Source organism: Ursus americanus, chromosome 23, assembly GCF_024610735.1.
Source record: "Ursus americanus isolate L20-20 chromosome 23, mUrsAme1.1.p, whole genome shotgun sequence".
NCBI lineage: Eukaryota > Metazoa > Chordata > Mammalia > Carnivora > Ursidae > Ursus > Ursus americanus.
This window is the reverse complement of record NC_142149.1, coordinates 1,397,945-1,450,923: the sequence shown is the minus strand read 5'-3', so window position 1 is coordinate 1,450,923 and position 52,979 is coordinate 1,397,945. Positions and strand designations below refer to the sequence as shown.

The following is a 52,979-nucleotide window of genomic DNA, read 5'->3' as shown; positions in this document are numbered from 1 at the left end:
CGGGGCTGGGGAGAGTGGAAGGAGCACGAGATCGGGAGCTGGGTCTAGTTTTATCCCCATCAGGTGCGGTTGTGTGGCTCCAGGCCTTGTCTCTAACGGACATGGCCTCTGCTGTGTGCTTTCCGGGGAGGCCCTGTTCACTGCCCGCCAGGCGCGATGCAGAAGGCGGTGCGCACACCTGCTAAAGCAGCGTGTCCCAGCCCACCGGAAGTAATCTACACCCCCGTCCAAATCTGGCCTCACCTGGGTCAAGAGCACCCTTGTAGGGGGCATGGCAGACACAGTCTCCAATATTACAGCTTTAAATATTTCAACAGCTTTGCTGAGATACAATTCAGCCCTCTGAAGGGTACAACTCCATGGGTTCGGTATATTACATCATTATTTTTTTAAATCATGGTAAAATATATATGACATTAAACTCGCCACTTTAAAGTCGCTTCTAAGTGTACAGTTCAGTGGCATTAAAGTGTATCGGCGGCGCTGTGAAGCCATCTGCACCGTCCGTTCCCAGAGCTGCTCCATCATCCCAAACAGAAACTTCGTACCTCCACAGCCCACCCTCCCGCCGGCCCCCGTAAGCGCTCAACTGCTTCCCGGTCTATGGATTTGCCGGTGCTGTGTGTCATGTAAGCGCAATCGTGTAATATTGTCTGTTCCTGTCTGATGTGTGTCACTTGGCATAACGTCCTCAAGCTTCGTCACGCGGCACCATGTCAGAATGTCCTTCCTTCCTAAGGCGGAATAACGTTCCGCTGTGTGGACACACTTCGCGCGTACCTCTTCCTCTGTGGATGGACACGTCCGCATTGTGGTAGTGGTACAATAAACACTGGCCTACCAGGGTCTGTTGGAGCTCCTGCTTTCAAGGGCTGGGGCGCACAGCTGGGAGTGGACGGTGATTCTGTCTTCAGCGCTGACGGGGCTCGGGTCACTACATCCCCATCACCACCTGCTCCTTTTCTTCGTGTGTTTATCAGGGTGTGGCGTTAACTTTTTTTTTTTAAGTAGTATTTTTTTAAAGAAATATTTTGTTTATTTATTTATTTATTTATTTATTTATCTGCGAGGGAGAGCGCGCGCACACAAGCAGGGGGAGGGGCAAATGGAAAGGGAGAGGCAGACTCCCCCCTCCAGCAGGGAGCCCGCTGTGGGGCTCCATCCCAGGACCCTGGGATCATGACCTGACCTGAAGGCAGACGCCCAACCCACTGAGCCACCCAGGCGCCCCTAATAACGAACATTTTCATTACAAATTATCTATTCATTGAAGATCATTTATAAACGACAGAGAAGAAAACATTTGTCTTTACCGCCAACCCCGCCACCGCTGATATTTGGTGATGCTGCTGGTTTTGACAAGTGTAGGCTTGTTTGCTTTCTACTTGGTTTGGGGATCGGCAGGATGACCGCGAGGGATAAGCAGAGGTGGCGGGGCGACTGGGACACCCTCCTGCGTGGGTCGCCCCGGGCCGCTCTGGCCAACGTGGGGCGGCGGCTTCCGGTTGGGCAGACTGCGGTTCTGTGCACAGGTCCGTTACGGGGTCGGGGGGAATCGCAGGCTCAGTCGCGGGCTCACCCCTACTGAAGGACCGCAGCCCGAGCGTTCGAGGAGACGCCCCGCCGCCCCGCACGCCTCGCCAGAGAAGACCCGCGGGCCCAGCCCCCGCAGCCGGCCTCGCCCCGCCGCCCTGCCCGCCAGGAGCCGCGCGTCCATTGGCCGACAGGGCGGCAGCCCAGGCCAATCACGCGGGGCGGCGGCCCGGCGCCCAATAGGAGCGCGCGATGGGCGGGGCGGCTGGCGCGTGCGCACTGGGCCCTACGAGCGGCCCCAGTCCTGGCCCTGGCCCTGGCCCTGGCCCTGGCCCCGCCCCCGCCACTAGGGGGCCGCCGCCGTCTGACCCCGGGTTCCCGGGGCGCCCGGGGTCCTCGCGCGGGGTGCGACCCTGGCCTGTGCTGCAAGTCTGGGCGCGCTCCTGCCTCCTGGCGGGGCGCGAACCAGGGGTCCTGCAGGTGCGCCCCCCTCCCCCCGCCGGCCTCGCCGGGCTGCCCCGGGGTCGGTGCTCGCCCGCCCCTCCTCGGCCGGGGCGCCCGGACCCTCTAACCTGGACCGGGAGGAGGAAGCGCTGTGTTGCGGCGGAAATGTCATTATTGTAGGAGAATCGGCACCGCGGTACAAAAAGGAGACCCAGAATTTCCGAGACGGCCCGCTCGAGCGCGGTGGGCGACATCTGGCCGCGCATTCTGCGAGACAAAGGCGTCCCTGGGCCCGCGAGGCCGCAGCGGCGGGCGTCCCCGTCAGGGCGAGCCGGCCTCCCCCTCCTCCGGGACCGCCTCCCTTCGCCGCCCCCTGCCCCAGCCCCGAAGCCGAGCGGAGAGGTTTCGAGAAAAGGCTTTGGGAGAATTTCCATTAGGTCAGCTCTGCTTCAGGGAGTCACTGATGAAATCAACGGCGCCTGGGACCCCCGCCCCTTCCGGGGAGATAACTTACGCCGCGTTCCAAAGCCCCTCCAGGACAGAACCTTGCCCCTTGCCTGGGGAGACGGGCCTCTCGGGGATCCGGCATCCCCGCGGCCGTGCCCTCCGGCCCCCGCTCCCGCCTCGGGCCTGCCCAGATGGCCGGGGCGGGGCTCTGCACAAAGGCCGTAGGGACCTGCAGCCTCAGCGCAGAGAAGCCCCCCGCCCCCCGCCTGTGATCCGGCCCCAGCTGACGGAGAGTGAGAGCGAGGCCCCGGGGCAGCCCCGGCCTCCAGGAAGGGGAATGGGTTGAGTGACAGGGCCAAGGAGGTGCTGCCCCTACTCTCTTCTGGGGAGCCCAGCTTGGAGCAGAGAGCCCTTTGGGGAGGAGCACGGGCGACAGAGCCGATGACACCTCGTCTCCGTGCACAATGGGGGCCACACTTCGGGGACACCCACCACCCCAACCCCTTTCCCCTCTCCTCTCTGTTGGGCGGGGGCGGCGCAGCGCATGGCCTCTGCTCCCCTGGATGGGCCTCAGGAGTCCCACGTGCTGGCAGGGAGGAAGGGCAGGCAGGCAGACAGGGAGGTCCTCAGAGGGACTGGTGGCCCCAGGGCTGGGGAGGTGAACCTCTGTAAGTCACCCAGCTCCCAGCCTCAGGGCTCTCTACCCAAACTGGGAATCCTGGTCAGCTGTCCACACTGCATTGCTAGAAAATTGACGACTGCCCACCCCCACTCAGAGGAGAAGCCAAAGTCCTCCCAGGAACCCACAGCCCTGTTTTGTCTGACCACTTCCCTGCTCTGCCCCCACCATCTCATGGCCCCAAACACTCAAGCTCCAGGTTCACAGGCCTTTCTGCATTTCCTGGAATATACCCAGACCTGCACTCACCCCAGGGCCTTTGCACTGTCCGTGCCTCCGGGGATGTCTCTTTTCCCTTCCATCTAGGTGCCCCATCTCCTCCTTCAAATCTTTGCTCAAATGTTGTCTTCTCAGAGAGGCTACCTCCAGTCCCTATTTAAACTTTCAACCCCCTCCCAGCTTTTTCTCCGTAGCTCACATCCCCCACCCCTGACACTGCAGTTTCCTTGTCTTTAAGTCTGTTTCCCTCTACTAGGACCTGAGTTCTTTCTGCCCATTGTGTCTCCAGCTGTATCCGGCACAGTTTCCATGAGGCCCTCCCTAAGTATTGGTTGACAGTAAAGTAGTGATATAAATCCACGATAAATCTGTCGGCCACCTTTCAGAGCAAGGCCAACCCTCCTCCCAGCCCCACCCCAGAACCAGTGTGCAGCAACAAACTGGGCTGCCATGTCTAACATACACAACAAAATGTTAACATTCTCAACACATCAGAGGGTCTTTGTTAGGAAAATCAGCAGCATTCAATAAAAAATAGGCCATGGCCATGAACAGACCTTCCACTGTGACCCCAGGCAGAACGAAAACAGTGCTCCAGCCCCCCAAACTCAGACAGGAACCCTCAAACAGCCACAAGGTGTCATTTCTCACCTAGCAGACTGGCACACGTTACAGGGTGGGTGCAGGGGAAAGGCACCTGGTGGCAGGGAGGGCAGTGGCCCCACTGAGGACCTGAGGGAGTCCAGCCCGCAGGCAACCTCTAGGCTCCAGAGCTGCTGAAACCCGGGTGTGGCCCTGAGGGCTCAGCCGCACGCTTGGCTGCACAGATCTGGCCCCAGGGTAGCTGGTGAGACCTTTCCGGCAGCACGGCCCCTTCCTGCCCGCCCCTCACTCCTTCCCCATCTGGTTCCCAATGCAGTTTGAATTTGATGCTCCCGACACTGCAGCTGGCAGGAGGCCCGCCACTCGCTAGCGGGTGGCAAGTCGGAGTGGCAGCTCCACTCGCGACCTCGGTGGAGAGGCTCACGGGCGCTGTGTGATGGGCGGGAGGCAGCCAGGGCAGCCCCAGAAACCCTTATTAGAGAGCTGATAAATCACAGCTCCATCCACCTCTCCACCCTCTCCCCTTCGCATAGCTGCCTGACTTTTTTATATGGATGCATTTAATTTATCTCTAAAAATGGGCAAGACTGCTTGTTTGATTTCCACAGGGGCCACGTGGGCCAGAGAGCTGACAAATTATCTCCTGACCCTGGACGGCTGATGTAATGGGGCCGCAGCACTGAAGGCCCGTTCCTATCTCCCTGATGCTCCATAGTTTGCCTCTGGGCCATTCCCCGTGCGGTGTCATCAGAGCTGTGCTGTCCCTGGCAGCTGGCTCATTTGCCCATAATGGTGGACACCCATCAGTCCAGGAGGCCCCCGTCAGGCGGCAGGGCCTGGCCTCTGGCCTCTCTTGTCCATGCCTCCCAGGGCGGGGGACGGGACCGGCGGTCTCGGGACTGGGGTGGGGGTGGGGCACTGACCTTCCCTTGGGCCTGACAAGGCTACAGGGACAGTCTGGATCATTCTTTTGCCTAAATCACCAAGACAGGCAAGATTGCGGGACTCACAAAAAGGGATTCGTTTTCATCAAAGTAATATTTTCAGCAAAAACAAATCTGGAAAGCATCCAAGGGGATTATTTGTCTACACCGGACAAGCTGAGGCCATCTGAGTCTGAAGGAGATGTCCCAGGACGGTTTCCAGAAGACTCCCTGCAGAAGAGCCACACTCTGCTCTCTAAATGCGGCCCTCAGCCTCCTCCAGTGGACTTCAGGAAGGGCTCGCGGCATCTTACTAATGACAGTGGCTGGGGCGGCTGGCTGGCTCAGGCTGACGACTCTTGATCTCGGGGTCATGAGTTTGAGCCCCATGTTAGGGGTAAAGATTACTTAAAAAAAAATAAAATCTTTTAAAAAAAAGAAATAATAAAACTGCTAAATCGCTTCTAAAGCAGATACTTGGATGGCAGGCACCTTGCAGCAGCCGTCCATGGTGGGCCACCCCCGAGATGGCCCCACCCCTGGTATTGGGGTCCCTGTGGTCCCCGCGCACACCGTACCAACCTAGGTCTGTGTGGCCAAGAGAACAGGGCAGAAGCGATGCCACGGCACTTCTGAGACTAGGTGGCGAGTCCTCGGCCCGCGGTGCCCCGGAGGCCGCCTGGGCACCGTGCAGGGGCGAGGACGAGGAGCTCCACTAAGAGGGCAGAGCTGCCGAGTGGCAAAGCCTGGACTCAAAGCCCAAGGTCTGGCTCTGAAGCTCCACTCCACACCACGGAGCTGGGGGCTTCCCGCGGCCCTCCCTCCCATCACCCAGGCCCCGTACCCCTCCTCAGCCCCAGGTCGAGGGGCCTATGCCGCCTCCGGTCCCGGTGATGGGCCAGACAATCCAGGCCTCAGGCCGTCAGAACACGGTGCGGCTCACTCTGACGTGGCGTCTCATCCCGCTGGCTCCTCTCCAGCCGCATTGGGCCGGAGGTGCTGCGGTTACTCCGCCACCTGTCGAGAAGCCAGCGCAGCCACGAGGCGGGCGGCCGGGCGCGCGGAGCTGGGAGATCGGAAGAGACGCCCCTGTGCACGTGGCTCGGTTTCCCGAAGCGCGATGCGCGATGACGGCCAGTGAGCCCTCCTACCGCAGCCCTGCCCCAGCCTCCGCAAGCACAGCACACGGTCCTGGAAGGGTATAGATGTGTCTGGAAGCAGTGAGAGAGAAGACTCTGATTTGTTGGATCGGAAGCAGCAGCACCGAGAGTTCAGGACCCACAGCGGAGGGCGCAATGCCAGGAGACTCCCCGCCGCCACCAGCACTCTGGGCGCACCTGCACTGGGCGCCTGCTTCCTTGGGTTCCTGTCCACCGTCTGGGAAAGGCCCTCGGTCTTCCTGTGACTTCGGCGGGCTGCCCATCTCATCCCCCAAACTGTCTTGTCTCATTTTGTGACCCAGTGCCGGGTGTCTGCCGCTTACAACCAGGGCCCCCCGCTGAGGACGTAGCCCGACGTGGCTGCTGGGCGCCGACGCGTGAGAGCCTTCGTAGGCCAGCGAGCACGGTGGACACGCCCATTCGTCTACAGGGGAAGTCCGAGGCGTGTGCAGGGAGGAACTGCACGTTCGTTTGGAATAAATGCAGCTGCAGGCTGCACAGTACCCGGCAAACGGGGGATGACACGCAGAGGGGCTGGTGCTTCTCATATAACCAGCAGTCTGGAGGTGGGGCCGTCCGCGGCCAGGACCGCACTCGTTCCGTCTTTCTGCTCCAGCACCGCTAGCGGCCCGGGCTTTTGTCTTCACGGTTCGCAAGGAGGGTGCTGGAACTTGGACCACAGTTCACAGCCCACTCCACGGTCAAGGCGTGGGGGAAAAGAAGAAGAAAACAAAGGAGGAAGAGGCGGGGCCAGTCACATCTGTCCCCTTTTTGTTATTTTTTAAGATTTTACTTATTCATTTGAGAGAGAGAGAGAGAGCGAGCGCGCATGTGCAGGGGAAGGGGCAGAGGGCGAAGCAGGCTCCCCGGTGAGCAGGGAGCCGGATGTGGGACTCGATTCCAGGACCCTGGGCTCCTGACTGAGCTGAGGGCAGAGGCTTCACCGGCTGAACCCCCCAGCGTCCTGCATCTGTCCCCTTTTCTAGGAAGGGAGAAACCTCTTCCAGAAACCTCTGCGGCACATTGTCCCCTAGGCCTTGTTGGCCAGGACAGGCCACGGGCCTCCCACCACGCGAGAGACTCCGAGACAGCCAGGAGCCAGGCTGCCATGGTTGGAGTCAGCCAAGCACACCATCTCCCTGGGGCTTAGCAGCCCCAACAAAAGAATGGTTCCACAGGCCAGGCAGAAGTGGGAGTGAATGCTGGGCGGGCAGCAGGCATGCAGCCACAGGTGGGAAGACTCTGGCACATTCAAGCAGAAGACCAATCTCTTTTTTTTTTTTTTAAGATTTTATTTTTAAGTCATCTCTACACCCAGCACGGAGCTTGAACTCACAGCCCCGAGATCAAGAGTCTTCAGCTCCACCCCCTGTGCCAGCAGGTGTCCCGGAAGAGGGATTTTTTAAAGATTTATATATTTATTTGAGAGACAGAGACAGAGAGAGCACGTGCGTGCATGAGCAGGGGGAGGGGCGGAGGGGAGAGAATCTCCAGCAGACTCCCCCCCCCCCCCCCGCTGAGTGCAGAACCTGATGCTGGGCTCGATCCCATGACCCCGAGCTCCTGGCCTGAGCCGAAACCAAGAGTCGGCCGCTCAATCCCCTGAGCCAGCCAGGCACTCCCAGAAGAGGAATTTTTTTCATAAGATTTTGGGAGGCTCACAGATTATTAGTGGGGGAGGGGGCTCAGGATCAAGAATTATGTAGCTGGCTAGAAGCCTAACATCCTGCGGCTGCCTCCGGCCACCTCAGTACGGCAAAATACACCGAGTGCCACATGCCAGGCGTCCACCGGGCCCACGGCCACCCCTGCCGTGGGCAGGTCCTACGCTGCCTCCGCTCAGGCTGTGGATCAAGGCTGGAGGCGGACGCACCGGCGTGGTGGGGCCTGGGCCATGGACCTTGGGTGAGAAGGAGAGACCTATCGGACGTCAACTGGCCCAAGGTTTTGGGAAGCAGTGGCGATGTGTACAGATAGCCCACAGACGGCCAGCCCCTGTGGCTCTGGAGCCTCCCCTCGGCCGATCTCTCTGGAGGATGGCGGGGGGCGTGGTGGGGAGCCTCGGAGCCTCTAGCACTCGCGGGGTCACAGAAGGCCGAGTTTAGCCGTAGCTCGTGGCAGCAGGGGGCTTGTCCGGTGAGGCAAGCACATGAATCTTGGCCCAGCCGTCTCACAGAGAATATGTCGTAATCTGGGGAGACGCTTCCACCGTCGGGCAAGGGAGACGAACAGGACACCCCTGCAGTTGTCTCGGCAAAGTCTGATCAAGGGTTCTTTACTGAAAGCAAGAAACCAGTTACCCAGGCCTGTCTGCCTTAGCTTGGCCGGCAGAAAGGCCTGGAAGCATCTCCACGTTTAAATAGAAATTTCTCCCATGAAAATTAGGAGAAGTCTTAGAATGTAAATGCCCTTGGAGAAAGCTCAAGGTTGGTTGGCCGAGAGCTTTGAGCAAGTGGGCACCCCCAGACAAGTTCACAAAGTCTCATGCATAAGAATTCCCATCACTATGTTATGGGTAATAGTGAGAAACCTAGAGCCACGTCGGGAGCCATCAGCAAGAAGTTCTGACAGCACATTTCCGCAGCAGAACGCAACACAGCCATGAAGAGGATACATTTAAATGCACTGACATGGAAAGGCGTCAATAGCATGTTGGTAGAAAAAAGTCGGATCATGGAAGAATATATCTTCTATGTGTAAAAATAGGTTAATATGCTCCTTACAAAGTATAGAAGGTACTTCTGTTTCTGGTCATCGTGGGATAACTGGCATGGGATTTGTCGTCCTGCCATCAACAACTAGAAAACTAGAAAGAAAAGAAAACAGGTAGCAACTCTTAAGTCATTGGACAATAGACAGGCCAGGACCGTGGGATCCCTAAGAGAAGAACAAAGATGTGAACCCTACAATTACCTTGCCTTTCTGCCAGGAGGTACTCTCTGCACTGAGACACAGAAAACAGAAGTCTTGAGACACAGAGGCTGCAGTTTGGAGAGGCTGGAATGGTTGGAATGAGCAGGGCAGAGTGCCGCCCGGAAGGAGCTATGCAGAGAGCAGGCTCCAGAAATCGACACAGAGGTTCCCTTAAAGTTTTTGGTAAATTTTTAAACTGTGCCTGTGTTCAAGGAAACCCCATGAGACTCAGCAAAGAAGAGCTCCTGGAGAACTGCAGAGCTGGACAAGTCCCAGAGCTCGTGGGGGACAGAGCCATGTCTGGGCTCCTGGCACACCTCACTAAGCTCCCAGGGCATTTCATGGACAGTCAGAAGAGTCACATCTTAGTCTGAGGGCTAATCCACCCCAGAGTAAAGGCTAACCCAGCCTCACTCTAATGAGGCTTTAAAATAGCCTCAAAAAGGGGCACCTGGCTGGCTCAGTCGGCTAAGCGTCTGCCTTGGCTCCGGTCACGACCCCAGGGTCCTGGGTTCGAGTCCCACATCAGGCGCCCTGCTCAGCAGGGAGCCTGCTTCTCCCTCTGCCCCTTCCCCTACTCATGCTCTCTCTTTCTCTCTCTGAAATAAATAAATAAAATCTTTAAAAAGAGATAAATAAAATCATACCAGGACACATCTGAATCAAATTTCTGAAAACTAGTAGTAAAAAGAGAGAAAGCTTAAAAGCATCCAGAGGGGAAAAAAGATATCTTTCATTTAGGGAAACAAAGGTAAGAATGACTACTGACTTATTGTAAGAAACAATGCAAACCAGAAGACAATGCGATGACATATCTAAATTGCTAAAAGGAAAAAAAAACAAACCTACCAACTTAGAATTCTGTACCCAGACATAATGCTCCTCAAAAAGGGAAGGCAAAACCTAACGTTTTCAGACAAACTAGGCTGAGGTCGTTTATTGCCAGCTGACCTGCCCTACAAGAAATATTGAAGGAAAACGCTACACGGGGCACCTGTGTGGCTCAGTGGGTGGAGTGTGCAACTCTGGATCTCAGGGTTGTGGGTTCGAGCCCCACATTGGGCATAGAGATTAGTTTAAGAAATAAAATCTTAAAAAAAAAAAAAGGAAAAGCTACAAACTGAAGGGAATTGATATAAAATGGACATAAAGAATGCCAAAAATGGGAAATGTAAGACTTTTTATGTTTTTAATTCGTTTAAAGTATAGTTGAGGGACGCCTGGGTGGCTCAGTCAGTGCAGCGTCTGCCTTTGGCTCAGGTCATGATCCCTGGGTCCTGGGATCGAGTCCCGCATCGGGCTCCCTGCTCTGCGGGAAGCCGCTTCTCCCTCTCCCACTCCCCCTGCTTGTGTTCCCTCTCTCACTGCCTCTCTCTCTCTGTCAAATAAATAAATAAATAAATCTTTTTTAAAAATAAAAATAAAATAAATTCGAAAGGATTGAAATTATATGGATTATGTTTTCTGACCTCTACAAAATTAAAGTAGAAATCAACAACAAAAAGATTCTGGAAAAATTAAAAATACTTGTAAGTAAACAACATATCCCTAAGTAATCCATGGATTAGAAAATGAATCACAAGGGAAATTAGGACATATTTTTAACCAAATGATATGGAAAACAATAGCTCAAAAATTTGGAGATGCAACCAGAACAGTTGCTAGAGGGTATATATATAGCTTTAAATGTGGATATTAAAAAATAATAAGGCTCCAAAATCAAGTGTATATGCTTCTATCTTAAGACAGAAAAAAAGAAGAGAAAATTAAACCCAAAAGAGAAGGAAGGACCAAGAAAATAGCAAAAATCAATGATATAGAAATGAATAAGTAATAGAGAAAAATCAATGAAGCCGAAAGCTAGCTCTTTGAAAACCTCAATAACTTTGATAAAGCTCCAGCCACACTGGTTTTATGGGCTGAACTGTGTTTCCACAAAATTCATGTGTTGAAGCCCTAACCCCAAGGCTTAAACGTCAAATGCAAAACCATCAGACTTCTAGAAGAGACAGAGAAGGACATCTACAGGACCTCGGACGTGAGTTCCTGGATATAACACCAAAATCGTGGTCCACAAAAGAAAAAAGTGAGTTGGCCTTCATTAAACTTTAAAATTTTTACTCTGTGAAGGACACTGTTGAGAAAATGAAAAGATAAGTGATGGACTTAGAGAAAATATTTGTAAATCACACATCTGATAAAGGTCTTGCAGCCAGAAGATATAAAGATCTCTTAAAACTAATAATAAGGATACAACAACTCAGGGCGCCTGGGTGGCTCCGTTGGTTATTAGGCATCTTACCCTCGGTTTTGGCTCAGGTTGTGATCTCAGGGTTGTGAGATTGAGCCCCGTGTCAAGATCCGCACTCAGCACAGAGTCAGCCTGAGATTCTCTCTTCCTCCCCCTGTGCCCCTCCCCCCAGCTTGTGCACCTGCTCTCTCCCTCTCAAATAAATAAATAAATAAGTTAAATCTTTTAAAATTAAAAATTAAATTAAAAACCTGACATGTGAGTTCCTCAAATATACTAAAAACAGAATTATCATATATATAACCCTGAAATTCCACTTCTGGATTTTTACCCAAAAGAACTGAAAGCAGGGTCTTAAAGAGATATGAGCACACCGACATTCACAACACCCAGCAGTGAAGCAACCCGAGTGTCCGCCAACAAATGAATGGACAAACTAAATAGGGTCCTTCCATACATAGATTATTATTTATCCTTAAAAAGGAGGGAAATTCTAACACATGCTACAATATCGATGAAACCTGAAGACGTTATACCAAGTGAAATCGGCCATCACAAAAGGATACTGTACGAGGAGTCTCTAGAGGTCCCCGGAGTCGTCATTCAGAGAAACAGAAATGGATGGTGGGTGCCGGAGGGGGGTGTGGGGTTATTGTTTAACGGGGACGGAGTTTGAGTTTTTACAAAATGAAAGGAATTCCGAAGATCGGTTGTACCACCGTGTACTTAACACCACTGAACACTTCAAAGTGGTTATGATGGTAAATTCTGTGTTATGTGTATTTTATCACATTTTAAAAAATGAGAATACCAGATTGCTGGCAAGGAGTAGAGCCGCAGAAATGGTCTTTCATTGCTGGTAGGGATGCAAACTGGTACAGCCACTCTGGAAGATAATTTGGCAGTTTCCCACAGAGATAAAGATAACGTCGCCGTTCAATCCAGTGATTATGCCGCTGATATTTTACCCACCTGACTTGGAAGCTTCTGTCCACACAAAAACCTCCACAGAAATGTTTGTATTCCCTTCACTAGTAATCTCCAGAAGCTAGAAGCAAACTGAATGTCCTTAGTAGATGGACGGATAAACCAGGTGAGGGATGTCCGAGCACTGAGCACCGGGCAGCGATGAGAACGAGGGGCTGTTGAGCCGGCGGGACAGGTGACAGACCCGAGGTGCGTGTCGCTAAGCAGAACAGGCCCGTGTGCAAAGGCTGCGTGGTGTTGCGCCCACGGCTGTGGCTTCTGGAAGAGGCAAACATCGGAGAGTAAATGTAGGATGGTCGCCAGGTTTACGGGGGTGGGGTTCAGACGGCGGAGCGCGGAGCACTGTCATCACACCGTCCGTGCTGATGCGTGCGGGCACTAGGCGTTTGCGCAGACCCCGAGGTTTACAGCAGACGGCGGGAGCCATGCCCGAAGCCCCCAGACGGACCGGGTGGGGAGAGGGCGCTGAGCCGGTCACTCGGGAGATGAGCGGGGTCTGTAAGATGAAGGGCAGAAGGAGCGTCCCAGGACCTGCATGGCAGTTGGTGAAGCAATTCGGAAGCCACGGCCCACGCGCTGGGATGCAGTGATTGAGGGGGTGGGTGCTGGGTGTTGGGGGTCAGGTTTCCCGCTGTTGGAGTGGGAGTGGACAGGAGCGAGGCGCAGGGTAGACGGGCCCGTGCGGCGTGGGTAGGGGACGTCCACGGGAGCTCACGGCGGCTTCACAGGAGCACAGGGGGTCACATACAGACATGTGTGCGCGTGCCATCTCCTTGCCCCGCCACCAGAGAGGGCCGGCGGGCGAGGACCCCCCAGGGCCATGAGCCCACCCAGGCCCCGAACTGTGCTAAGGCCGTTCTCCAAGGAAAGGAAGGGGCAGAGGAACAGCGGACCGGCCTGAGGCGGGGAAGGCACCAGGGATCCTGCCATGCGGAAGAACCACCAGCCACATCCCTGCCGCTGGGCCTGTTCAGAGAGATGCGGGAGCGCTCCCAGCCGCCAAGGATGGGGCCGTTAACACAACGAAGCAGGTCAAGTAGGAGTGGATCAGAATCCACCGTGTCTGTGGACACCGAGATGTCCACTGACGCAAGTACTTGACGGAACGAGTGGCCGGAGGGGAAGACTCGAGTCTCCCACACAGAGGGGGACATCGTTTCCGTCCAGCTCTCCGCTCAAGACGGCGAAGTGAAAGTAGAGCGTGACCCCCCCACCCCCGACCCCCGGAGTGTGGGCTCCACGTAGTGACGTCCCCACAGCTGGAGAGAATGACCACACCCCGGCCAGGGGTCAGAGTCCCATCCTTGGTGACAAGTCACATTGAGAGCAGGGACCTGACGTTCTGTGACGAGAAGGCCCTTCAGCTCCGTGGTCTTCCTCCCCAGACCCATCACCCAACATCAGACACGTCCTGACAGAGGGACGACCCCAGAACCTCCCTCCCCTGTCCCCCCAAGAATTGCCCGGCCCCCGAAACCAGAGATGGGAGAGACGGCTCAGCCCAGAGGCAGCCTGAGGAATCGTGAGGACTGGGGCAGAAAGAGGGTGTGACAAGAAAACCAAGGAAACCTGAGCCAAGTGTGGACTTCGGTTCCCAGCAGCGAGCCCAGACTGGTTCCTGATTGGTGACCCGTGCAGAGAGCCGGCGGGACGCACGACACGGTGGAGTGGGGAGGGCTCTGTGCTGTCTTTGCAACCTTTCCATAAACCTGAAACTCTTCCAAAATTGAAAGCTGATTAAAGAGAAAACAAAGGAAAGAAGGCAGAGAGAAGAAGAAACAGGGAAGGATGGGCTTTGCTCGGGGGTAGCATCGAACATTCCACGTAAATTTGTCTTTTCCTTTTCAAAGCACAGGGGAGAAAACAAAGGGTCTTCCTACGGTGCCCACAAGCTTTCCTTGGCACCAACGGGGATCGTTTTCCTTTACATTTTCCAAATCTTTTACCTTTGCACTCAGACACGATGTGTTCTTTTTTAAATACGGAAATTGATGCCTGTTTCCCAGAGGCAGAGTTCCCTCGTGATTTAGGCCGCGCAGGCCTCTAACATCGCGGGGTCTTTTCCTTATGAGGACGAGGACAGGGCTCTGACGAGGCCAGTGCAAGGTGAGCAGGGCCGGGCTCCCAGTGAGCGGCCAGGAATTACGGGGCTCTCGGTATCAGCACGGGGCTTCCTGCGTTGCTTCACCAGAGCCAGTGAGGCAGGCCGGCAGCGGAAAGCTGGCCCACCTCCAGGGCCCGTGCGGCCCCTCGTGTTCTGCTGGAGAGATGCCGCCCCCTGGAGCCAGCCCTCCTGGGCCCGGGGCGGGTGGGCGGGGGTGGACATGACATCCAAATCCCGAATTCCGCTGTCCTGGGCTCTACCCTCCTCGGGTGTCAGTTTGTCCTGAATACCTCCATGCCCTTGAAGCCCCCAGCCCCCCAACCCACCCCGTCCCGCCCAAGGCCACGTTTCGGCTCTGCTCCCTGAATCCGGAGCTTACGTGTCTTCTGAATGCTTTGTTTTACTGCCCTGGAGACAGGACCGAGTCCGCTGGCTCCGATACCGGACAGGTCCCGAGCACTTACTGCCTGGCAGGCGTGCGTGAGGGGGTGGGAGACCCTGGCGAGCCTACGGCAGTTGCCCTCAAAGGGCCTGTGGCACACCGGCTGGGGCGGCCCCTAGCAACAGCACCGTAAAGGGCAAGTACTTTCATGTGTGGAGGGACTGGTCCCACGGCAGGCCGGTGGGAACCTGACGCGGGCTGCTGCCGTGCAGATGGGATGGGTTTCCCCAGAAAGTTAGCGTTGCCATGTGACCCGGGATTCCACCTCTTGGCAGGTGCCCACATGTATGAGAAGCAGACCCAAGGAGATATTTACCCACCCATGCTCCGGCAGCACGATCCACAGGAGCCAAGAGGTGGCAGCCACGCAGTGTCTGTCTGCGGATGGGCAGACAGACAAACTGCAGTCTACACCGAGACGAGACGGAGTTTCATTCCCCGAAGACATCCTGACGCCCGTTACAGCGTGATGAACCTGGAGGGTGCTGTGTGCAGTGGCAAAAGCAGACACAAGACAAGTGCTGCGTGGGTCCACCTCCACGAGATCCCAGAGTCATCAAATCCACAGACACATGGAATTTCTGGGTGTGCAAAACTGTAAAATTTTCGTGAGGTCCTTTTTGTCTATTTTTTTCTTTTGTCACCTCGTGACTTTGGTGTCACACCCAGGGGACCCCTGCCGAAGCCAATGCCGTGAGGCTCTCCTTCCCTGGTTTTCTAGGTCTTACATTTTGGCCCCCGGTCAGTATTGAGCTAATGCTTGTATATGGCGTGAGGTAAGGATCCAGCATCATTCTTTTGCATGTAGACATCCAGGTTCCAGCACCATTTGTTAAAAAGACTGTCCTTTCACTGCTCAGAGGTCCTGGCCCCCTTGTTGCAAATCACTTGACCATACATATGAGGCTCTATTTCTGTTCATTCTATTCCTGCGGTCTGTCTTTATGCCAGTACACACTGCTTTGATTACTATAGTTCTGCAGTAGATTTTGAAATCAGGAAGTGGGAATCCTCCAGTTTTGTTCTTCTTTTTCAAGGTTGTTTGGGGGCTATGAGATTCCATATGAATTTTAGGGTGGATTTTCTACTGTAAAAAGACATTAGTAAGACTTTTACAGGGATTGCACTGAATCTGTAGATCACTTTAGATAATATTGACACTTTAACAATATTGTTTAACAATTCGTGAATATGGGGTATTTCCACTTATATCTTTTAAAATTTCTTTTAGGAATGTTTAATATTCTTCATTGTACAACTCTTTCATCTCCTTGGTAAAGTTAATCCCATGTATTTTATCCTTTTTGATGCTATTATAAAAAGGATAAATTTTGTGTTATATATTTTATCACAGTTTTTTTTATTTTTTTAAGTATTTCTGTATTTATTTGTCAGAGAGAGAGAGAAAGAGCGAGCACAAGCAGGGGGAACAGCTGAGGGAGAAGCAGGCTCCCCGCTGAGCCAGGAGTCCGATGTGGGACTCGATTCCAGGACCCTGGGATCATGACCTGAGCCAAAGGCAGATGCTTAACCATCTGAGCCACCCAGGCACCCCTTATCACAGTTTTTTAAAAAAGATGGATGGATGGATGGATCCTAGATAGATAGGTAGGTAGGTAGGTAGATAGATAGATAGATAGATAGATAGATAGATAGATAGATAGATTGATCGATCCTAAAGACCAGGAGGGAGACAAAAAACGCAAGCACCTACATGGTGGGGTAGGTGCACAGGAGGCAGACAGGCTGTGCAGGGACACCATGGATGGCCACACGGGTGGTACACGGCACAACTCCAGAGGGTACCACTCACATACACTATGATGCTGTATCAGGCAGGAGAGGCTCAATTACGCTGCATAACAAGTGACCCCACAATCTCATTGACTTCCAGCAATAAGGATTTCTTTCTTGCTCACCCTGTATGTCCATCCAGGTTGGCTCTGATGGCATCTCTCCAGCCTCCAGACTGATGGAGAAGCCTCTCTCTGGAATACTGTGGTCCCAGAGCGAGGGGAAAGAGAGCAGGGCCACTCCACACTGGTTCCTAAAGTTCCTCAAGCTATTTCATTATCTAAAACATGTTCCATGGCAGAACCCACAATCAATGGGGTGGGAGGTGTAACTCTCCAGAGGGGCACCCTCCTGCAAATGTGGAAGGACCCTTGGGAATCCTGCACCATGACAGGCCTCCCTGGAGGGCACCCCTAGGAGAGGCCCCCACCGGGAGCTGAAAGGGAGGGGAAGCTTCCTGCGGGAGAGAAGAGCTGGCTGGCCACCAGTCGGTGGGGGCGAGGCTGCAGGCCAGCACAGCTGTGGGAGGCCGTGGGGGATCCACTGCAGCAGCAGCAGCTCCCGCGACTCTCAGATGGAAGCTCTCTGAGTTGGAGGTTTGTTGCCTCTGACCAGAAAAGGTCCTGGAAGCCAGTCTCTCACTCACGAGACCAGCCTTTCCAGTGGGAATCCTTGAAATGGTCTCTGTGTTCTACTAAAACACTGACCATATGAAATCAAAGGACCTTGGACTTGGAACTGCATCCGATAAACGCAATGTCCACCTCTTGCCTGGGGACACTGACTCCAGGTTGGAGCAGTTACTGACCACCTGCTGGGCGTGTGGACGCTCCTCACACCTCAGGAAGCCTGGGCACCCGCGAGCCTCCCGCTCCACTCAGGGCACATCCTTCACCCCTGCCTCACTGTCAGGACACCAGGGTAGCCCTGGGGAAGGGGAGCCTTGTGGGGGTGCACTGAGTCCCCAGGGGTATAAGACACTTCTCCAAGGAGGCAACCCCTCCAGAAGCTTCCATTCATCACACTGAGTGGTATTGAAGACATTAGCCTCTGACGTTTCATCTTCTGTCAGTTGTCCACTCAGATGCTCTTTCTCACTCCTCTGCAGGTTTCCCTGTCTTAATGGTTCACAGGTCCTTGCATAGCCTGGAGATAAATCCCTGGTTCTCCACTTAGAAGATGCTGCGTCCCAAATACGTCTGCTGACTTTGTTGATGACGGTGTTCCCTTGAAGAGAGCTCCCTTTTCTTTTGTAGAAGCAGGTGGAACTATCCTTGTGTTGCTTTGGTTTGAGCAGGTGGTTTCAAAAGTCATCCCAAGCCCCATCTGCTTTCTCAAGGCTTAGCATCTTGGTGGACTCGGGGGTTCTGAGAAATGCTGACAGAGGTGGTTTGCTGGCTCAGGTGTCGGGGGGCCTGTGTCCTCACACCCATGGGGAGAAGCCATGACTCTCCTGTGGGGACAGTAGAGGGACTGGCCCACCGGCCCCAACACCAGGATGGGCGGTCCAGGATAGGGCTGACAGTGTGGCCACATTTCTTCTCCTGGTTCTTTAATGGAGGTGTTTTCCCCTGCTTTCCTACCCAACACACATGGAGCCCTCTCTCCTCTGCTGCTGGGATCCCTGCACTCTGCAGACCAGACCTCGTCCCAACTGAAGGTGGAAAGCCGCCCAGGGTAAGAAAGTAGTATGATCACTCCATACGTTCCCATGGGTGGTCCCAGGAGGGAAGGACAGGCCGAAGGCCAGGGCTTGGGAGGGCTCACTCTCCACAGCCTTTAGTCATGTGCTCTCGGGTCTCCGTGCTTCAAGCCTAACAGAGCACCCTCCCCAACCAACCAAGATGGGATGTAGGAAGCAACGTCCTCCCCAATGATGAAATACGCTTCCCAGCAGCAAAGGCAAAAAAGGGTCCGTCAGACAGTGGAATCTTTAACCATTTCAAAAAGAAGTACTTCCAAATCCCTAAGCTTTTTCAATCAAGTTAAGAAATCTTACTTCCTTTAAGTGGCTGGGTGGCTCTGCTTCCAGCTCAGGTCTCAGGGTTGTGGGATCAAGCCTCTGCTGAATATTCTCTCGCCCTCTGCCCCCCACCCACAACATGCCCCCTCTCAAAACAAAAACTTCTTTGACCCAACCTGTAAATAAGTCAATTTGGGTATTTGTCAAAGCTGCATAACTCTGGGCCACCACTAGAAGCACTGAACCTGAGGCCCAGGGGCCCAAACAAGGATGTTTTGAAGGGCAAGTCGGTCATGCTCATACCACTGGTGACCGGGTCCCTTGGTGCAGAGACCCAGTGATTTCATCAACTTCATGGCCGCTCCATTGCACTTGTGGAAGCAACCCCAAAGTCCCAGTACAACTCGCACGTGGAGAGCACCCACCCTGTGCGGCTCCAGGAGCTTCCCTGCACCATAGCCCTCCATGTGCCCAAGCCAGCTCCCCCTCCCCGGCTTCTAGTCTCAGAGCAGCCGCACAGAATCCTTTACACAAGTCCCCCTACATGGGAGAGGGGCTCCCCAGTTGGCCGCACGGTCCCAGGCTGCTCACTAGACCTGATGCGCACACCAAGCCCCCACCCCTCCAAACACAAGCCACCGCACATCACTGCAGCACTTTATTTTCCTCACACAATGACGCGTTGCTGGGGCCTAATGTTCTCACATGACAGTAGAAAACCAAAATTTTGTTGTCATCTCTTAAAGAATTGAGAATTGTGTACAAAAACCTTACATAAATTAAAAGGATGAATAAATTTACAGTTGTAAATGCAAACCGTTTTCCAACTCAAGGCAATTAACAACCCACGGTGTTCTGGCAGGAAAACATCGGGTAAGAAAGGAAAGTGGGTCCTAAGGCTCGGACCTTCCCAACCCTGTCAGACCGGCAAGACAGAAATGACAACTGGTTCAGGACTCTTGCCAACCTCTAGAGAAATCCAGGAATAGGCAGCTCTTACACATTAATACCCTGCACAGATCAGAACCTCACGGTCTTGCAGATTCTCAAGTCAACGGATTTCTCTTCCATAAACGTGTTCTCGACCTCAGCCACGAACTGACCGAGCCGCGTGTGCTAAGGGTTTAAATCAAAGATATGTACAGGGTATTAAACATACACCAAGGGAACAGTTAACTTGGATACAAGGTCAAGATCAGCAACAAGTTCTACGATCCAGTGCTGATATCAGATACAAGCTTCAAGGACAGATTTCTTTTCAAAGGCTTATTCCAGTTTCACGAGGCGAGCATGAGGCGTCTACATCTGCCAGGGCAAACTTCGACTCCGGAATTCACTCACGCAGCCAAGGCTACGCATCTGCCCGCAGTCCGTTTAGAAGCATTTGCGGTGGACGATGGAGGGGCCCGACTCGTCATACTCCTGCTTGCTGATCCACATCTGCTGGAAGGTGGACAGTGAGGCCAGGATGGAGCCCCCGATCCACACCGAGTACTTGCGCTCAGGAGGAGCGATGATCTGTGAACAACAACGCGGCGTTTAGCCCACGGCCCAGTCTTAACAGCGAGGCCTCGGAGCCCCACCCAGAGCCCCGGACTCACCTTGATCTTCATCGTGCTGGGCGCCAGGGCTGTGATCTCCTTCTGCATCCTGTCGGCGATGCCGGGGTACATGGTGGTCCCACCGGACAGCACCGTGTTGGCGTAGAGGTCCTTGCGGATGTCGACGTCACACTTCATGATGGAGTTGAAAGTGGTCTCGTGGATACCACAGGACTCCATCCCTAAGAGACAAAGCTCTCCGTCAGGGCACACGCCCCTTGGAGGCCACAAGCAGCACCGCCCTCCCCAGCCCAACACCTACCCAAGAAGGAGGGCTGGAAGAGCGCCTCTGGGCAGCGGAACCGCTCGTTGCCGATGGTGATCACCTGCCCGTCGGGCAGCTCATAGCTCTTCTCCAGGGAGGAGGACGATGCGGCCGTGGCCATCTCCTGCTCGAAGTCCAGGGCGACGTAGCACAGCTTCTCTTTGATGTCACGCACGATTTCCCGCTCGGCGGTGGTGGTGAAGCTGTAGCCACGCTCCGTGAGGATCTTCATGAGGTAGTCCGTCAGGTCCCGGCCAGCCAGGTCCAGACGCAGGATGGCGTGGGGCAGGGCGTACCCCTCGTAGATGGGCACAGTGTGGGTGACCCCGTCCCCAGAGTCCATGACAATACCAGTGGTGCGGCCAGAGGCGTACAGGGACAGCACGGCCTGGATGGCCACATACATGGCTGGGGTGTTGAAGGTCTCGAACATGATCTGGAGAAAAGGCAACAGGCTCCTTAGTCAGAGGCAGGGACGCAGAGCCACCCCATGCTCACACACTGCATGCTGGCATGCCACAAATGTGATGTGTAGAGAAAAGAAAAGGTTGCAGGCAGAAACACAAATAAGAAACCTTGAGACTTCAGGGAGGAAATGCCAGGAGAGGAACAGAACCCTGGAAATATCGAAAGAAATACTTGAATTTCAGAAAATAAAGCTGAGCAGAACATGGCTTAACGAAAACAGATGGGCAGCCAACCCATGGGGGCAGAACTTACCTGAGTCATCTTCTCACGGTTGGCCTTGGGGTTCAGGGGGGCCTCGGTCAGCAGCACGGGGTGCTCCTCGGGGGCCACGCGCAGCTCGTTGTAGAAGGTATGGTGCCAGATCTTCTCCATGTCGTCCCAGTTGGTGACGATGCCGTGCTCGATGGGGTACTTGAGGGTCAGGATGCCGCGCTTGCTCTGGGCCTCGTCGCCCACGTACGAGTCCTTCTGGCCCATACCCACCATCACGCCCTGGTGTCGGGGTCGCCCGACGATGGACGGAAACACGGCTCGGGGGGCGTCATCCCCAGCAAAGCCCGCCTTGCACATGCCGGAGCCATTGTCGATAACGAGCGCGGCGATCTCCTCTTCCATTGCGGTCTGCGTTAACACCCGTCCGGTCAGACGAGCCCCGGTACAGAGGGTCCGCCTCCCCCCCGCCGCCCCCGAGTCCGGCAGGGGAGTAACCGCCCGGAACCAGGCCTGGGTCTTTCTCAGGACGCCCCCCACTCGCGGGCGGCGGCGCCGCCACCGGGACTCTCCGCACTGCGGCCCGGCCCCGCCCCGGGGGGCCCCCCCACCCAGATTCCGCCACCCCCCACTCCGCACCCGCCGTGCACCGGCCGTCCACCCCGCCTAGGCCCGGCCCCGCCGATCCCGGGGCCGTGTGGCCGGGTCCCTCGGGCAGGAGGCGTGGTGCGGACCGCAGCACCGGGTTGGAGGACCAGGGCCCGGGGTGCACAGACCGGCCTCTTACCGGTGGAGGCGGCGGTAGTGGACGCGAAAGACGAGCGGCGGGAGAACGCGATGCGCGGGCCGGCTGCGGCGAGTGAGACCGAGCGCGGCCTCCCCCGCCGGTATTTAAGCGAAGCGGGACGCGCGCGCGGGCCGGCGGCGCGCGCGGCCCCAGAACATGTCCATATATGGCGATCTTTCCGAACGCCGGACGCCCATTGGCTCGCCCGGCCGGGACACGTGGGGCCCCGCGCCCGGCCCCGCCCCCTCCCGCACCGCCCCCAACGGCCCCGCCCGCGCCGCCCCCGCGCGCTCCGGACCCCACGCGCGAGACCCCGCGCGGACCCGCGCGCGGGCAGGGGTGGCGGGTGCCCCCCGGGGGTCGCGGGCAGGGCTGCGGGTCCGAATGGCCAGCCCCGCCCCGGGACTGCTGCGCTGTGGGGGAGGGCCCGGCTGCACCCCGAAACTGCCTGGCCCAGGGCTCGGCCGCGCCCCAAGCCGGGGTGTGTCCCCGCGGCCCGGCCCCACGGATGAGGGGCTTTGCCCCCGCGCGCCCCCTGCGAGCTGCACCCCGAGGCTCAGCAGGGAGCGTGGGCTGCCAAGGCCGACGCTGGGCTGGGGGAGGGGCGGGCCGGGGGGTCCCTGCAGGTCGCCCTTGCGGCGCTCTGGGTCCCGTGGCCCTGAGGAGCCCCGAGGAGTCGTGACCTCGTCTCCGTGACGAGTGCTAGGAGCCGCCTGTCCCCCATCGCGGCCCACCACCGCGCAGGTCCTTCCGCCGGAGGAGGGGGCGCCCTGCCTGGGGTCCCTGGCGGTACGGAGACAGGCTTCATTCTAGCCACCGCCGAGGCTTCCTGCCTCTCAAACGGCAGGCCTGATTGTCCCCAGAAGCGGGCTCCACTCGGGGTTTGGGGCCACCCCCCCATCCACTGGGGAGGGGCTTTGTTTTGTTTTGAGCTCCTGTGCGCATTATAAGGAAACTGAGGCAGGAAAGGGAAGTTTTGACTGCCCGGACGGTCGACTCTACCCTAGAGTTGGTGGGCACCGTCTTCTCTGCTTAGGGTACTAGAGAGAGCCAGGGTGGGAGTGGGTTTACTGATCCCTAGGACCAAACCGCCCCACTGCTCCCGGACCCCGGGTCGTCAACCCGCCTGCCCGCCCCGGCTGTCCTAGGGTTGTGTCTTCCCGGGTCCAGGGCATGCCCTGTTCCCCAAGAGCCTGAGCTGGAAGACCTGTCATCGCCAGCAGGGTCCTAGCCACACCTGCTGGCGCCAATGTTTTGGTTATGCCCAGAGGGGAACCAAAGGCTATGATTTCTTTGAGCTGATTTGTAAGCTTTTGGAAGTGCTCAGAACGAAACGTCAGAGGAGGCGTGGGGAAGAGCGCAGGCCAAGAGCGGTGGCGGTGGGGCCAGGCCGAGTGAGGCAAGGGACTCAAACAAGGTCCCCTCGGTGCTCAGCTTGACCCAGGCAGGTGTCTGATGGTGGGGGGCGGGGCCAGCCTCTCCTAGAGCCCTGCAAGGTGAGTTGGTGGCCCATCTATGGATGAGGACGCTGGGCCCAGCAGGTAAAGCAGCTGTCCAGCTCACCTGAGGACTGCAGTCCCCCAGACGCCAAGGTCTTGTCTATGGCCACCTATGCCCCCCGCCTAGCTGGGTCCCTGACTCCCCAGGCTTTTCAGGGGCGCAGGGCAAGGGTGCTGTCTGTCAGGTGTGTGCCCCACCTATGGGAGAATCCGGGGCTGGGCCTCCGTAAAACCTATCTGTACTCCAGCCACTAGCACCCGTGGCACAGTCATGGCCTGCTCAATCCCCAGGTGGGGGTGTCCGTGATGCGAGGATGACTTCCACTTGGGGGTCCCAAAATGTCACACACAGGACATAGGGAAGGTGGCAAGTACTAAGGTGTCCACGTCCTGTGTCCACCCACTCCACGATTCCACTCAGGCCTCTGCCTCCAGCTGGGGGGCCCCTGCGTCTCCTCCAACCCCAGCTCCCCCAGCACTCCTTTGTCTGCTGTGCTTGGAGGGGTGGCCACTTCTGGGAACAGATGGGGAGGGAGCAGACATCCACAGACCTGTGTCCCCGCCCCCCTTCCTCCGTCCGCACCTTGCAGTCCGCGGGACGCCGGTGCTCAGCCCCAGGGTCGCGGAGGTTAGTGGGGCGGGGCCCGGGAGCCCCGACCTCCCCCCCCCCGCGGCGCCGGGCTGCGGGGGAGGGGCGGGCGCTACTTCCTCTTCCGCAGTGTGTCACCGGCGGGCGGGGTGGGGGGGCACGGCAAGGTGCGGCCGCAGGTGTGCGGCGGGGGGCGGCGGCACGCGCGACGAGGTGCGGCCATATTTGGCGATTTCGGCGCCGCGGAGCCCCGCCCGCCGCCCGGGAAGCCGCGGCCCGGGCAGCCCCGTCCCCGCCCGCCGCCGGCCCTGAGTCACCGGCCGGGCGGGGGTGGAAGTAACGGACGGGGGGCGCTGGGCGCGCTCCTCGCCTTATTTAGTCAAGGAGGCAGCCGATTGGCCGGCGGAACAAAGGGGCGGTGGCGGGCGGCCGGGGCGGGAGCGGAGGGGGTAGCCGCGGTCCCCCACCCCCACCCCCGCTCCCCAAGACCCTGCAGCTCCGCGGCAGGCCCGGCCGCGACGGTGGGGGTGGGGCTGTGTGTGCCGCCCCCCCCCCGGTCCGGTGGCCGCAGGGGGTAGGGGGGATGCGGGGCCAGATGCCTGGCTGGGGAGGAGGGGAGTGGCCGCCCTTCTGGGAAGCAGCGCCGGAAGCCAGGGATACGTGGACGCGGTGGGGCCCAGCTCCAGGTAGAACCGGGCCCGCTGGCCCCGCGCAGGGGGAGGGGGAGCACCGCCTTCTGCGCTGTGATTTTTCTGTTTTGCAACTGGGCAGTACTTGGCCTCGCCCAAGGTCACCTCGGGGCTGTGCTCTTGGAAGCTCGGGGCCGCCCCCACCCCGCCGGCGTCCCTGGGGAGGGGACCGCGAGGACGCGGCAGCCCCTGGCTCGGGCGAGCAGGGAAGCTCTGGGGAGGAGGGAGAGAGTCTGCACTTGCCGTCCTGCCCAGAAGCGGGTGCGTCCTTTCCATCTTGAGGACAGAAACTTGGGCCTCAGAGAAATGATGTGATTTTTTTTCTAGCTCATTGCTGACTTTGGGGGATTTATGGTGACTTTGCTCCATCTCATTTTCTTTCCCATGCATTTACTGGCTGAGAAAATAGCGGAGCAGGGAGGTGGCCTCACCTTGCAAGTAACTGTGGTGGGGCTGAGACAGTGCTCCGGTTCTGGGCGCTGCCTGGCAACCCCACACCAGCCTGTCACCTCCCCGCACCCAGGACCTCTGCACCTGGGAGCATGGCCTCCAGCCCCCCCCCACCCCCCCCACACACACTCATTCTCCCTCACCCCTGCTTGCCTCCCACCTCTAGCCACCTTCCCAACTAGTCATTACTTGTCAGGGTAGGTTGTGGGCCACTGCTCCTGGCCTTTGCCGCTGCCATTCCACCCGCCTGGAATGCCTTTCCTTCTCCATCCAAATGCAACGTGGGACCCTGGGTCGGATCCTGGAACAGAGGAACCGGAGAGGTCCGAGGAAAGTATGGAGTTTAATACCAAGTGCCGAAGTTGGTCTTGGTGACAGGTGAACCATGCCGGCTAAGTTGTTACATTTGGGAAACTGAGTAGGGAGCCTACAGCAAAGCTCAGACGGTCTTTGCCACTTTTCTGTAAATCTAAAATTGTCTCATAATAAAAACGTCGTTTTAGAAAACCCAAGGAAAACTAGTTTCTCTGTCCTTAGGTCACTGTCTCACTCTTCCAGACCCGTGGACAGGGAAATACACGCTGATGCTCCTGCCATCTAAAGCCTGCAGGGTGCTGGGCAGGCTCTCGCGGGGAGGGCAGGGGGCAGGCCTGAGCCGTGCTGTTTGGAACAGTGGTCCCAAGGGTTGTGCTGGTAGGCAAGGCCAGGTTCCTGCTGGCTTGGCCTGCTTGCCTCCGAGTTTCAAGTCAAAGGGCAAGGTCAGAGCCACAGACTCCTGTGTCTGGACTCGTGCCCAGTAGGGGCTTGCTCACCTGCCAGCTCTGTGCACACAGGCACACCTGGAAGCGAAGCCTCATGCTGGCTGCTGATTTGGTCTCATGCAGGGCTGTGCGTGGAGCCAGGTGCTGCAGGCTCATCACCGCAGCTTTGTCCTGGGCCAGGAAGCCCTGGGCCAGGCCTCCATGTGCTGTTCACTTCTTGCTGCCTGGGAGGTACCACAAAACTATGCCATGTTGCAGGTGGGGAAACAGGCTCGTGGTGTGAGGAGTCAGGTGTACAGAGAACGCAGGCCAGGAGTCCCTGGGCCCCTCCCCTCCCCGGTGCTGTTCCAGCAGAGGAGGGTTCCAGGCTTTTCACAGACAGGCCCCAGTGGAGTTTATCTCCCCGCCCTGGTGTAACAAGCACCAAGGAGGGTCCTGGAAGAGCAGGTGTCTAAGAGTCCGGACCTGGCTTCTGGGCCAGGCTCAGCCCTGTGCCAGCTGTGGCCTGCCCATGCCTCCGTTTCCCTAAAGAAGTGGTCCAGTGATGTGAAGTTACTGTGGCCCATCAGAGGCTCTGAGGCTGGCGGTCCTCCGGCACTGGACGACAGGTCTAGGGACAGGAGGCCATGGGGCAGCCTTGTGAATCTCCCTGCCACCCTCAGCCCCCAGGTCCTCGCCTCTGGCTTTGACATCCGGGCGTGTGCAATTTTTGGTCAAGAGGCACTCGCTCAGTGCCTGTGTGTGTCAGACCCAAGATTCCTGGGAGCGGTGGCCTTTGATGGCCAGCTGGCTCCTTGCTTTGCTTCTGACAGCACATTTCCAGGCCTCGCTTCCCTGGGCCTCAGTAGACAGAATGATGCGCTGTATCATGGGGTGGGGGTGCGGACCCTGACACGGGGGTCCATCCAGTAGTGCTCAGTCTGTCGGCTCCTCACCTTTGCTGCACACAGTGCCGAGAACAATTATGTCGGAGATGCGGCATCGGCCCCTCTCACCGCCGCTTCCCCCAGAGGTCACCTCTGGTCCGGGCAGAGTTCTTACTCTCGGTGAGCTGCACCCACAATCTGCAACAGGGAACTAAGGGTTAAACCCAGGAGCCCAGGCCTCCAGCTGCTTCACATGGTCCCATGGTCCCACCTCTCCACATGGCTGAAGCCGGAAACCGGGGTGCCGCCAACAGCACACCTGCCCTGGAGTCTATCCGGCCGGCTGCCTGCCTCCTACTTCCCCACAATGAATGTTGCAGATCAGGTCCCCCTGCTCCTGGTGCCGGAAACTCTGGCGGTGGGCTCTGTCTGACCTCACCCTTCACCTACTGTGTCCCTTGCTCACTGCCCTCCAACCCCAAACTAGTGCCCGGCTGTTCCTCTGCCAGGAACATTCTTCCAGTTGGCTGCCTCTTCCCTGCAGGCCTCCGGGCCATGCACCGGCCTCAGGTCCAGTGCCCCCACCTGAATATTTGTTATTTACTGTGTGTCCCCACCCTCTGCCCCACAGGGTGGGTTCCCAGGCACAATGGTGAAGCCAGTGTGTCCCCCCCATGACTGGAATAATGCCTGGCACCTACAGGACTGCAGGAAGCGAGGGAGACAGGAGGAATGAAAAGGGAGGGGCTCCCAGCCCTAGAGGGACCTTCCCTGAGGGGCTGGCCCAGCTGTCCCCCTACCCTGACTCCAGTGTGCAAAAAGGGGGATATGTCTCTTGGGCTGAGAAGGAAGGAGCCCCAAGGTCTGACTGCCCCCTGAGACCCTCTCCCCCCAACCCCCTCCCCCGGCGCTGGTTGGCTCTCGGTGCTGCAGGGGACAGAGCTGAGGGGGTGGGGCAAGGCATAGAGAAGGTCCAGACTAACCCTGTGCCTCCCTCTCTGGCCCCGGACTTTGGGGAGCGCGCCCGGCCGGCCGAGCTCTCCTGACTTAGACTAGGTCAGGGCCCCGCGCGGCAGGTGTCCCCACCCCCAGGACTCCTGGCGCCACGCCGACGAGTAGGAGGCGGATCGGGGCGGGAATACGGGCAGGAGGACGCTGCTCTGGGCGCTCCGTCCTCCCCGCCACTGTCCCGAGGGCTGGCAGAGTGGGAGGAGGCGGGGCCGGGCTGGGGTTGAGCCGGGGCTCCGGACGGGTCACCGGGCGCTCTCCAGCGCCCTCCTTCCTCGGCCCAGGCTTCCCAGTAAAGGTTCGCGGCGCGCGGGGGGCTGGCCCGGCGAGGGGTGGGCGTGATTACTCTAGGCCCCGCCCACCCCACCTGGCTCTGGGTGCGGGTCGGCTGTTGGGGGGCGCGGAGGAACCCCGGTGGGTGGGCCCCCAGGCCCTCGCTCACAGATAGCGCCCGAGGCCACGTGTCCCTATTTGGTAAGGGGGCGGTGCCGGGTCACCAGTCCTTGCGCCCACCCTACCCCCCCCTCGCGGGGCCCTGCCTCCGGGAGCTGGATCACGGCTCTAGCTTTCCCCGCGCCCTTTGAGGTCAGTGCTAGTGACCCCGGACGGAAAACCAGTGGACGGCCGAGCTCGGAAGAGGCTACCCCAGAGGCGGTGCAAACTGGGGCCGGAGACTTGGGGCGCCCTGGCCTGTCCGGATATGCCCCATCTCTGGGGATGCGAGCAGGCCCACATGGGGGCCCTGCCACCCGCAGTCCTTCTGCGCTCCCCCTGTTAGCTGCTTTCAGACCTGGCACCAGAGCCCCTTCCCGCTCACCGCACCCCCTATCTCGTCCGCCTCGGCGCGGTGCGGGCAGGCGCGGCACCCTGGCCCCTAGGGACGGAGGAGGCGGAAGCAGGGCCCGTACTCAGCACGCACCTCTCTGGGTTGGGCACGGGCTGGGAACGGGGACACTCCCCAGGGGCAGCGAGCTTGACGGCCTGGGCCAGGAGATGGCGCCCAGCCGCGAAGCGGGCCCGGTGCTATACCCAGGTGGGCCGCCAGGTGGGTCCCGCTAGCAGGGCCGGGCGCCCGGGGCTGGGCGAGGAGTCCGGGCTGCACCTGTCTGTGCCGCCCTCCCCCCAGGGCGATGGCCTCAGCCCTCCCCAGCGCCGGGAGGGACCCCACAGCCACTGACGGGGTTGGGGAGGCGCCCGGCTCTGCTGGCCAGCCCCTGAGTCACTGCCGCCAGAGAGTGATAGGAGTGGCTGGTGACCTCAGCCAGTGCTGACGCAGGGAGAGAAGGTGGGATTGGGGTCAGCCAGCACCCAGGCAACGGAAGAGGGGAGGGCCGGGGCCTTGACTCAGCCAGACGGGGACAGCCCACCCTGATGACCAGGCACCTTTGGTCCACCCCAAAGCCCGGGCGGACCTGGACCTGACATGTATCTGTTGAATACACAGGGCTGGCCCCCAGGGGCTGGGGATGTGGACGTCCCAGCTGCCCTGTCCGGTCTGCGTCCTGGGAACACTCAGTTATTTCCGCAGCTAGGACCCCCCAGACAGATGGCCATTGATAACCAATTCAGAGAGACGAAAGGGGGCTCCGAGGCTGAGACAGGTTCCAGGTCGCACAGCAGGAAAGGCGGAGCCAGGATCAGACCGGAGGGACTCTAGAGGCCGCTACTCACCCGGCCAGCTACGGGAGGCTGGTGCGGGGGGACAGAGGGGCTGAGTTTATTGCACTCCTCCAGGGCCTGTCCCAGGGCTGTGAGCTGCAGGGCTAGCCCCAGGCAGGTGGGAGAGGGCGCTGGAGTGCCACACCCGGCAGTGGGGAGCCACAGAATGCTGTGGGGGGTAGTTTGGGGGAGGGGGGGTCCATGCTGAAAATGGGCCCCTGGACTCTGAAGGCCTGACTCCCTGTCTCTTGCCTAGACTGTTGTTCGGGGAAATGGGCAGTTTGAGTCCTGATCCAACATCCAGGATTGTTTCGTGTTTCTCTGGGAGGTTTTAGGCCCTTCTCTTCATTTCTGCTGCTGCTTTGACGTTTCCGGCTGTGCTCCTGGTGAAGTCCCCTTCTTGTCCCGACCACTTCCAGCCCCTGGGCACACGGTGGCCCTCGGCTCTTGGGACAGTTCTTGCATTTTCTTTCAATTTCATTCCTGGTGGGTTTTTTTTTTTTGTTTTTTTGTTTTTTTTCTGTTTTTTGCTTTGGGCTTTCTGATAATGGGGTGTCATATCTCTTCCACGAGGCCTTCAATGCCGCCACTGTTTCTTTGACCTGTTTTTCCCGCAGCTTTCTGGGATATTTCTTTGACTTCTTCTGACCCTGCAATGGAATTTTTTATCCCAGTTATTATAGTTTCTAACCCTTTTGTTTTGAGATAATTTCAAACTTACTAACTTTCTAACATTTACCACACTTGCCTTATTGTTCTTTTTATCTGTCTCTTCACTTCGGAGCCATTTGGGAGCTGGTCCCAGACGCTCCGCCCTCCAGGCCTTCCTATCTCAGCGATTTTTCCTGAGAACGGGGCATTGTCCTGCGGGACAACAGCGGGGCGGCCCACATGCCGCGATTCAGCAGGACGCTGCTCGTCTGCGGTCTGTGTGTTAATGACAGCAGTTGTCCTGACTTAGTCGGGGGCCACCTGTGTCACCCAGGTGTCACGCACCATCCCATGCAACACCCCTAGGCTTCTCTCCCACTCGCGCACCGCGGAGCAGCACTTAGCGGTGCGCGGATGCTTCCGGGAAGTAGCCCGGCACCAGGGCCTCGGGCGGTGCTCGGCGCTGGCCCCCGGGAAGCCGTCCAACACAGGAAGGTGAGCACGTGCACAGCCTTTGCTGCCATAGGACGAGGAGGCGCTCCATTTCTGTTTTGTCCCAGAGTCCCTCTTGGATCTCGAGCAAGGTTTCGGGCACGCAGTCGGTACTTAGTACATGCCTGTGAGGGTCAGTGTGAGGGGTCTGGTTCCGTCGTGACAGCACAGTGCTGGGGTGTGCGGGGGGCGGCCTGGTCACCTGCAGAGCTGGGGGCTCCCGACTCTCTGTGCCTGGTGTGTCTCGAAGCCCGGGTCAATGGTAAATAGCCATCTAGTTTCTCGGAGTTGATCTGGTCCTGCTTCTGAGCCCCGTGCAGCCAGGGACTTACTCTCAGATATTCTTGTGAATGCTCCCCTCTTGCTCCAGAGATATGCAAAGGTCCTGGGGTCTGGGTGTTGGATGACCACAACAGTCACAGAGCGTCTGGACATGCTAGGTGCCCCGTCCTGCCCTCATGGGCCCTTCAGGGACTTTCAGCCTTGCTGGGGCCCTGGGACTCCTGCCCAGAGGCCTTGGTCCCTCTCTCTGTGTCCCCTCCCCTCTAGAAATAACCACCCCTTCCTCAGGACTTTATGATTTTACAAGAGACAAGAGCCAGGAGACTATACCGGCTTTCTACCCAGACAGCACCAAGGGCGGGGGGGTTCCCCTCCCAGCCAGCAGCTCACCCCTGCAGGCGGGAGGGGGAGGGCCACACAGCAGAGGAGCCCATGAAAACCAGTATTTCAGTGAGCTGCCCTGCCTTCAGGAGTGGTGGGGGATGGGAGTGGGGTTGGGGATGGTGAGGGAAGGGAGCGATCTGAGGGGAGACGGATGGTGGGGAAGGGGAGAGGCAGGGGGTGGGTTTTCACGTGGACGGACCAGGCCCAGGCCGGGCACCACCCAGCAGCGTGAGATGCGGAGCCCCCTCCCCACACTCTTCATTCCAACACTGCCCTCTCCTTCCTGCCCTGCAGAAGGGAGCCTGTCACCCTAAACCTCCTGCAAGCCTCCAGTAAACCAACCCAGGCCCCGCCTGCCCATGTAAGTGGAACTTCAGAGTGGCCGAGCTCCACCATGAAAAAATCATGAGGCAGCCAAGCCCTGGGCCTGCTTTCAGGAATAATGTGGGAGGCTGGACCCTGGGTGCTGGCCACGCTGGACCCCGGGAACCGACGCTGGGCCTGGGAGCAGGCAAATCAGGGCCTTGGGCTGGGCCCAGCTGTGTCTGGGCCAGCAGGAAAGCCCTTGCCTCGCCCTGGGTTGGGGCCGAGGAGCCCTGGGGGCAGAGGCCCAGAAGGGGGCCGGTCAGAGTAGCCTGGCCACAGGAGGGCACAGTGCCTGGGGCAGAGTGGGACGGGAATGCCGACTGGAGGACTGGAGCCACAGCTGGCCCGGGGCTGAGGCGGGGGCAGGAAAACAGGGCGGGGCACTGGGGATTTCCTCTGTGTGAAGTAATTCTGAGACTCATTGGCCTGTGGGGAAGGAAGGGCCCAGCAGGCATTGCTCCAGCAGGGGGCCAAGACCTGGCCCTGGGACAGGTGTGGCCTGGGGAGGTCCCTCCATCCTGGGCCGTTTCCCAGTTTCCAGGGCTCCAGGCCAGCAGAAGTGGGGAGCCACCCCCTCCCCCAGCCGGCATACACATGGGGCCCGTGCCAGCTCACACCACCAGCAGCAGCATTGCCCGGGCATCCAGCCGGGTACACATGCCAGTCGCCATGGCAGCACGCAGCGTGCTGGGCAGGAGCCCGGGCTGGGCTGTAGCATCCAAGGCCAGCAGTGTAGATATGCGCGACTGGGAGTCCTTTCCCTGGTAGCCCCCCCAGGGGTCTGACCAGGGTGTGGGGGAGACAGGCGGGTGGCCAGGCCTGCCCATCCCCCAGCATCCCAGGGAAAGAAGAGTTTCCTGAGAGCTCCAGGGTTGATGCCAGGCGGCTTCAAGGCCCTCTCCGCTCCTGGCCTCAGCTGGACCTCACTAAGAGGGACAGGAGGCCAAGGATCTCCCCCACCCGTCCTGCTGGGAGCTTCAGAGAGCTGGAGCGACCCCTGCCTTGTAGGCCCAGCTTCAGCCAGCAGCGTCCGGGGAGCTGAGTGGGTGAGGTGACTTTGGGTACCCCCGAGGGCATCCTGGACAGGCCACGGGCCTTGCGTGCCTCACGTGGCTGGCTGTGTGGACCCCCTCTGGCAGGGGCACATGTGACCCTGAGAGGAGTGCTCCCTGTCGGTCGAGGACACAGCCCACCACAGGCTCTCACGAGTAGTACCTGACGCGGAGTCCCTTGTGCGTTTCACAAGCCAATCGCCCTGCTGGGCAGCCACGAGCGGGCTCTGAGGCTGGGATCCCACGAAGCATCTCCAGGGCCAGGGCCGGCCCAGCCCCTGACCATGCTCCCTCTGTGCCACCCCATCCGTGTGCACCTTTACACACGCGCCCATGCTGGCGTGCACATGCCTCACTTCCCTGCAGAGGCTCAGTGCGTGGAACGTTCCCAAGACCTACTGTGCGCCAGAGCCTTACGGGGGATCCAGAAAGGAACCGTGACCCCTAGCACACATCTGGGCTTGGATCTTGGGTCCTGGGGGGCGTGTGGGGAGCAGTCCATGCAAACTCCCTCCAAGGAAGCCTGGGCTGGGAGACCCAGCTCTCATTGGGGCCGAAGCAGTGCCCCCTTAGGTCACCCTGTGAGTCAGCGCCAGGCAGCCCCACCCTATGCCCAGCTGGGGCTGCAGGGCCCCGGCACAGAGAGGCCACAGCCAGGTCTGGCTCTGCCACCGAGAGGCTGCCTGGAACCAGGCCCACTTAGCGCCTGGCAGCTGGGCTTCCTCCCACTGGGCACGTGAAGCCCGTGAGCGCCCTGCCAGCGCCCATCAGCGCGGATGAAGCCTTCGTGCTAATCGGGCATCCCGGGCTCCTTCGGAGCATAGCTGGGAGTTGGGGGGACCGTGGGCACAGCTGCCCACAGGCCCCCCTGCACAGACGAACTGAGCAGTGCATCGAGCACCTGCTCTGTGGGTGTCCCTGCAACCCTGGGAGGTGCAGAGAGTGAGATCCAGTGAGAAACAGGTGTGGACGGCATCACGGCTCGTACCCCCGAGCCAGGGACGTTTCCCTGGCATCGAGGTTAAGCCTACGCCCCTGAGACTTGGAGGATTCTCTATGGGCACTCTCCGTGGGGAGGGGGTGCTACCCCTGACCGCATCTCCCTGCCAGTGGGCGCCTGGCACGCAGCCCAGCCAGGCACACAGTTGATGCCCCATCGACGTGTGGGGGTCGCAGAGATGGACCATGCTAGCGGTCAGGGAGCGCTAGACCAGCCCCCCTTGGCCAACCTGCAGCGTACACTGTGCTGTTGGGGGGATCGGTGGCCAGGTGTGTCCCAGAATCCCACTCTGGCCCCAGTGAAGGGACAGGTCTCTGTCTCCTCAGTGTCTGCCTCGCCTGGTAGGGCTCCTGCCCCGGGTTTGGAGAAGGAGGAAGGACTCCTGATCTCATCTGCCCTGCCCGCCCCCTGGGGCCCGCACATCCAGCCCAAGGCCCTTGCACGTGGCTGGACGCCCACAGCGTGGGGCCCTGTCACCGCCTCGAGAGGGTGGGAGCGGTGCTGCCTGCGGCATCAAGGGCCCACAAGGCTGTGGCTGGAAATGCCCGTGGCCACGGGCCCATTCCCCCAGGGAGGCCTGAGGGTCACACACTGCTATGCGGAAGAGAACACCCAGGCTGGCCCAGGCCCAGGCTGGGTAGGTCTGGTTTCACTACTTGGCTCCCAGCCCCTGAGGCAGGTGCAGGAGACAGGCAGGCAGGGTGCGGCCAAGCAGGACCCGGGCAGGTCCCCAGATATGGCCCCCTTGGGCCCAGGGAGGTGGGAGTCTAGCCAGATGGGCTCAGAGGCTGGGACTGGGAGGCGCTGGGGTCAGGGCTGGCCACCTTCCGGCTTCTCCTAGCCTGCAGGCCACACCCCTCTGCTGAGAGGGCTTTGCCCCTACCCCCGGGACCAGACCCTGTGAAGACACTGCAAGTCAGGCCAGTCCCCCAGCACCGTGAACAGCGGTTAGGGGTCCCCAGGCCCACGCAGCAAGGCTGGGTTCACCATAGCTCACCCACGGAAGGGGAAGCAGTCTTGTGGGCTCCTTGAGGTGCTTACGGCACAGGGGTCAGCCCGAGGCCTGGTCCTCTGACCCCGGGTCTGCTGGCCTGCCACCTTCAGGACGTTACCTGCTCCATGCTTACACTCTCGGGTCACCTCCCCGCTGCCTGGTCCTCCAGGTCGACCGGGGGCCCTCTCCTGGCCCCGCACAGTCAGGCCGCCTGGCCCAACAGGACTGCGACCCTGCCTTGGGCCTGGATGCCACGGGTGCCGGGATGGGGGTGCCTGGGCACACCTGGACGCTCCCTGGCACCACGACCCTGGCTGCCACTCTCCCAGCCCAGGCCACCCTGGGGGAGATGTTGGGCCCAGGGCTGCAGGCTTCGGCCGAGGAGTGGCCGAGGGGGACGGTATGGGAGTCCAGCTCCAGGCTGCCGGAGTTGGGGGGCCTTGCCGGGCTCCTGGCGGCAGGAATCAGAGAGGCAGTAACTGGATCTGGCGGCTGCAGAGGGTGGAGGGCTGCGATCGGGTTGCGGCCCCACAGAGTTTTCCACCAGGCAGTTCTCTCCACACTGGGAAGGAGCTGGGCTGGGCTGGTGAGTCTCTGCGGTGGGTTTGGGGGCTCTGACGTGGGGGGCAAGTAGGAGAGAGCCCAAGAGGCACAGGGGCCAGGAGGCGGGGCGCGGGGCCCGGCAGGCAGCCGCCAGCGAGGACAAGGAGGTGGTCAGCCCTCAGCGGGCGGAGCTCTCCACCCCTGCAGGCCTTGGGGCTCCGGCCGCTGGTGCAGTCCGTGAGTGGCTGAAATCCAAGCTGGGGTAACAAAAGGCAGTCGCTGTCCCTAAGCCGGCACAGCTCTGATCCGCCCTCCCACCCGCCCTCCGCTGCCCGCGGGCCTGCAGCCACTGGTCGGAGGGCAGCGGGTCCATGACGCCGGCCAGGCCTCTGGGGGACCTCGGGGGCCGTGAGCACACAGAGAGCACTCCCCAGGCCCCTCGCGGGGCGCCGGGCCAGCCCGGAAGATGCCCACCAACGGCCTGCACCAGGTGCTGAAGATCCAGTTCGGCCTCGTCAACGACACGGACCGCTACCTGACGGCCGAGAGCTTCGGCTTCAAGGTCAACGCCTCGGCCCCCAGCCTCAAGAGGAAGCAGATGTGGGTGCTGGAGCCTGACCCGGGGCAGGGCACCGCCGTGCTGCTCCGCAGCAGCCACCTGGGCCGCTACCTGTCCGCCGGGGAGGACGGGCGCGTGGCCTGCGAGGCGGAGCGGCCGGACCGGGACTGCCGCTTCCTGGTCCTGTCGCAGCCCGACGGGCGCTGGGTGCTGCGGTCGGAGCCGCACGGCCGCTTCTTCGGCGGCACCGAGGACCGGCTGTCCTGCTTCGCCACGGCCGTCTCCCCGGCCGAGCTGTGGACCGTGCACCTGGCCATCCACCCACAGGCGCACCTGCTGAGCGTGAGCCGCCGGCGCTATGTGCACCTGTGCCCGCGGGACGACGAGATGGCGGCTGACAGCGACACCCCCTGGGGCGTGGATGCGCTCGTCACCCTCGTCTTCCAGAACCGCCAGTACTGCCTCAGGGCCTGCGACAGCCGCTACCTGCGCAGCGACGGCCACCTGGTGTGGGAGCCCGAGCCCTGTGCCCGCTACACGCTCGAGTTCAAGGCGGGCAAGCTGGCCTTCAAGGACCGTGACGGCCGCTACCTGGCGCCCGCGGGGCCCGCCGGCACACTCAGGGCGGGCCGCAACACGCGGCCGGGCAAGGACGAGCTCTTCGACCTGGAGGAGAGTCACCCGCAGGTGGTGCTCGTGGCCGCCAACCACCGCTACGTGTCTGTGCGGCAAGGTAACGTGGGCGCGGCGGGCCGGCCACGCTGACCTCGTTGTGGGGGCTCACTCGGGGAAGGGGTATCGCGTCCTCGCGGGTGGCAGCACACGGTGCGGGTGGCCTTGGGCCACATGCGGGGGTCCTGGCAGAGGGCTGCTGGCTTCAGAGTCGGGAGGAGGGGCTCCTTCTCAGGACCACTGAGCCCTGGGTGTGCTGGACGGCTGCCGAGTGCAGGACCGCGGTGCCCAGGCCTGCTGCCATGAGGGGCAGGAGGGCAGGTCCCGCCACCCTGGGCTGGCGCCCCACCCCCTGCTCCCCCCTTCTCTTCTGCTCCATTTTCTGAACTTTACAGGAAATTGGGGAGAGGGCCAAGGACAGGGCAAGGAGCCAGCAGGAGTGCAGTGGGCAGGGCCCTTGTGCCCACACCCCCCTGCCTGACCAGTGAGGGTCCTCACCCAACCCAGGAGTGGGGTCCCTCCGGTCTGGTGGCCCCCCCTGGGGCCCGGGCTTCTTGGTGGAAGGCATGGTCTCTGCCGGGCGGGTGCAGCCTGGCTCCCCATCAATCCTGGAGCATTGACCACCTGCCTCGTGTGACCAGTGGGCCTTTCCACACGTGATCACACGCCTGTGAGGTGAACACAGGCAATTCCTACTTCCCTGAGACGAAGCTGAGGTCCCAGAGTGGCCCCTAGCTGGGCCCAGGCCAGCAGTCGCAGCTGCCCCCCACTTGGGTCCCTGGGTCTGTGCCCCCAGGAGTGGCCAGACACCTCCTGACCTGGCCCACTGCCACCCGCCAGTCCCGCTGGCCGAGGCCCAGCCATGAGCACTCAGGAGGGACACCCCCGCCCCCAGCCTGCAGTCAGGGATCCCAAGGCCAGTCCTGCACTGCGATAGGCTCCACAAACACCTCCTAACGCCTGTCTGGAACATGGCCAGGTCCTGGGGCACGACGGACAATCAGTCCTTGTCCTTCCCGGTGCAGGCCCTGTGGTCTGGCTACACCCCTCTCTGGGCCGTAGGAGGGCCCCGTGGTTGGTCTGCCAACCATGTGGACCGTGTCCTCTGTGAAGCAAGGGAGGTGTTGGACACGAGAGCGCTTGGACGGGTCCAGGTGGCGAGCAAGGCCGTGGTGCCGCTGGCGGGGGGGGGGGGGTGCTGCTGACAGCGACAGCGCTGGTACTGATGGTCAGGGATGGTGCCGTCCTTCCCTGGACCCGCTGCATCTGACTGTCTCTGCCATTGAAGAGGCCACAGGGACCCCGCATCCGCGGGCTCGCTTCCTTTGCAGTAACCCCAGGGCACGGAGCCGCCCATGAGCCGCTCAGATGCTGACTTGGCCTCGAGCGGTGGAGGAAGCAGGATGTGGCGGGTCAGTCCCAGGGGAGGAGGCCGCGGGAGCGGCCTTGATCCCAGTAATTTTGCCGGCCAGGCAGCCCCCAAACCTGTCTTCTTCCCCGGGGGTGTCTGGGGGCGCCCTGGCTAGCCTGTTTGCTCCACCCACCGTCTTTCTTTGCTGCCCCGTCAACCAGAGTCTGCTCCTTTCTGCGGCGCCCACTGCTGGCCTTCAGGGACACAGTGGAGCTCACAGAACAGTCCCAAGTGGCCCAAGCCCTGAGGACATCACCTCATACAAATGGAAGTCTGGAGGCATGGCGCGGGGGGGGGGGGGGGAGGTCCCAGGCAGGACACCATCGCTGGCTCAGTGGCGTCCTCAAAGCCCTTCAGTCTCCCCACCTCGTGGAGCTGCTCACAGGGGACAGCTCTGACTCGGGCTGGCGGCCTTGTGGTCTGCTGCCAGTCCAGCAGACAGCGGTGTGAGTCGGAAACCCCTCGGCTGCAATCTGTGCGGAGCGGGTGTGTGGGGCGATGCTGGGATGCCAGTGGGGTTGGCCTCAGAGTGGCTGCGGTGCAGGGGTGCACCCCAGACTCAGGAGCCCTGGCCTCCTGCACCCTCAGCACCTGCACACGGCTCTCCCACCTCCTTGGTCTGTTTCAGCGTCGCCTTCTCCATGAGCCATCCCAGCCAGGGCCCCAGCACCTGTGGGCACTGGACCAGCCGTCGTCGTCTGGGTTGTTACCGCGGATCACGTGCCTGGGGCATCAGGCGCTCACTTAGTTCAGTGCTGCTGATGGGGGGGGGATGGCGGTGATCCATGCAAAAAGGGGACAGATCCCTATCTGGGCAGCTTTGGAGGGGGCAGCCCTGGGAGCTGGTGAAGGATGGCAGGTCTCCTACCTGCCTGGGACAGGGCTGGACGGGATCTGGCCCCGACCCTCAGGCCCCCACTTCCTCTTGCTCCACCAGCTGGACGCGCTGGAGCCCGGCCTCGTTGGGAGCTCTGTGACCTGCCACACCACTGGAAACAGTGTGGTTAATTGGAACATACTAGGGAGACTCCAGTACCTGCCCTCTGCCCCCCACCCTGGGCATGGATACCCCCAGTTCCCCCCTTCCAAGAACCCCAGGCAGAGCCCCAGATAGCCTTGCCCTCCTTCAGGGCTCCTGGGAGACCACACAGGTGAAAAGGGGGCTGGGGGGAGGACAGTGGGCCAGGCTCTACTCGGTGCCCAGGAGAGGACCCCAGGCCCCAGCTGTGCCCTGGACCATGGCTTAGGGAAGAAGAGGGACCCCACTGTGCCCACGCAGTGGCTTAGGAGTGAGTTATAAATAGAGGCTGGTCTAAGTCCTAGGTCGAGAGGGTGGCAGCAAGCAGATTACCTGATCAGCAGAGGCAGGGGATTTGCTGGCGCAGAAGGGTCTGGCTCCCGGGGCTGCGGTAGGAGCCAGGCCAAGGACCTTTAGGGAACTGGTTGGAGGGCTCTGCAGTGTGCCCACATGGCCATGTGGGCCCCACCTCCTACCCTCCGAGAAGTGCCTTCCAAATCTTAACTCCAAAGGGTTCTAGATGAGATGCTCTCTGCCTTGAGGGTTGCCCCAAGAGCACGCTTTTCCCCATCTTTCTGCTCCCCTCCCCCACCCAGGGAGAGGCGTGAGGGGCTTCCCATATCCTCCCTCCAGGGGTCAACATCTCAGCCAACCAAGATGAAGAAATGCATCATGAGACCTTCCTGATGCAAATTGACCAGGAGACAAAGAAGTGCACCTTCTATTCCAGCACCGGGGGCTACTGGACCCTCGTCACCCACGGGGGCATCCACGCCACAGCCACACAGGTGTGAGTGCACCATCCCCATCTCCACCACCACCGTCACCACTGCCACCACCACCACCACACCTCCCCCCCACCATGCCTCTCCCCCACCTCCTCGTCACTCCCATCTGCACCAGCACCTCCACTTCCACCATAAGAACCACTGTAGCAGCCCAGCCAAGAAAGAATGCCCACTGGGACGAGGGGCAGCTCTTAATGGTGGTGGGTGTGTCCGTGGAAGGCAAGTGCCTGTCTCTCCCCCAGGGGTTGGTACTGGACCTGAGGGGGATGGGAGAGCCTGACCCTGAGCTCCCAAGGTCTTGCTGCTCTGAGGGGACTTTACCCTGACCTTCCCAGTTCTGCCAACACCATGTTCGAGGTGGAGTGGCGTGGCCGGCGGGTGGCGCTCAAGGCCAGTAATGGGCGCTATGTGTGCATGAAGAAGAACGGACAGCTGGCGGCCATCAGTGATTTTGTGGGTGAGCACTCCTCACCAGTCCCAGGGAACTGGGGCTGGGCCCTCCACCCAGAGACCCCCCCTCTACTAAGAATCGCTCCCTCCTCCCTGTACAACTGCCCAGGCGGCCCTCGGCAGTAGTCACACTTGCTGGTCAAGGCAACCACTCTGGACATCAAGGAGCAATTATGGCCCAGAGCCCCTATCTCCACTGTATATTTGGGGAAGCTGGGGCTCAGTGGTGACAGGCCTCTTGCCAAGGTCACAAGAGGTCATGGCAATGGCAGATGTGGGCCCACGAGTGGCAGGGCCAAGAATCAGGGCCCCTTCTGCCCCCAGGCCCCACCCAATCTGGGAAGGCAGGGGACGGGCAGTGGCCCCTCACCCCTGACTCCCCGCCAGGTGAGGACGAGGAGTTCGTTCTCAAGCTCATCAACCGGCCCATCCTCGTGCTGCGGGGCATGGACGGCTTCGTGTGCCACCGCCGCGGCTCCAACCAGCTGGACACCAACCGCTCCGTCTACGACGTCTTCCACCTGAGCTTCAGCGATGGCGCCTACCAGATCCGAGGTGCGGACGGGGCAGGGGGCGCGGCGGGACGCATGGCGCGGGGGGCTGCTGCGGGGCAGGGGCCGGGCCGACCGCCGCCGACCGCGCCCTCGCCCCCAGGCCGCGGCGGCGGGTTCTGGTACACCGGCAGCCACGGCAGCGTGTGCAGCGACGGCGAGCGCGCCGAGGACTTCGTCTTCGAGTTCCGCGAGCGCGGCCGCCTGGCCATCCGCGCCCGGAGCGGCAAGTACCTGCGGGGCGGCGCCTCGGGGCTGCTGCGCGCCGACGCCGACGCGCCGGCCGGGGTCGCGCTCTGGGAGTACTGAGCAGGCGGCCCCCGTCCCCCTATTAAACCGTGTCTGTGGCGCAGCGGCTGGCAGGCTCCGTGGCGCGGCTCGCGCGGGGAGGGCTGCGCGCGGAGGGCGGGGTTCGGGCCGTGGCCGCTCCGCCTCCCCACCCGTCAGCGCAGGGGACCCCGGGCAGGGGTGCGTGCCCAGCAGGTGGAACACCCCCGCCCCTCCCCGCCCGGGGCGCCGCACAGCTGCTCCCGGAGACCAAGCGGAGCTCGGGTGGGGTAGGCCGTTCACAGGGTCTTTGGGTGAGGTATCCCCCCCCCCCACGGTTCTCCTCCCCAGGGGCAGGGTCTAAGGGAATCCCCCACGCGACTGAGGCAAAAGCAACCCCACCCCTCCCAAACAGGGTGTGAGTGGCCAACCCTGGGGAGAGGGCCCCTCTCAGCACACACAGGGGGCTCCAGGCCTCCCACTGCCACCCCTTGTGGCTCCCGCCCCCCCCCCCCCACCTTGCCCCAAGCAGGCTAGATGCCAAGACAAGGTCTGTGGTCCGCCAGCTGGCATCCAAGCACTCTGCAGCCCCTGGGGAAGGCCAATGCCTCTTGGATGGGCTGGGTGACCCAGGCCATCAGAGGACAGCCGAGTGGGAAATGTGGAACATGGGGGCTGGGGGGGGGGTAGGACACGGCCATGGGGCCTAGGGCCTGGAGGGAGGATGAGATCCGATGGCTGGTCCCTAAACCCAAGCCCCTCCCCATGCCTGAGGCCTGAAAACCTCCTCCAGTTTTGGGCCAGTGTGGGCCGGTCAGGACTGGGGCGCTTTGGGAAAGCGTGGGAGGCAGGGCGTGCAGAATGGACGTGCCTGACCAGAGCGGGACACAGGGACCTCCAGCCTCCCCCATCGCCCTCTCAGCCTGGCCTGTTCCTGACCTCACTGCCCTCCCCCTGCCTTAAGGATAGATGGGCTGGACCCAAGGGGTCCGAAGCAGGCTGAGTAAACCTTTCAAGGACCAGACACCAGAGCCCAGAGGAGGCAAAGGGAACAGGTGGCTGACAGAACCACAGCCCGTGCTGCCCCCTGGTGGCATCCAGAGTAGGAGGGTTGGGGGCTCACCCCCCCGGGGCTCGCCACCGGTCATCACTGTGTGAGGGCTCCCCTCTGGCGTCCCGACTCCCCTTTGCTGACCTCTGCCAGATAGCGCACTTTGCCTCAGCCTTTTGCAGGGCGAAGCCCACAGGGCCCACGTTAAGGGAGGCAGGGGAGAGTGCCTGGGGGTCCCCCAAGGGGCCAGCTGGGGTGGCAGTAAGGATGCCCCTGCCTGGGACAAGGCTGGGCCTGTGTGGAGAAGGGTCACCTTCTGGTACCTGGCAGTACACCTCTGGCGGGTCAGAGGTCTGTGTGGGGGATGGCGAGCCACACGCAGCAGAGCTGGCGAGGGACACCTGGTGCTCAGTGTGGCATCCCATCCCTGATGCGGCACTGACAGGGCACCCCAGCACGAGGCTCCCTGAGAAGCTCCGGCCAGGCTGAACTCCGTGCTGTGGCCTGGGTCCCATGTGTCCTCAACCCCTGCCCATCTCCCCTAATTTATAGAGGTTTCACAGGATTCTACTTTCTCTCTTCTCAGCTTGTTGCGTCTCCGTTTCTGGAGTCTAGGTGGCGGGCCTTGTGGAGTGAGTGCCCCCACACCCGCCCCACCAGGGGCCCCCCCGCCAGCAGGCAGGGGGAACGCCCCGACCCACGGCTGGGTCTCCATCCCTGGGAGGATAAGCGCTCACGCCTCTCCGGGGTTACCCTTGTCAGCAGCCCAGCGGAGCCACAGGCGGGTCCGGGGTGTGGCTGCCTGTGTGGGGAGCGGGACGGTGGGGTCCAGGGGCGGCCCAACGAAACCCTGGTGCTGGGGGACGTGCTTCCAGCGCCGCCCTGCCCACCCCCCACCCCCCGTGCCCACCACTGTCCGTTCTCCAGCATGCAGTCTGTGTGGCAGCCCCCCACCCTCCCAACTCGGACTCCCCACCAGCCCCTCTCCCTCCTTGGAAACGGCGTCCATCCTCACTGGGAGGGACTTGTAGGCCCCGCAGGCCAGGTGGGCACTTTGCCCCAGTGCTGGGGGACTCCCTGCTGGCCCCGACCATGGCGAACCAAAGCAGGGTGCATCTAAGCATACCCCAGGGGAGGCCCAGAAATCAGCCCAGAGCTCTGCCCAAACATACACACACACACACACACACACCGGAAGCCGAGACAGCTCAACACGGAGAGTAGACTTGTCCGGCAGCAGAGGAGCTCGCGCTCCCGCACGCACAGGAGAGCACCACGGCCAGTCCAAACGGGGGGCACCCCCCAAACCCACCAGCACCAGAGTGGAGCTGAGCCGCAGCCCCCCTGCGCAGCCCTGAAAACAATGCACAGTGCTGGGCGCCAGGCGCCCCGGCCAGCAGCATCTGCTTGGGGAGTGCTGGAGCCACAGGGAGCGCTGTCCCAGCTGGTGACCTCAGCAGCTGCACAGAAGCAGGGCTGAGGGGCCCCAAGGGGGCCAGGAGGGTCTGTGCGTGCGTGAGCGGGCAGTAGGGCGGTGGGAAGGGCAATGGCCACAGCCACAAACCCACAAGTCTCAATCCCGGAAACTCTCCCCGTGGCCTCTGCAGGCCACTCTGGGGCCCGGAGCCCACGTCCGGGGCCTGACTTCTGGGTGGAGGGATGTCGCTGCTCCAGCCCCAGTACTGCAGACCAGAGACTGCCCGGCACGACCAGGTTTGGTGGGGAGCCGCGGGCAGCTGTCGAGGGGAAAGGAATGATGTGGGCGGGCGGGGGAGCAAGGGCAGAGCCCGGCGTCCCCCCCCCCACCTCCCCGGATGCGTGCGAACAATGCGCTTTACATACACCCCAGGGCAGTCGCGTGCCCGTGTGCCTTGCAGCGGCCCAGCTCACCTGCCTCCCCCCACCCCCCAGCCACTGCCAGGGTCCGGAGCTGGGAAATAGCCTCTCGTGTCCTGGGCTTCTCCCCATAACACCACAAAAGCCCCTGGCTTGTGGGAGGGGGCTGAGGCCCCGAGAGCACCCAGAGAGGGCGGGGCCCACCTGGCGTCACACCAGGAGCAGGCTGGGGCTCCGGAGCTGCCGGTACACCTGCAGGAGCCTCTCGGCGGTAGCACAGGAGCTGGCCTCGTCCTCCGTGCACAGCCGGTCTCGAAGGGTCCGCACCTCCCGCAGCAGCGTCTGCCGGTGGGGGCAGGCAGCAAGAGGTCAGCCCTCGCCTCCCTGCTAGGCACGGCCCCTCTGGGGGACACCCATTATGCACAGATCCTACTTGGGATGTGGCAGGTGACCTAGCAGTGCAAGGGACATGCAGCCAGGCCCCCTCCCCAGGTGACAGGAGGGTCCTAGTGAAGGCCAGAGACAGAAGGAGGCGCACCCACCTGCCCTGGCCCCGACTCTCGGCTGCAGGCCCCACTGTGCTGGGCTCCTTGAGAACCCCAGCCAGGCACAGTCCTCACTGACCAGGCTGGTGGGAGGCCCCGGGGACAGGAGCCAGAGGGGCCTCACCTCGTGGTTGACGTGAATTTGGCGGAGATATTGCACACGGAGGTCGGGTGGGCTGGAGCTCTGGGCGGCCTGCTCCACAACCATCCTCTGGGGGCGGGGGCGCGGGGGACAAAGGACAGGTGGTTGGAAACGATGCTCCCCCCACGCCACCTGGAGCTGGTGCTCAGGGCTCCCGGCACCTGTCCTCCAGCACAGTGCCCCCACCTCCAAGGGCCCCTCTGTCCTCCACTCCAGCCCTAGCTTGACCACGGAGGACTTGGAAGTCACTTTCTCCTAAGTTCTTGCCCCCCTGCTGCCCGCCTCCTTGCTCACCCCCACGGAGCCACCTCCCACCACCCCATCTCCCATTCTTCATCCCAGGCCTGGTGCCTACTGCCCCCATGGCACATCTTGGCGTGGCCCACCATGGGGCCGCTTCTTGTCCCGCATTCTGGGGGAGGCCCAGGCAGCTCCTGGGGGCTCAGATCCAAGCTCCCAGACAGGATTAGGTAGTGAGGCCCCCGCAGGCCTCTGTGGCTGACACTGCACATCTGGCAGGGTCCCCCAAACTCTGAGTGGCCAGGAGAACACACACTGATTCGCAGGTACTCCCGTCAAAGGGAGCAGGGCGTCAGCTGATAGAGGACAGACCGGGGTCTGCAGCCCACGTGAGGACACCTGTCAAGGGCACATCTGCAGCCCTCCCTGTTAGGACCCAAATTCACGTGGGAGTGCAGCCCCCAGCAGCTGACTCTACCCGGAAGCGGGGTCTTTGCACAGGAACGAGGTAGGATGAGCTCAGGTGGGTGGGCCCCAAGTCTAACAACAAGCAATCAGGACACAGAGGACAGTTACGTGCAGACACGGGGAGAAGATGGCTGTGGAGAGGTCTCGGCCTCCAGCACCGAATTCCTGCTGCTTGTGCCCCATCTATGGATGTCATGGTAGCATCAGGACACTAACTTCCCCCTCCCTGTTGGGGGTCCAGCCGACACGCTCCTTCCCCCAGCATCATGCTAACCACGTGCCTCCTGGCCGCCACGCTAGGCAGGGTCTGGAGACAGCCGGACGGGAAAGACCTCAGTCTAAGAGGCACCCCTCTGGGCAGAGGGAACGGGAACCACCTGGGGGCTGGGTGTCCCTGATGGGCAGAGCCTCCTCTAACAGCTGGAGGCACTTGGAACTACATTCCTGAACTACGTGTGCCGCATCGGGGCCCATCACGGGGGCCTCGGGCTCCTGAGTGGCACCCACCTGCCTGGGCGCACTGGTGGGTCTAGAACAGCAGCACCCAGGCCCTCATCAAAGCCTAAAAGCCTAGACTGCAGCCTCTCCGATTCTCAGGGTCTGGGGTGGGGCCTGGGAATGTGCATTGTAAGCTCCCAGGTAAGGCTGAAAGCAACCACTGCAGAGCACGAACATATGGGAACAGAGGGGAGGAGGAGGGACGGTCCTGTGACCCCCATGCAGGCGGCCCCGGTCCCCACAGTCCCATGTTCCCTGCACCCCCCATCCCCAACTCCCCATGCAGGCCCACGTACCTGCAGACGCCCGATGACCGCGTGGTGCGTGCTGCACAGGCTACGCAGGGAGGAGCTCTCCACTTGGATCTCCACGGTCTGCATGGGCCCTGCTGCGCACAGCGGGGTCACGGCCACCTGCAACCCAGGACGAGCCTCACTGCCCATGCACAGCGCCCCACCCCAAGGGCAGCTCCACCTGCCCTCAAGAGGCCCTGGGGGCCCCTGCTCCCAGGCCTGGGTCTCCCCATCCCACATTAATTTGTATCAGAAAGACCAGCCAGCAATCGAGAGCGGCTCGTTGGGAACGTGGGTCCAGGAGAACCCTATTCCCTTGGAATCTAGACCCACAGCACCCACTCTCTGGTCACGTGACTCTGTGCCTGCCCCACCGTGGACAGCCCATGCCTGGACCACCCCTACATCCCACACCGGGCATGCCGGGTCACCCAACAGCAGGGTCAGGGTTTCAGATGTGAAACAGGGAGTGGGCTGGGGGATCAGTTGGCCAAGTGCCTGCTCCCCCCGCCCCCCTCCACGTAGTTCCAGCCGCAGCACGCTGAAGATAAAAGCCTGGCAGACAGGCCGCAGGCCAGGGCGTGCCGGCTCCTTCTCCACACAGAGAATGCAAGGACTGGCACCAGGGGCCCGGAAATTTTGGGAAGGCCTCTGTTAATGGCGGTTCTTCCTTCCAGAACCCTGGGGCGCATTAGGGATGTGAGTGCTCATGAGGCCAAGAGCGCCTGTGGAGCCATCATCAGGACCCAGAATCAGGACCCAGGGACACCCCAACCTAGACACGCAGGCCTGGCCTGAAAGGCTGTGCGGCAGCCAGTGGCCAGCCCACCACCTCAGGGACACGTGTCCTGGCAGCCTGGGCAGCTCTGCAAGTCCCCAGTGCTGGGTCGTAAGAGTTGCTGGACATGACCCTGGGCCGGCCACGAGCAGCACCTCGGGAAGGGAGGGGTGTGCGAGAGCGAGGGGTTTAGAGCACCGGCAGTCTGCCATGGCATCTCGGCGCCCTCCCCCCCCCCCCCCCAGCGGCTTCTGCAACAGGGCAGGGGTTTGGGTGCTCAGGGACTGGTGTCGGTGTGCGCTGCCCCTGGGGTATAAACCATGGCCAGGCCATGCTGGGGCAGCCAGCCACGGACGCCAGCAGTGCACGGGGTGGGGGCCCACACGTGAAGGGCAGGCCGGTCCCCACAGGGACCCCACAGCCCTGCAAAGGCTGTTCCAGCACAGCCAGGACTCAGACAGTGCACGTCAGAAACCTCTGCAAGGTGGTGACCAACAATCCGATTCCTCTCAAGCAGCCCAGAGACACAGCAGGCTCGGGGATGCCACTCGGAGAAGCCTCTCCCCGGACGGCTGACCCCTGCTTGCCTCTCGGATGGTGAGGTGCACGTCAGTGCCATCTGGGGCCACTCCCTGGACCGAGGAGAGTCGCTGGGCCCGCACGACATCTAGGGCGGTGTTCTCGGCGAGGAGCCACTGTAGGGTGGCGCAGCCCAGGGACGTGCCTGCTGGACAGCGGCGCCACGGTGAGCTTGGGTGGGGCCTGGAAGAGGGAGGAGCCCCGTGTCCACAGGCCCTGAGGCCACAGTGAAGCCAGCCCACAGCACCAACCTGAGTGACTGTCCCGCAAAGTGGCCCTCAGAAGCTCTGCGGACACCTTGATCGTGGCCACCGACGGGGGAAGGAACTTGGCCCGCAGGGACGCGGGTCCCCCCAGCTCGCTGTGTGGTCCGAGGAGAGCTCCCAGGAAGGTGTCCACAGGGTCACACACGGGGCTGAGCAGCCCAGGGGCCTGCGTGTGGGGTGTGGCCAGGCCAGGAAAGCGCAGGCACTGGAGCATGTCCACGGTGTGCTCACTCAGGGGCAGGCAGATGCCGTCCTGCTCAGGCAAGACGGCGGGGGGGCACACATCCAGAGAGAGATCCTCAGAAGGCTCCGAGGGGGCGAGGGCCCCGCCCACAACCTCCCTGAGGCTGTAGTGGAGCGCGCAGGACACGGTCAGGGGCAGGTCCAGGGCACCATCCTCCCCGGGGCCCAGGGGCAGCGTCACCTCCCGTCGATCACCAGGGCCCAGCCGGTCCACGGGGACGGTGTAGGTGGTGGCCGAGCCAGTCGCGTCCGGGTCTGTGGGGGGGGCGCCGGGCAGCACCCGCACACACAGGGCCCAGCCCCGGTCCAGACCGAGGCCACTGTTGTTCTCCAGCCGGCAGGTGGCCGTCAGCACATCCCGCAGCTGTGGGCGGCTCCAGGCGGCGGTGGTGGTGCACGAGATGGGCCTGGGGCCCTCCCGGCTGGCCAGCAGGACGCAGCTCACGTTCATGGCTTCGTTGAGGCACGTCAGGGCCTTGTTCCGCTGCTCAACTGCCCTCTTCAGAGAAGACACTCTGGGGAGAACAAATGTAGCACCTGAGGGAGGGAAGGGGGCACAGTGGCGGGCCCCTCATCCCCTACTCCCGGGACCAGAAGATGCCAGAACCTCCTCCCTGACTTACACCACGTGAGGAGCAGGCCGCTGCCTCGGGGAGCAGCGCTCCGGTCCCGCCTGTGCCACCGCCCTTCCGGAGCTGACCCAACCCCCTCTCAGGCGGCGGGGCCGCGGAAGGCAGAAGATGGAGGCAACGCAGCCCACACTCAGCAGGCCCGGCCTCGCTCACCAGGCTCCCGGCCGCCGCCAACCCCGTCAGGGCCACGTGGGCCCGGGGCGCCTGCAGTGGGCCTGGCTGCCCCTGTGCCTTCGCGCCCATGTGCTGAGCGGGCCCCTTCGCTCCTCTGCGGCAGTGCCAGCAGTGCCCCGACGGCGGCAGGCACTTGGGAACCGGCCTTAAGCCACGGGGCGCCACACAGAAGGGCAGGTGAGGGCGGAGGGGAGCCCAGTTGCTCTGGTGGGTCGGAGGAGAACGCCACTGGGGCCTTGCTGAGATACGGAGGCAGAGCCCTCCGAGGAGAGGGGCCCCGGGGGAGGGCCAAAGAACCAGCACAAGCAGGGAAAAGTGCCGGTGGGGCCTAGCAAACGGGGGGCATCCCTTCCACCTTCTGAGGCAGCCTTCTGCCAGGCAACGTGGCGTCTGGGGCTCTCACTGCAGTCAGAGGCCTGGACCGACGCCACAACCCAGGACGCCTCTGCCCGAGCCACCGGCAGCGTGGGCCCTGCTCACCTCTCAGAGACAGTGCCGATTCCAGACAACAATTCCTTAATCTTTTGCCCAGTACTGGCCACAGTCGCTTCGGCGGGGCACGGCAGCTCCGAGCTCAGGTCCAGGCTGCACATCAGCAGGCGGCCCCGGGCGGATAGCGCCAAGAGTCTGGCGCCACCTGGAGACGCACAGCCATGGGGCCCAGTGAACCGGCGGGGGGGGGGGGGGGGGCAAATGGCTGGAGGCACAGGACAGGTGTCATCGGCAGGCCAGCAGCCAGGTGAGAAAGAGAGGGCCCGGAGACGGCCCTGAGGAGCCCCAGACGCGCACCAGGGGCCAGGGAGAGCCCCTGCCCACGACCATCCCATCACACGTTCTGAAGGGCCCTCCCTGGGGGAGAATGCGGGCACACAGGTGCAGCTCGGTGCCACGTGGGGACAGGGTCCATGAACGGGACAAGCGGGAGCCAAACAAGGACCCACGTGGGCCCCTTGTCAGCCAGGTACAGCTGGACCTTCAAAGGTTCTCTGTGGTTTGCAGAGAGAAGAGCACCACACAAAACCCCTCGTTCCCGCTCCGTACTCGCCGGGGCCTTTCCAGGGGCTGCGGTCTCGCTAGCATCATTGCGTCCCCGTCCCCGCCCCTGAGCTCCATCTCCTGCAACTATCTGCTTGTCTCCCAACGCCCAATGCCCCTGAGGCCCCGAGCCCCGGGCCGAGATGTGGCAGGCTCAACAGTCAGGCACAGAGCATGGGCTGGCCTGGCGCTGCAGTACACGTGGCAGTCTGTCCCTGCCGCACAAACACTGGCCTCGTCCCCTCAGAGCGCTTTCTCCGCGGCGAGTACTGCCCCGTGGGCCGCTGCCACGAGAACGTGCGCCGGGCAAACACGGCCTCCACCTCTCCGGCGCTGTCTGGGGCAGACGCATCCAGCGCGAGCTCCAGCGCAGAGCGGCCTGTGGCAGGAAGAGGGGCGCACGCCTCCCAGCCTTCGGAAACACGCCAGGGCCTGATGGAAACCCATCTGAACCTCCCGGGACTCTGTGCCACACAACACCTGTCGCAGAGAGATGCCCTTGCCCCATGCCACCCAGGGGCAGCCTCCCCCCCGCCCGCCCACACAGGACACACACCACCAGGCACCCCCTCGCCCCGAGACAAGCACCAAGTGCCAGCCTATGGCAGCTGGGGAGAAGCCTGCCCGTCAGGGTTACACAAGACGGGAACAAAGCAGGGAGATGAGGATGGGCCAGTTCACTGCGCAGAAGAGAGCCACATGGAAAGTTCCACATACCCCCTCCCACCTACAGGCTGTGGCGTCACAGGTTTAAACAGCAGCTCGTACCTTCGGGCACCTCGGATGCCACAGAGAGAGTGACGACGCTGCCGATGCCTAAGCCCGCTGGACACAGCAGAGACGGTAGGCCTCCCGGGGCCACGCTGGGCTGCACGGGCTTCCAGGGGCCCCCCCCGTGAGCCAGGTCCACGACACAGAGCTCCGAGGGAGTGCTGTGGTATACACGGCCGCCTCTGCCACAGGCTGCACACAGAACAGGCCCAGACAGCCGGTACCCCCGCAGCTCCGGCACCAGAGTGCCCGCCTCGTCCCAGCTGGCCTTGATGGCCAGGATCCGGCCACTGTGACCAAGGGCCACCAGGCAGTCAGGGTGTGTATCCTCCGCATCCTTGGGCAATGACTCTGTCTTCAAGGCTCCAATGAAAACAACGGGTTCCTCCAGGTGATGGATGATCTTGACAAGTGCCTTTGGGTCACCAGGAGACAACCTTGAGGTGACCAGGGTCTTCAACACCACACAGCAGAGCTGGCCATCAGGGAGACCACAGACGATCACAGGTGATTCCAGAAGGGAGGCATCAACTCCAAAGAGGAGCCCAAAGAGGGCCTGTTCCAGGAAGAATCCCCCGGAGCCCCGCGTACGGCTATGCAGAGTGCAGCTGCCTGGCGGTGACACACAGCACAGCACTGGGAGGAAGTGGGGGGCTGTGAGCTTCCCAAGGGCCCCAGCCAGAGGGCTGCAGGTGGACAACTCCACCTCGCCGACCTGGCCTCCGGGTCTGGCGTCCTCCCCTGGACAAGGGCACTCAAACAGCTGTAACTTCCACTGGGCAGGGCCCTGTGCCAGAGTGATGAGCATGTCATCGACCACAGTGAAAGTGCACAGAGTGTCATCCGGGAGGAGGCAGGCATCTGGGTCCACAGGAATCACAGCGTAAGGGGGCTCGTTGTCCTCACTGTCCTCGCTGTCCCTGTCATCCCCATCACCTTGGTTCACGGACCTTCAAGAACCAGGGAGCTATGGGTCAGAATGTGCATAAGTTCTCTTCCCAACAGTGCGCCCCTGAGCACCCTGGGCCTGGAGTCTTCCCAGGGAGTGACGCTGGTGCCCATTACGGCCCTTCAGCAGTGTAGGGAAGGCCCACCCGGAAGCAGCTGGCCTGCCACACGACCTCCCTCCCACGGGCCTGCGGACTGCTGCCATCAGCACCAGTCACCCCAGGACACACACAACAGGACGTATCCAGGCTTCCAGAAACGGGGTTCAGGAGGAAAATTCTCATCAGTGCAGAACTGTAAGACCCCTGAGCTCTAGTCTGTGAATCGTACACCCTACCTTTTTAAGTCCTGAGCCAGCAACGAGCACGGACCTGTGTCTAGACTCTGCACTGGCGCATGGGAGGGGCCTAGCTCCTCAATATCGGCCCCCCTACGGCCTCAGGGTTCAGGTGCTTTGGCTGTGATGGCTAACTACAGAGACCCACCTAAAAGGTATGTCAGGCCAAACGGGACAGGATCCTGCCTCACGCTGCACCCCTGCAGTTACTAAGGATTCTCCTTGAGCAGGAGCCTGCTGGAGGATGCAGATGCTGGGGGTTGGGGGCACACCAGCCTTCGGAGCTGGCCCTGAGCTCACCAGCCCTGAAGGTGAGGGCTGGTGCGTGCTCACTGCAAACCTGACCCAGGCCATGCAGGGCACATAGGTCACACTGGGCACAGGACCGGTGTTGGAGGAAACAGGGTAGTGTGGCCAGGGCCAAAGACAATGAGGAGTTCAGCTGAGGCCGAGGCAGCCTCCCCCATGCCGGCTGCCCACTGTTTCCCCCTCACCTGCTCGCCTGGTCCAACGACAAGAAGTAGATGCCTTTCTGGGCGCACAGGACGTAGAGCAGCCTGCGGAGGGCCGAGAGCTCCAGGTGCCACACCTGACCAGGGAACCTGTACACAGCCTGGACATCGGGGAAGAGGCAGCGTCAGGCCAGCCGCGGGAACGACGGACGGGAGCCAGAGCCCAGCACCCAGTCTTTAAACGAGCTCCTCCCCAAGAACCAGGCCCCCCCCCCTCAGGTCTCCCCGCCCTGACCCCTCGGCCCGGGTGCGCTGTCCCCCGTCTTCCCCCCGCCACGGGGCCCTCGCCTGGCGCTCACGGTCAGCAGCCTCCCCTCCTGGTCGTAGACGTAGACGAGCTCGCTCCCGGTGGACACGAAGATCTCGGCGCCATGGCACAGCACGCGGGGCTTGCCCGCCGCCAGGCCCCCGAGTGGGCAGCGGAAGCTCTCCAGGTAGTCGACCCGCGGCGCGAGGCAGTCCATGGTGTGGGCCGGGGGCGCGGGGGGCGCTAGGGCGCGGGGAGGAAACTCCGTCGGGGGGACGCGGGCGGGGCGCTTTACGGCCGCCCACGTCGCGGCGCGACCTCCGCCGTAAAGCTGCCCGGGCGGGGGCGGGGCCGGGGCCGGGCCGGCCGGCGGGCGGCCGGGCTCAGCAGCGTCGGTGTTGAGGTCCTGGCCAGAGCCGCGGCTGGGGGGCGGGGGCCGCGCCACTGCGAGGAGGCGGGTGGACACAGCGGTTTGCCAGAGGGCCAACGTGTTTGAAGCCAAACGCGGGACACCCCAGGGCCTGCGCTCGCGGACCCCGTCCGTCCTTCGCGCCGCCCCAGGCGCCGTCGGTGGGGGGGACCCCCGCGGC

The 52,979-nt window shown here is 61.2% G+C and overlaps 3 protein-coding genes and 1 long non-coding RNA gene across 8 annotated transcripts; 2 read left to right on the top strand and 2 right to left on the bottom strand.

The window, feature by feature from the left end:
* Positions 1 to 19,107: 19,107 nt before the first annotated feature.
* Positions 19,108 to 21,950, bottom strand: ACTG1 (actin gamma 1). The gene is made up of 5 exons (XM_045774973.1): positions 21,794 to 21,950; positions 21,049 to 21,417; positions 20,326 to 20,764; positions 20,064 to 20,245; positions 19,108 to 19,980 (listed from the first exon to the last, which is right to left on the bottom strand). Exons 2-5 carry the CDS (start codon positions 21,409 to 21,411, stop codon positions 19,837 to 19,839), a joined length of 1,128 nt encoding a protein of 375 aa, XP_045630929.1. The 5' UTR covers positions 21,412 to 21,417; positions 21,794 to 21,950; the 3' UTR covers positions 19,108 to 19,836.
* A 2,058-nt stretch (positions 21,951 to 24,008) lies between these two features.
* On the top strand, positions 24,009 to 25,538 carry LOC148107914 (uncharacterized). The gene is made up of 2 exons (XR_015721223.1): positions 24,009 to 24,567; positions 25,217 to 25,538. It is a non-coding gene; the product is annotated as an uncharacterized LOC148107914 (long non-coding RNA).
* FAAP100 (FA core complex associated protein 100) lies at positions 24,531 to 52,683 on the bottom strand. Of its 4 annotated transcripts, none has more exons than XM_045774946.2 (10): positions 52,442 to 52,683; positions 52,125 to 52,243; positions 50,343 to 51,295; positions 49,020 to 49,176; positions 47,476 to 48,248; positions 47,233 to 47,372; positions 45,871 to 45,987; positions 44,351 to 44,437; positions 43,886 to 44,023; positions 24,531 to 26,845 (listed from the first exon to the last, which is right to left on the bottom strand). In XM_045774946.2, the coding sequence occupies exons 1-9, from the start codon at positions 52,604 to 52,606 to the stop codon at positions 43,892 to 43,894; spliced, it is 2,643 nt and encodes an 880-aa protein (XP_045630902.1). In that variant the 5' UTR covers positions 52,607 to 52,683; the 3' UTR covers positions 24,531 to 26,845; positions 43,886 to 43,891. The 4 variants fall into 4 exon arrangements, with proteins under 4 accessions (XP_045630902.1, XP_045630901.1, XP_045630900.1 ...); XM_045774945.2 differs by lacking the exon at positions 24,531 to 26,845 and adding an exon at positions 43,049 to 43,581; XM_045774944.2 differs by lacking the exon at positions 24,531 to 26,845 and having other exon boundaries at positions 43,049 to 44,023.
* FSCN2 (fascin actin-bundling protein 2, retinal) lies at positions 31,260 to 40,872 on the top strand. Of its 2 annotated transcripts, none has more exons than XM_045774949.2 (5): positions 31,260 to 36,370; positions 39,372 to 39,528; positions 39,862 to 39,983; positions 40,364 to 40,531; positions 40,631 to 40,872. In XM_045774949.2, the coding sequence occupies exons 1-5, from the start codon at positions 35,545 to 35,547 to the stop codon at positions 40,834 to 40,836; spliced, it is 1,479 nt and encodes a 492-aa protein (XP_045630905.2). In that variant the 5' UTR covers positions 31,260 to 35,544; the 3' UTR covers positions 40,837 to 40,872. The 2 variants fall into 2 exon arrangements, with proteins under 2 accessions (XP_045630905.2, XP_045630906.2); XM_045774950.2 differs by having other exon boundaries at positions 40,283 to 40,531.
* Positions 52,684 to 52,979: the final 296 nt, after the last annotated feature.

Bases quoted from the DNA above. Each gene is read 5' to 3' on its own strand.
- ACTG1 (XM_045774973.1), bottom strand. From the start codon at position 21,411: ATGGAAGAGGAGATCGCCGCGCTCGTTATCGACAATGGCTCCGGCATG. The intron at 20,765-21,048 runs GTAAGTTCTGCC...CCTTTTCTCCAG, and splicing joins ACCGTGAGAAGATGACTCAG to ATCATGTTCGAGACCTTCAA. The intron at 19,981-20,063 runs GTGAGTCCGGGG...TGTTGTTCACAG, and splicing joins CCAGCACGATGAAGATCAAG to ATCATCGCTCCTCCTGAGCG.
- FSCN2 (XM_045774950.2), top strand. From the start codon at position 35,545: ATGCCCACCAACGGCCTGCACCAGGTGCTGAAGATCCAGTTCGGCCTC. The intron at 39,529-39,861 runs GTGAGTGCACCA...TGACCTTCCCAG, and splicing joins CACGCCACAGCCACACAGGT to TTCTGCCAACACCATGTTCG. The intron at 39,984-40,282 runs GTGAGCACTCCT...GCCAAGAATCAG, and splicing joins GGCCATCAGTGATTTTGTGG to GGCCCCTTCTGCCCCCAGGC.
- FAAP100 (XM_045774946.2), bottom strand. From the start codon at position 52,606: ATGGACTGCCTCGCGCCGCGGGTCGACTACCTGGAGAGCTTCCGCTGC. The intron at 49,177-50,342 runs GTACGAGCTGCT...GTGCGTCTCCAG, and splicing joins GGCATCCGAGGTGCCCGAAG to GTGGCGCCAGACTCTTGGCG. The intron at 44,438-45,870 runs GTACGTGGGCCT...CCCCGCCCCCAG, and splicing joins CGGTCATCGGGCGTCTGCAG to AGGATGGTTGTGGAGCAGGC.